Here is a 72089-nt window from a genome sequence, read left to right on the forward strand (position 1 = left end):
TTTGTACCTGTACGACGCGCCTGTGCATTGCGGTGCATACGCATGCTCAGTTTTGCAGAGTTTCAACCTGATCGCAGTGCTGCAAAAAGTTGCTAGTGAGCGATCAACTCGGAATGACCCCCTATATGCATTGAAAGCATGAAGGGGGAAATGTGATGGAGTCTGATTTTGGTGATGAGTTGAAGCTTGCCATAAATTGCGGCAACTCCAAAAGCGTTTTTTTTTTCTCTTACGTCCTAGAGGATGCTGGGGACTCCAAAAGGACGATGGGGTATAGACAGGATCCACAGTAGCTTGGGCACACTAAAAAGACTTTGACTGGGTGTGAACTGGCTCCTCCCTCTATGCCCCTCCCCCAGACCTCAGTTAGACTTTGTGCCCAGGAGTGACTGGACACACACTAGGGGAGCTCTACTGAGTTTCTCTGGAAAAAGACTTTTGTTAGGTTTTTTATTTTCAGGGAGACCTGCTGGCTACAGGCTACCTGCATCGAGGGACTGAGGGGAGAGAAGTCAGACCTACTTCTGCTTAGTTAAGGGCTCTGCTTCTTAGGCTACTGGACACCATTAGCTCCAGAGGGTTCGATCACTTGGTTCGCCTAGCTGCTTGTTCCCGGAGCAGCGCCGTCACCCCCCTCACAGAAACCAGAAGACAGAAGCCGGGTGAGTATTAGAAGAACCAAAGACTTCAGACGGCAGAAGACTTCAGTAACGGAGGTACAGCGCAGCGGTAGCACTGCGCTCCATGCTCCCACACATACCACTAACGGCACTCACAGGGTGCAGGGCACTGGGGGGGGGGGGGCACCCTGGGCAGCAGTTACTGAGGTATTTTGAACTGGTGAAAGCCATATTCGGTGCCCGGGCACCGTATATCAGACCCCCGCCAGTATAAAAAAGTCAAATTCAGGCGGGACTGAAGCGCGCCGGGAAGGGGCGGGGCTTAGCCGCACAGCTCACCAGCGCCATTTTCTTCTCCCCACAGCCGCTGCAGAGAACGCTGGCCCGGACCTCCAAGCTCCTCACACGTAAAAGGGAGCAAAAACGGGGGGAGGGGGGCACAAATATTTTGGTGCTTTTATTATTATTAGTGCAGCGCTGCTGACATATATTATTGTGGTGTAATATATGGGCGCTGGGGTGTGAGCTGGCATACTTCCTCTGTGTTTCTCTCTCTGGGCTTCCCTGTAGGCTGTCCCCTTTATTGGCCAGTGTGTGTGTGTTGGGTGTCGGTACTTCGTGTCGGCATGTCTGAGGCTGAGTGTTCCTCCCCGGAGGAAGTTACTGGGGGTGCAGAAAAGGAGCTGCAAATGGCTCTGTCGACACAGTCGACTTCTGATTGGGTGGCTATGTTGAGTACACTTAATGCTAATGTTGCTTTGTTGTCTAAGAGGTTTGATAAATCTGATTCTCAGACACAGACATGGAGAAAATCCATGGAGGATGCTTTGGCTCAGGTGCAGACCCCCTCAGGTTCACAAAAACGTTCATTTACCCAGATGGTAGATACAGATGCCGACACGGACTCGGATTCCGATGTCGATTTTAATGAGGCTACTTTACACCCAAGGGTAGTTAAAAGTATTCAGTACATGATTGTGGCTATTAAAGATGTTTTACATATTTCTGATGAACCTGCGGTTCAGGAAACAAGGATTTGCCTATTTAAAGGGAAAAAACCTGAGGTGAAGTTTCCCCCCTCTCATGAAATGAATGCTCTTTGTGAAAAAGCTTGGGAGTCGCCGGACAAGAGGTGGCAGATTCCCAAGAGAATTTTTATGGCGTATCCTTTCCCCTCTGATGACAGGGAAAAATGGGAGTCGTCTCCGAATGTCAACAAGGCTCTATCCCGTTTGTCCAAAAAGGTGGCGCTTCCGTCCCCTGACATGGCTGCTCTAAAGGATCTGGCGGATCGCAAGCTGGAAACGTCTTTGAAGGCCATTTTCGTTAATACGGGTGCATTGCTCAGACCTGCTGTGGCATCGGTATGGGTGAGTAGTGCTACTGCTAAATGGGCTGATAATTTAGCTTCTGATATGGATACCCTTGATAAAGATAATATTCTTTTGACTCTTGGTTATATCAAGGACGCTGCAGATTACCTGAAGGATGCGGCAAGGGATGTTGGCCTCTTGGGATCAAGAGCCAATGCCATGGCAATCTCGGCCAGGAGGGCGCTGTGGATCCATCAATGGAATGCTGATGCCGACTCCAAGAAAGCTATGGAAGCTCTTCCCTTCAAAGGTAGTGTCTTGTTTGGTGACGGCCTGGCTGACCTGGTGTCTACCGCTACTGCGGGTAAGTCATCTTTTCTTCCTTATGTTCCAACACAACAGAAGAAGGCATCCCATCAACAGATGCAGTCCTTTCGACCTAATAGATGCAAACGAGGTAAAGGCTCGTCCTTCCTCGCTTCCAAAGGTAGAGGAAGGGGAAAGAAGTCGCCTGCAGGATCAGGCACCCAGGACCAAAAGTCCTCCCCCGCTTCTACCAAGTCCACTGCATGACGCTGGGGCTCCCCTGCGGGAGTCCGTGCCGGTGGGGGGCCGTCTCCGGATCTTCAGTCAGGTCTGGGTTCAATCAGCCCTGGATCCTTGGGTCTTAGACATAGTGTCTCAAGGGTACAAGCTGGAGTTTCAGGAGATGCCCCCTCACCGCTTTTTCATATCGGCCTTGCCAGTGACTCTTCCGGAAAGAGAGGTAGTAAATGCTGCGATACAAAAGTTGTGTCAACAGAGGGTCAATGTTCCCATTCCCCCGTCCCAACAGGGAGAAGGGTTCTATTCGAGCCTCTTTGTCGTTCCGAAGCCGGACGGTTCACTCAGACCGATTCTGAACCTAAAATCCCTCAATCCGTACTTGAAAACTTTCAAGTTCAAGATGGAATCACTTCGAGCTGTGATCTCCAGCCTAGAAGGGAGGGATTTTATGGCGTCAGTCGACATAAATGATGCCTACTTACACGTCCTGATATATCCTCCGCATCAGGCCTTCCTGAGAATTGCGGTGCAGGATTGTCATTACCAATTTCAGGTGTTGCCGTTTGGGCTTTCCACGGCCCCGAGGGTTTTCACCAAGGTCATGGCAGAAATGATGGTTCTCCTCCGCAATCAAGGGGTTACAATTATCCCGTACTTGGACGATCTCCTGATAAAGGCGAGGTCCAAGGAACAGTTGTTAAGAAATGTGGATCTATCCCTGTCGGTTCTGCGACAACACGGTTGGGTTCTAAATTTGCCAAAGTCTCAGTTGATCCCGGTAACTCGGCTGCCCTTTCTAGGCATGATTCTAGACACGGAGCTACAGAGGGTGTTTCTTCCGGAGGACAAAGCTCTGGAAATCCAGACAATGGTCAGGGAGCTTCTGAGGCCGACAAGTGTGTCGATTCATCAATGCACTCGGGTTCTAGGGAAGATGGTTGAACCATTCCGTTTGACAGGTTTCATGACCGGGTGTTTCAGTGGGACCTGCTGAACAAGTGGTCCGGGTCTCACCTGCACATACACCGGAAAATAAGTCTATCTTCCAGGGCCAGGATTTCTCTCCTGTGGTGGCTGCAAGGCTCTCACCTTCTAGAGGGATGCCGATTCGGAATCCAGGACTGGGTCCTGCTGACAACAGATGCAAGTCTCCAAGGCTGCGGCGCAGTCACGCAAGGAAGAAATTTCCAGGGAAAATGGTCAAACCAAGAATCTTGTCTCCACATAAATGTTCTCGAGTTAAGAGCCATTTACAACGGCCTGCTGCAAGCGAAGGACCTTCTTCAGGGTCTTCTGTCCTGATCCAGTCGGACAACATAACAGCGGTGGCGTACGTAAACCGCCAAGGCGGAACAAGGAGCAGGGCGCCTATGGCGGAGGCCAAAAGAATCCCTCGCTGGGCGGAACAGCACGTGAGCAGTCTTCCTCCCGGGTGTGGACAACTGGGAAGCAGACTTCCTCAGCAGACACGATCTCCATCCGGGAGAGTGGGCTCTTCATCACGAGGTATTTGCAGATGTGACAAGGCGTTGGGGAATTCCTCTGATAGACATGATGGCGTCTCGCCTCAACAAGAAACTTCCGAGGTATTGTTCCAAGTCACGGGAACCCCAAGCCAGTGCAGTGGACGCCCTGGTGACTCTGTGGGTGTTTCAGTCGGTGTATGTGTTCCCTCCGCTTCCTCTCATTCCAAAGGTACTGAGGATCATACGACGAACAAGGGTCCAGGCGATACTCGTCGTTCCAGATTGGCCACGCAGGTCCTGGTATCCGGATCTTCAGGAATTGCTTGTAGAAGATCCTTGGCCGCTTCCTCTACGAGAGGACCTGTTACTGCAGGGGCCCTGCGTGTTTCCAGACTTACCGTGGCTGCGTTTGACGCCGTGGAAGTTGTCAAAGTCGGAAAAATATCATGCAACACGTTGCCATATATTCACCTCATGCGCTTGCCCGCTGCACGTGCACATTCTCTCCCGTGCGTGCGGATACTCGCAGCTGCGTGATGGCGCCTCCTCGGCCATGCGCTCGAGCGCGTGGTATGTGCATTTACGGTAGAGTTTGTGTGCGTCTAGCGGGCGACTCAAACGTTAAATAATAAAACCAAATAGTATGTTTTATAGATAATGTTCCCCTTAATAATGACTGTAAGTTTGTTTAATGTAACTGGTCGCTGGACAGAGAAATTCCTCTTTGCATGATATGAAGGGTCAGACAGGGTTTGAGCAGTGGTGTTTGGTACCTAACTAAAGAACATTTTATTAGAAACAATCCGGTGCTGGTTAGGTAAAGATTAATCGCTCCTGCGTATAGTTATGTCTATTAGTAGTTTCTGGACATTTACTATATTTGCGGTTCATTATCCATGCGGCGGGAATTCTGAGATTCCCTCCCACCTGAGCAGTTTGATATAGTCACAGCCCACCTGTTCAAACTAACCTATGACCTTTTGTTATGATGCGAGGAGACATTCCTGTGTCCAATGAACAATGAGATTGTAGGTCCCTTTGTAGTATACTGTACGCAGTGTATATAAGGACAGCCAGCCTGGCCAGCCCAGTTTTCTCTCCACAAACGGTTTTCATCTTGACTAACTCGGAGCTGGTACCAGAGCTGCGCAGCGATCATTCCCCAGTGTGTGTAAGTTATTCTCTGTAACCATTCTAAATCTCTGTTTGTATTTGCCATATTCTCTCTCTCTGTTATTGTATAAGATTGTGATGATATTGTATATTTATGTGTAGTTAGCCTGCTTAGATATTGATGTTAGCCTGTAGTGTATGAACTGTTAACTGTTTTAACTTTTACATAGCTAGATATTGTTAGTAAAGGTGTTGGAACCTTAGCAAGGTATTGTGTGTTTATTACATTGCTGAGAGTATTCAGAGTGTCTCAATCGCTCAAGAGGCTTTCATACAATAGAGGTTAATTAGCATTGCATTGTGCTCACATTACAAAACCAAGGTTTACAGTACAAACTCAATCATTCACTGTGTTGCATACAAGGTTTACTGAGTGTCATCCCGTGAGCGTCTGCGCCGCTCGTGTTCTCCTCGTGGTCACGAGCGTACGCTACGCTAGTAGCGTAGCATTACGGTAGTCGGCCGCCTATAGCGTGCTCGACACCACGCGTTAAGTTGTGAGCGAGCGTGTCGCATGTGCGTCTCGACCACGGCTAAGCGTCTGCTACGCTAAGTGCGTACCCTTACGGTACCCCATACGCCAATTGCGTACTGAGTCTCTTACCCATTTTATAGTGAATGTAATAAGATAAATAGTTAGCTTTATCAATTGGCGGCTCGTCCGTCCTCCACATATCCGCACCAGCGAACACAGACTTTATCTGTCAGCAAGTGCGGGAAGGCAGTATCCCTTCGTATCGGGATACAGTAGTGCTGGCTAGATAAGCGTCTGTTTCACTACGCTGTAGGAGTGCTGGTGGAATCCGGAACCGGAAGGTAAGAACAGTACGCTATTGTCTTTTAAAACTGTTTATTTCTATTTTGCGTACGCACACACGCACGCACGCACACACACACCTGTATTTCTTTTCATTTGTGTATTTTCACACCTCACCTTCCTGTTTGCCATTTCACAATTGATAACGTGCTGAGAAAGATTTGTTGCTATTGGTAGTTAAAAGTAATATTAATACGTTAAGGAATAATTTGTAAAACATGCACACGACTTGCCTAAGATACAAGGAAGTTCTGTGTGGTGTTCAGTAAATGATTACAGTTAAAGATCATCTACATTGATATAAACGTGTTAATTGTATTTCTGTGGATATACCTGGCTTGCGTACATGTGTCTCTAACAAAGGGCGGGACTAGCATACGCGACGCAAGGGCCGACGCACGGAGCGTATATTACGCAACGGAGCGTCTGGGTACGCCCACATAATGAAGGAAAAAACAATGGTTCCCTAATGCACACTGAGTGAATAATATTCCTACATAATAGTCAGATAATACGGAGATCTTGGTTGCGTATATCTGCAGATATAGGGTTAAGCCCCCAGGCCGATCGACAAGGCCTCTCCGTCACTGGGGGTCCCTAATATTAGGTATGGGTCCGGGGTGCAGGACCCCATAATGTCGGCACAGGTCGGCTACCCCAGGTCAGCACACAGGTGAGAGTTAATAGGGTTAATAAGAAGCACAGAAGTGCTATATGAGTGGTGTGATTAAAATAATACAAAAATATATACAAAGTGATAGGGAAACTCATAAGTGTTAATAAAGTGTTAGGGTGTGCCGACCTGAAGCAGCCCAGCGATACCGACACAGGGGCCACCACACCCCACACCCACCCCATAAATAATTCCAAATATGTCTGGGTTGAATTCCCAGTGTAAGGCCACATGGTAATGGCTCCTACAGCATCTGAGAGCCAGCTTACCTGGGGATACCCCTGACTTCCCCCTATGGCAGTCTAGAGTCAGCAATCCCTCCTAATGCTGACCCGTTCATGCCTCTCAATACAATGCAAAAAAATGGTGAACTGCTCAATCAGATAGTGATGTCACTCAGGTGCTAAAAGGGAGGGGTAATTCTGTGAAGGAAAAAACAATGGTTCCCTAATGCACACTGAGTGAATAATATTCCTACATAATAGTCAGATAATACGGAGATCTTGGTTGCGTATATCTGCAGATATAGGGTTAAGCCCCCAGGCCGATCGACAAGGCCTCTCCGTCACTGGGGGTCCCTAATATTAGGTATGGGTCCGGGGTGCAGGACCCCATAATGTCGGCACAGGTCGGCTACCCCAGGTCAGCACACAGGTGAGAGTTAATAGGGTTAATAAGAAGCACAGAAGTGCTATATGAGTGGTGTGATTAAAATAATACAAAAATATATACAAAGTGATAGGGAAACTCATAAGTGTTAATAAAGTGTTAGGGTGTGCCGACCTGAAGCAGCCCAGCGATACCGACACAGGGGCCACCACACCCCACACCCACCCCATAAATAATTCCAAATATGTCTGGGTTGAATTCCCAGTGTAAGGCCACATGGTAATGGCTCCTACAGCATCTGAGAGCCAGCTTACCTGGGGATACCCCTGACTTCCCCCTATGGCAGTCTAGAGTCAGCAATCCCTCCTAATGCTGACCCGTTCATGCCTCTCAATACAATGCAAAAAAATGGTGAACTGCTCAATCAGATAGTGATGTCACTCAGGTGCTAAAAGGGAGGGGTAATTCTGTGAAGGAAAAAACAATGGTTCCCTAATGCACACTGAGTGAATAATATTCCTACATAATAGTCAGATAATACGGAGATCTTGGTTGCGTATATCTGCAGATATAGGGTTAAGCCCCCAGGCCGATCGACAAGGCCTCTCCGTCACTGGGGGTCCCTAATATTAGGTATGGGTCCGGGGTGCAGGACCCCATAATGTCGGCACAGGTCGGCTACCCCAGGTCAGCACACAGGTGAGAGTTAATAGGGTTAATAAGAAGCACAGAAGTGCTATATGAGTGGTGTGATTAAAATAATACAAAAATATATACAAAGTGATAGGGAAACTCATAAGTGTTAATAAAGTGTTAGGGTGTGCCGACCTGAAGCAGCCCAGCGATACCGACACAGGGGCCACCACACCCCACACCCACCCCATAAATAATTCCAAATATGTCTGGGTTGAATTCCCAGTGTAAGGCCACATGGTAATGGCTCCTACAGCATCTGAGAGCCAGCTTACCTGGGGATACCCCTGACTTCCCCCTATGGCAGTCTAGAGTCAGCAATCCCTCCTAATGCTGACCCGTTCATGCCTCTCAATACAATGCAAAAAAATGGTGAACTGCTCAATCAGATAGTGATGTCACTCAGGTGCTAAAAGGGAGGGGTAATTCTGTGAAGGAAAAAACAATGGTTCCCTAATGCACACTGAGTGAATAATATTCCTACATAATAGTCAGATAATACGGAGATCTTGGTTGCGTATATCTGCAGATATAGGGTTAAGCCCCCAGGCCGATCGACAAGGCCTCTCCGTCACTGGGGGTCCCTAATATTAGGTATGGGTCCGGGGTGCAGGACCCCATAATGTCGGCACAGGTCGGCTACCCCAGGTCAGCACACAGGTGAGAGTTAATAGGGTTAATAAGAAGCACAGAAGTGCTATATGAGTGGTGTGATTAAAATAATACAAAAATATATACAAAGTGATAGGGAAACTCATAAGTGTTAATAAAGTGTTAGGGTGTGCCGACCTGAAGCAGCCCAGCGATACCGACACAGGGGCCACCACACCCCACACCCACCCCATAAATAATTCCAAATATGTCTGGGTTGAATTCCCAGTGTAAGGCCACATGGTAATGGCTCCTACAGCATCTGAGAGCCAGCTTACCTGGGGATACCCCTGACTTCCCCCTATGGCAGTCTAGAGTCAGCAATCCCTCCTAATGCTGACCCGTTCATGCCTCTCAATACAATGCAAAAAAATGGTGAACTGCTCAATCAGATAGTGATGTCACTCAGGTGCTAAAAGGGAGGGGTAATTCTGTGAAGGAAAAAACAATGGTTCCCTAATGCACACTGAGTGAATAATATTCCTACATAATAGTCAGATAATACGGAGATCTTGGTTGCGTATATCTGCAGATATAGGGTTAAGCCCCCAGGCCGATCGACAAGGCCTCTCCGTCACTGGGGGTCCCTAATATTAGGTATGGGTCCGGGGTGCAGGACCCCATAATGTCGGCACAGGTCGGCTACCCCAGGTCAGCACACAGGTGAGAGTTAATAGGGTTAATAAGAAGCACAGAAGTGCTATATGAGTGGTGTGATTAAAATAATACAAAAATATATACAAAGTGATAGGGAAACTCATAAGTGTTAATAAAGTGTTAGGGTGTGCCGACCTGAAGCAGCCCAGCGATACCGACACAGGGGCCACCACACCCCACACCCACCCCATAAATAATTCCAAATATGTCTGGGTTGAATTCCCAGTGTAAGGCCACATGGTAATGGCTCCTACAGCATCTGAGAGCCAGCTTACCTGGGGATACCCCTGACTTCCCCCTATGGCAGTCTAGAGTCAGCAATCCCTCCTAATGCTGACCCGTTCATGCCTCTCAATACAATGCAAAAAAATGGTGAACTGCTCAATCAGATAGTGATGTCACTCAGGTGCTAAAAGGGAGGGGTAATTCTGTGAAGGAAAAAACAATGGTTCCCTAATGCACACTGAGTGAATAATATTCCTACATAATAGTCAGATAATACGGAGATCTTGGTTGCGTATATCTGCAGATATAGGGTTAAGCCCCCAGGCCGATCGACAAGGCCTCTCCGTCACTGGGGGTCCCTAATATTAGGTATGGGTCCGGGGTGCAGGACCCCATAATGTCGGCACAGGTCGGCTACCCCAGGTCAGCACACAGGTGAGAGTTAATAGGGTTAATAAGAAGCACAGAAGTGCTATATGAGTGGTGTGATTAAAATAATACAAAAATATATACAAAGTGATAGGGAAACTCATAAGTGTTAATAAAGTGTTAGGGTGTGCCGACCTGAAGCAGCCCAGCGATACCGACACAGGGGCCACCACACCCCACACCCACCCCATAAATAATTCCAAATATGTCTGGGTTGAATTCCCAGTGTAAGGCCACATGGTAATGGCTCCTACAGCATCTGAGAGCCAGCTTACCTGGGGATACCCCTGACTTCCCCCTATGGCAGTCTAGAGTCAGCAATCCCTCCTAATGCTGACCCGTTCATGCCTCTCAATACAATGCAAAAAAATGGTGAACTGCTCAATCAGATAGTGATGTCACTCAGGTGCTAAAAGGGAGGGGTAATTCTGTGAAGGAAAAAACAATGGTTCCCTAATGCACACTGAGTGAATAATATTCCTACATAATAGTCAGATAATACGGAGATCTTGGTTGCGTATATCTGCAGATATAGGGTTAAGCCCCCAGGCCGATCGACAAGGCCTCTCCGTCACTGGGGGTCCCTAATATTAGGTATGGGTCCGGGGTGCAGGACCCCATAATGTCGGCACAGGTCGGCTACCCCAGGTCAGCACACAGGTGAGAGTTAATAGGGTTAATAAGAAGCACAGAAGTGCTATATGAGTGGTGTGATTAAAATAATACAAAAATATATACAAAGTGATAGGGAAACTCATAAGTGTTAATAAAGTGTTAGGGTGTGCCGACCTGAAGCAGCCCAGCGATACCGACACAGGGGCCACCACACCCCACACCCACCCCATAAATAATTCCAAATATGTCTGGGTTGAATTCCCAGTGTAAGGCCACATGGTAATGGCTCCTACAGCATCTGAGAGCCAGCTTACCTGGGGATACCCCTGACTTCCCCCTATGGCAGTCTAGAGTCAGCAATCCCTCCTAATGCTGACCCGTTCATGCCTCTCAATACAATGCAAAAAAATGGTGAACTGCTCAATCAGATAGTGATGTCACTCAGGTGCTAAAAGGGAGGGGTAATTCTGTGAAGGAAAAAACAATGGTTCCCTAATGCACACTGAGTGAATAATATTCCTACATAATAGTCAGATAATACGGAGATCTTGGTTGCGTATATCTGCAGATATAGGGTTAAGCCCCCAGGCCGATCGACAAGGCCTCTCCGTCACTGGGGGTCCCTAATATTAGGTATGGGTCCGGGGTGCAGGACCCCATAATGTCGGCACAGGTCGGCTACCCCAGGTCAGCACACAGGTGAGAGTTAATAGGGTTAATAAGAAGCACAGAAGTGCTATATGAGTGGTGTGATTAAAATAATACAAAAATATATACAAAGTGATAGGGAAACTCATAAGTGTTAATAAAGTGTTAGGGTGTGCCGACCTGAAGCAGCCCAGCGATACCGACACAGGGGCCACCACACCCCACACCCACCCCATAAATAATTCCAAATATGTCTGGGTTGAATTCCCAGTGTAAGGCCACATGGTAATGGCTCCTACAGCATCTGAGAGCCAGCTTACCTGGGGATACCCCTGACTTCCCCCTATGGCAGTCTAGAGTCAGCAATCCCTCCTAATGCTGACCCGTTCATGCCTCTCAATACAATGCAAAAAAATGGTGAACTGCTCAATCAGATAGTGATGTCACTCAGGTGCTAAAAGGGAGGGGTAATTCTGTGAAGGAAAAAACAATGGTTCCCTAATGCACACTGAGTGAATAATATTCCTACATAATAGTCAGATAATACGGAGATCTTGGTTGCGTATATCTGCAGATATAGGGTTAAGCCCCCAGGCCGATCGACAAGGCCTCTCCGTCACTGGGGGTCCCTAATATTAGGTATGGGTCCGGGGTGCAGGACCCCATAATGTCGGCACAGGTCGGCTACCCCAGGTCAGCACACAGGTGAGAGTTAATAGGGTTAATAAGAAGCACAGAAGTGCTATATGAGTGGTGTGATTAAAATAATACAAAAATATATACAAAGTGATAGGGAAACTCATAAGTGTTAATAAAGTGTTAGGGTGTGCCGACCTGAAGCAGCCCAGCGATACCGACACAGGGGCCACCACACCCCACACCCACCCCATAAATAATTCCAAATATGTCTGGGTTGAATTCCCAGTGTAAGGCCACATGGTAATGGCTCCTACAGCATCTGAGAGCCAGCTTACCTGGGGATACCCCTGACTTCCCCCTATGGCAGTCTAGAGTCAGCAATCCCTCCTAATGCTGACCCGTTCATGCCTCTCAATACAATGCAAAAAAATGGTGAACTGCTCAATCAGATAGTGATGTCACTCAGGTGCTAAAAGGGAGGGGTAATTCTGTGAAGGAAAAAACAATGGTTCCCTAATGCACACTGAGTGAATAATATTCCTACATAATAGTCAGATAATACGGAGATCTTGGTTGCGTATATCTGCAGATATAGGGTTAAGCCCCCAGGCCGATCGACAAGGCCTCTCCGTCACTGGGGGTCCCTAATATTAGGTATGGGTCCGGGGTGCAGGACCCCATAATGTCGGCACAGGTCGGCTACCCCAGGTCAGCACACAGGTGAGAGTTAATAGGGTTAATAAGAAGCACAGAAGTGCTATATGAGTGGTGTGATTAAAATAATACAAAAATATATACAAAGTGATAGGGAAACTCATAAGTGTTAATAAAGTGTTAGGGTGTGCCGACCTGAAGCAGCCCAGCGATACCGACACAGGGGCCACCACACCCCACACCCACCCCATAAATAATTCCAAATATGTCTGGGTTGAATTCCCAGTGTAAGGCCACATGGTAATGGCTCCTACAGCATCTGAGAGCCAGCTTACCTGGGGATACCCCTGACTTCCCCCTATGGCAGTCTAGAGTCAGCAATCCCTCCTAATGCTGACCCGTTCATGCCTCTCAATACAATGCAAAAAAATGGTGAACTGCTCAATCAGATAGTGATGTCACTCAGGTGCTAAAAGGGAGGGGTAATTCTGTGAAGGAAAAAACAATGGTTCCCTAATGCACACTGAGTGAATAATATTCCTACATAATAGTCAGATAATACGGAGATCTTGGTTGCGTATATCTGCAGATATAGGGTTAAGCCCCCAGGCCGATCGACAAGGCCTCTCCGTCACTGGGGGTCCCTAATATTAGGTATGGGTCCGGGGTGCAGGACCCCATAATGTCGGCACAGGTCGGCTACCCCAGGTCAGCACACAGGTGAGAGTTAATAGGGTTAATAAGAAGCACAGAAGTGCTATATGAGTGGTGTGATTAAAATAATACAAAAATATATACAAAGTGATAGGGAAACTCATAAGTGTTAATAAAGTGTTAGGGTGTGCCGACCTGAAGCAGCCCAGCGATACCGACACAGGGGCCACCACACCCCACACCCACCCCATAAATAATTCCAAATATGTCTGGGTTGAATTCCCAGTGTAAGGCCACATGGTAATGGCTCCTACAGCATCTGAGAGCCAGCTTACCTGGGGATACCCCTGACTTCCCCCTATGGCAGTCTAGAGTCAGCAATCCCTCCTAATGCTGACCCGTTCATGCCTCTCAATACAATGCAAAAAAATGGTGAACTGCTCAATCAGATAGTGATGTCACTCAGGTGCTAAAAGGGAGGGGTAATTCTGTGAAGGAAAAAACAATGGTTCCCTAATGCACACTGAGTGAATAATATTCCTACATAATAGTCAGATAATACGGAGATCTTGGTTGCGTATATCTGCAGATATAGGGTTAAGCCCCCAGGCCGATCGACAAGGCCTCTCCGTCACTGGGGGTCCCTAATATTAGGTATGGGTCCGGGGTGCAGGACCCCATAATGTCGGCACAGGTCGGCTACCCCAGGTCAGCACACAGGTGAGAGTTAATAGGGTTAATAAGAAGCACAGAAGTGCTATATGAGTGGTGTGATTAAAATAATACAAAAATATATACAAAGTGATAGGGAAACTCATAAGTGTTAATAAAGTGTTAGGGTGTGCCGACCTGAAGCAGCCCAGCGATACCGACACAGGGGCCACCACACCCCACACCCACCCCATAAATAATTCCAAATATGTCTGGGTTGAATTCCCAGTGTAAGGCCACATGGTAATGGCTCCTACAGCATCTGAGAGCCAGCTTACCTGGGGATACCCCTGACTTCCCCCTATGGCAGTCTAGAGTCAGCAATCCCTCCTAATGCTGACCCGTTCATGCCTCTCAATACAATGCAAAAAAATGGTGAACTGCTCAATCAGATAGTGATGTCACTCAGGTGCTAAAAGGGAGGGGTAATTCTGTGAAGGAAAAAACAATGGTTCCCTAATGCACACTGAGTGAATAATATTCCTACATAATAGTCAGATAATACGGAGATCTTGGTTGCGTATATCTGCAGATATAGGGTTAAGCCCCCAGGCCGATCGACAAGGCCTCTCCGTCACTGGGGGTCCCTAATATTAGGTATGGGTCCGGGGTGCAGGACCCCATAATGTCGGCACAGGTCGGCTACCCCAGGTCAGCACACAGGTGAGAGTTAATAGGGTTAATAAGAAGCACAGAAGTGCTATATGAGTGGTGTGATTAAAATAATACAAAAATATATACAAAGTGATAGGGAAACTCATAAGTGTTAATAAAGTGTTAGGGTGTGCCGACCTGAAGCAGCCCAGCGATACCGACACAGGGGCCACCACACCCCACACCCACCCCATAAATAATTCCAAATATGTCTGGGTTGAATTCCCAGTGTAAGGCCACATGGTAATGGCTCCTACAGCATCTGAGAGCCAGCTTACCTGGGGATACCCCTGACTTCCCCCTATGGCAGTCTAGAGTCAGCAATCCCTCCTAATGCTGACCCGTTCATGCCTCTCAATACAATGCAAAAAAATGGTGAACTGCTCAATCAGATAGTGATGTCACTCAGGTGCTAAAAGGGAGGGGTAATTCTGTGAAGGAAAAAACAATGGTTCCCTAATGCACACTGAGTGAATAATATTCCTACATAATAGTCAGATAATACGGAGATCTTGGTTGCGTATATCTGCAGATATAGGGTTAAGCCCCCAGGCCGATCGACAAGGCCTCTCCGTCACTGGGGGTCCCTAATATTAGGTATGGGTCCGGGGTGCAGGACCCCATAATGTCGGCACAGGTCGGCTACCCCAGGTCAGCACACAGGTGAGAGTTAATAGGGTTAATAAGAAGCACAGAAGTGCTATATGAGTGGTGTGATTAAAATAATACAAAAATATATACAAAGTGATAGGGAAACTCATAAGTGTTAATAAAGTGTTAGGGTGTGCCGACCTGAAGCAGCCCAGCGATACCGACACAGGGGCCACCACACCCCACACCCACCCCATAAATAATTCCAAATATGTCTGGGTTGAATTCCCAGTGTAAGGCCACATGGTAATGGCTCCTACAGCATCTGAGAGCCAGCTTACCTGGGGATACCCCTGACTTCCCCCTATGGCAGTCTAGAGTCAGCAATCCCTCCTAATGCTGACCCGTTCATGCCTCTCAATACAATGCAAAAAAATGGTGAACTGCTCAATCAGATAGTGATGTCACTCAGGTGCTAAAAGGGAGGGGTAATTCTGTGAAGGAAAAAACAATGGTTCCCTAATGCACACTGAGTGAATAATATTCCTACATAATAGTCAGATAATACGGAGATCTTGGTTGCGTATATCTGCAGATATAGGGTTAAGCCCCCAGGCCGATCGACAAGGCCTCTCCGTCACTGGGGGTCCCTAATATTAGGTATGGGTCCGGGGTGCAGGACCCCATAATGTCGGCACAGGTCGGCTACCCCAGGTCAGCACACAGGTGAGAGTTAATAGGGTTAATAAGAAGCACAGAAGTGCTATATGAGTGGTGTGATTAAAATAATACAAAAATATATACAAAGTGATAGGGAAACTCATAAGTGTTAATAAAGTGTTAGGGTGTGCCGACCTGAAGCAGCCCAGCGATACCGACACAGGGGCCACCACACCCCACACCCACCCCATAAATAATTCCAAATATGTCTGGGTTGAATTCCCAGTGTAAGGCCACATGGTAATGGCTCCTACAGCATCTGAGAGCCAGCTTACCTGGGGATACCCCTGACTTCCCCCTATGGCAGTCTAGAGTCAGCAATCCCTCCTAATGCTGACCCGTTCATGCCTCTCAATACAATGCAAAAAAATGGTGAACTGCTCAATCAGATAGTGATGTCACTCAGGTGCTAAAAGGGAGGGGTAATTCTGTGAAGGAAAAAACAATGGTTCCCTAATGCACACTGAGTGAATAATATTCCTACATAATAGTCAGATAATACGGAGATCTTGGTTGCGTATATCTGCAGATATAGGGTTAAGCCCCCAGGCCGATCGACAAGGCCTCTCCGTCACTGGGGGTCCCTAATATTAGGTATGGGTCCGGGGTGCAGGACCCCATAATGTCGGCACAGGTCGGCTACCCCAGGTCAGCACACAGGTGAGAGTTAATAGGGTTAATAAGAAGCACAGAAGTGCTATATGAGTGGTGTGATTAAAATAATACAAAAATATATACAAAGTGATAGGGAAACACATAATACAAATAACACGATAGTATTGTTTTAGTTAGGCGATAAGGAGGCAAACGCGATAATAGCGCAAACCAATCTCAGTGTCCAAAATTTTAAGCTAATAGATCCTTCTCTAGTTGCAACTCCTCGGGATTAGCCTGCGATACTGAATGAAAGGGATTTCTGCGCAGAAACGAAAGTAAAGAGTATATGAGGTGAAAGAGTGTGTATACATATATATAAGTTTCTAAAATTTTGGGGTTGAACCACAGGAAATCATCGAGTTCTCGTGAGGTACATACGTGTAAGTGACGGCACGGTGGCTTGGGAGGCATCCCTTGTTAAACATATTAAAAAAAGAGCATTAGAGTATAGCAGACCAGGAGGTCTACTGTAGCACAGACCAGGAGGTCCAGACAGACCAGGAGGTCTAGGTACAGCAGACTAAGAAGTCCGCTATAGATAAAGAGTAAAGAAGCACAACACCAGGAAGGGTTGGTGCGGTACCCATATAGGCCATTAAGCTCTGGCTGAAGGAATTCGCAGCCACAATTTTCGATTCCACTGGTCGCTCCGCACATAAGATTAGTTGCTTATGTGCAGAACGATTGTACCGCACGTAATTGTGTGCATTAGTTAGTAACTTGACCCAGTACCATTTGCGTACGCTAGAGGGGTCATAAACGCTATTTGTACATTCTAACGTGATTTGTGTAATTTTTTTTTATTTTAAGGGAGGTTCGCTGGTCACTCGGGAATTCTCTAACAACCAATAGTTACTGGGAAGGGTTAAGTGCTCTTCGGATCACACCCACATGTTCCAGTAAATAGAGGTTCAGGTCGCAGGGGCCCTAGGTCGAGTACGCCAGCGCTAGGGCAGTGTGTGGGCGTATTGGTCGACGTGGGCGAGTGAGTGGAGGTACTCGGTAAACTTCCGCCGCCGGCCTACCCCGGACATCTTGGTTTTTGTAAGGGTTCGCTGAAGACCCTGATTTGAAGGTCAGAGGTAGTGAAAGCAACACCTGCAAAGATGGGGGCCAGTTGTTCAGGTAGGGGGCGATCAACCTCGGTTCGGGTTGACTTAGTAAACCGACCAATCGGGTCGGCAAGGTATGTCATGTGTGAGAAATACGGTTCACACACAGAGGTTTTGTGCGATGAATGGGAAAGAATCACTGTGCATGATGGGGAAAAGTTCCCACGGGTAGGCAGTTTTAGTCCCGAGGTGTTACAAAATCTAAGGAGAAGGATATGTCTCATTAAATCTGCAAAGAGACGGATCAAACATTATGATTATTTACAGTTATGGCAACAGGAAGGTGAAATACAAAGAGGATTGGCTCAAGCGGCTGGATCTAACCCTATCAGAAAACTGATAGCCACCGCGCCACCACCACCATACATAACGGGAGAGAAGGTGGTTACAGAGAATGGCACACTGGTGAATGATAAACATGCACTTAGTAACTGTATAAATGTTAAGAATAATGTAACCAAGATTGTTGATGCTAATATTAACCCGTGCAAGCTGTAACCCTGTTTTAAACTTTCCCCAGGATTGTGACCAAGAGGATTAGCCAACAACAACATCGGCACTCTCTCTAGCAGCCACCATAGCAGAAACAACAGTGGGCACGTCCCAACCAGTAAGAGCAGTATCAAAGGCCCCTAGTGGAGGGACAGGTGAGGTCGTATCAACTGGTAAGTACGGCACCATACACTATGCTGAAACCATTTCACCACATGTTGTAGAATCTACTCAGAATGATGTTATTGAACTTAATCCCGTTAGGGTAATTGCAGTGCCAAATGGGAAAACTGACACTTCAGGAGCCACTCCTCTCAGACACATCGCCATGCACTGCCCCTTTTCCCGAATGGAATTAAGATCAATGGTGTCTGAATTCCCTGATCCTAGGAAAGATCTAGTTGCAAGCCAGGAATACATTAGAGAGCTAGGAAATACTGTGGAGCCCAATAACAAAGACTGGCAGATATTGCTGAGGGCATGTTTACCCTCCAATGTCGACTCAGCGAGATTTATAGCTGACTGTAAATTAGATGAAGAGGTACCCCTTACGGACGTGTACAACCAAGATAATGTAAAGAGAATAAATTTACAGTTAAAAGAGTATTTTCCAGCTGTTGTCAAATGGAACAAAATTTTCTCCATCTAACAAAAAGAGGGAGAAACAGCTACTGATTATTTTCATCGGGCACTACAGGATATGGCTAAGTATACAGGCATAGAAGACATTAAGACAAATGTGAATCATAGAGAAGTAGCAGTATCTGTGTTAATGGATGGTTTAAAGGAAGTATTGAGGACGAGGGTACAGACCACCCAACCATGTTGGCGAGGTCTGTCGGTGGCTACTTTGAGAGAGGCCGCTATTGATCATGATCGGAATATCACCAGACACAGGGAGTCACAAAGTGATAAGTTAATGGCCGTAAGTATACAGGCCCTGACCACAAGGCCACCTCTGTATAAATCTCCGACCCCTGTGGGTAAGTCAAATGTGGTAACTTGTTATTACTGTCATAAAGAGGGACATTTTGCACGAGACTGTAGATCGAAAAATGCACAAAGATCATATCAACCCCCTAGACAACGACATGACACACGAAATTGGGATCAAGGACCGCAGAGACGGAGTTATGAGCCACACGCAGGGGAAACAAAAAGGTATCCCCCAAAAAGAGACTGGCAAGTCACTGATAGTTCCCATTTACCCCCTTCACAGGTAATAGCTGCCAGTGCAATGCAGGGAGGTCACCACGCACCATAGGGGCGGGGCCACACCTGTAATCTGCAGCCAGTAAAATTAATTGCGAGCCTTGGAAGTGAACCCGAGGTCACAATTGATGTAGCTGGTAAATCTCTAAATTTCCTTGTAGATACGGGGGCGGCCAAGTCAGTGATAAATTCGACCGTGGGCATGAGAACCACTGGTAAAACAATTCCAGCCATGGGAGTAACAGGAGTAGTACAGCACTACCCTTTAAGCAAACCTGCAGAGATTACGATAGGGCCTTTGCATACCAAGCATTCTTTTCTGCTGGCTGCATTGGCTCCGACTAATCTCCTAGGGAGAGATTTACTGTGCAAAATGGGATGCGTCATATACTGTACTCCTGAAGGTGTGTTCTTGGACATACCCGAAAACCACGCTCAGGAAGCGCAGGATATGCTAGACTCCCCAACAAGATTAATGTCACACACTGTTGTTGTAAATAGGTGTCCGTCCAAGGTAGAGGAAATTATTTCCCAGATACCGGAATCACTTTGGACCAAGGATGGACAAGACACTGGATTAATGGCAAACGTAGCCCCAGTAGTTGTGCAAGTAAAAGATGGTAGGATAGCTCCAAAAATCCCACAATACCCTCTGAAGCCAGAGGTGGAGTTAGGAGCTTACCCTGTAATAGAGCGCTTGCTACAACAGGGCATTCTGGTAAGAACGTCCAGCACTGCCAATAGTCCCATCTTCCCTGTTAAAAAGAGTGGGGGGAGGGGTTACAGATTAGTGCAGGATCTAAGAGGGATCAACAAAATAGTTGAGAGTCAATTCCCCGTAGTGCCAAATCCAGCTGTCATCCTTATGCAAATCCCTCCCACTGCCAAATTTTTCACTGTGATTGACCTCTGCTCCACTTTCTTCTCGGTACCTCTGCACCCTGACAGTCAAAACTTATTCGCATTCACATACAGAGGAGTTCAGTACACTTGGACTCGATTACCACAAGGTTTCATAGACAGTCCAAGCATTTTCTCACAGGCCCTGCATGATTGTTTACAGTCTTTCCAACCAGAGAGTGGATCAATATTGATACAGTATGTGGATGATTTACTGCTGTGTTCAGATTCACTGGAAGCGTCCCTGAGAGATACGAAACAACTCCTGTTTCATCTTTCAGACACAGGACACAAGGTTTCCAAGGACAAGTTACAATTATGCCAGACCCGTGTGAAGTATTTGGGACACTGTCTAACACAAGGACTGAGACACCTTACCGCTGATAGAATTCAAGCAATTCGTGACATGACCCTGCCACAAACCCAGCAACAGATTAGAACATTTTTAGGAATGTGTGGGTATTGCCGTAACTGGATCCCAGGTTTTTCCATACTAGCCCTACCTTTACAGGAGATGGTCTCCTCAAACAAACCTGATCGGATTTCGCACACAGACGAATCTGAGATGGCATTTGAGAGACTTAAACAGTGCCTAACGCAGGCACCAGCATTAGGTATGCCTGACTATGGGAAACCCTTTGAGCTGTACGGAACAGAGAGTGCTGGGTGCGCAGCAGGTGTCTTAACCAAGAAGCATGGTGATGCCAGCAGGCCGGTAGCCTACTATAGCGCTCAGCTAGATACGGTAGCGCGATCCCTCCCCACATGCTTGCGAAGCGTTGCAGCAATAGCATTGCTTGTCACAAAGAGCGAAGATGTAGTGCTAGGACACAACCTCACAATTCATACACCACATGCAGTGTCAGCCTTACTGAATTCGGCCCAAACCAGACACGTCTCATCAGCGCGGTTTACAAGATGGGAATTGGCATTGATGGCCCCCGTAAACATCACCATAAGGAGATGCAGCGCATTAAATCCTGCAACGTATCTCCCAGGTGTGCCTGGACAGGCACAAAGGGTGGAGGATGAGAGTGATGGTGAAGGAGGATTTAATACAGGGGATGACACGCATGATTGTATGGAATATTTGACCCAAAATTTCACGGCAAGGCCTGACATCAGTGACAACCCACTGGAAGATGTAGATTTTACTTTCTACACTGACGGTAGTTGTCACAGACAGACGGACTCGGGAGACTTGTGTACTGGATACGCAGTCGTAGATGACCAAGGTACCATAGAAGCGGAACCGCTAGGCCCACCACACTCAGCACAAGTTGCTGAACTGGTTGCCCTAACCAGAGCATGTGAATTGGCTAAGGGCAAATCAGCCAATATTTACACAGATTCTAGGTACGCCTTCGGAGTAGTCCATGATTTCGGGGCCCTATGGCGCCTCAGAAATTTCATGACGGCAGCTGGCACACCCGTAGCGCATGCAGCCCACATCAAAAGACTTCTAACAGCGATACAGGAACCCGACAGAGTGGCTGTTATCAAGTGTAAAGCTCACACATATAGCCAAGACCCGGTATCACTTGGTAACAGCCGAGCAGACGAAGCTGCTAAATCAGCAGCTAGTAAACCCATACAAACAGACAGTACACAACTGATGGTATTTAATACTGTAAACACACAGAAATTGTGTGAAATGCAAAATTTGTGTTCCCCACAGGAAAAGGCAGTCTGGAGGTCAAAAGGATATGGCCAGGAGTCCTCAGGACTCTGGACAGATGGACAGGGTAAGCCAGTGGCACCCAGAGCATACCTTCCAAGTCTAGCGGAAGCGGCACATGGGCTGACTCATCTAGGCAAAGAAGGAATGTGTAAGTTGGTAAGAGCTTATTGGTGCGTCCCAGGATTTTCTTCCCATGCGGGTAAAAGAGCGATGACATGTCTCACCTGCTTGAGGAAGAATATCGGAAAGGCAATACCGACAGAGCCATCCCATATCCCTCCGACAGATGGTCCTTTTCAGGTAATACAAATTGATTTCATACAATTGCCACCTTGTAGAAATTTAAAATATGTATTGGTCTGTATTGATGTGTTCTCAAATTGGGTTGAAGCATTTCCCGCGGCCACAAATACCGCTGTATCTACTGCAAAGAAAATTGTGCAGGAATTTGTGTGTAGGTATGGTATCCCTAGAATCATTGAAAGTGATAGGGGTACCCATTTTACAGGTGAAGTCTTTCAAACAATGTGTAAGTTGATGGGAATTAATAGTAAGCTGCACACTCCGTACCGCCCCCAGGCGAGTGCGAAGGTGGAAAGAGTAAACAGCACTATTAAAAATAAATTGAGCAAGGTAATGACTGAAACAGGACTGTTATGGCCTGAAGCTTTGCCAATCGTATTATACAGCATCAGAACCACTCCCAGGTCCCCTCTTAATCTGTCTCCTTTTGAAATTTTGTTTGGTCGACAACCCCATGTTATGATTAACCCCCAGGATGATTTGAAATGTAACAATGAAGTAACCGTAAAGTACTTGGTTAAAATGAGTAAGCAATTGAGGAATCAGAATGATAATCTAAAGTTGGTGATTCCTGATCTGCCAGACAGTAATTGTCATGACATTGAACCTGGGGATTATGTAATGATACGGAATTTTCTACGCTCAGGTTGCCTTATTGACAGATGGGAAGGACCATATCAAGTCTTATTGACCAGCACAACAGCATTGAAGGTTGCCGAGAGAGAGACTTGGGTCCATTCGTCTCATTGTAAAAAGGTCTCTGACCCAGAGAGGTCCCGTGATAAAGAACAGACGGTAGAGGTTGTATCACTAGAGTGTCTGTTCAGGGAGGATTGAGACGACACCTGAGCGCTGAGAATAATAAGACTGGAAACTTGTCGAGCCAGATTTCTTTTTCCCATTTGTTATTTTCTCCAGTTCCCACCTCCCTCCTATTTCCTTTCCCCCTTCTTATTTTTCTCCTTTTACTCCTCTAAGATGGACTTGCCCCAAGAGACTGTGATCCGGATTTTCCTGTTGACCATAATGTTGACCAGAGCAGTCTGTTTCGGTGAGAGTACCATGGAGGTCGAGAAAGGATCGGGAATGGGTTCTGATGACCAGGATGCAGGCGTAAATTTCCAAGAGCAACATAATCTCCGAGTAAAGGCGAGTATCAGAAAACGATCTGGTAGCATTGACAATAGAAGGAATTGTGAAGGATTGTTAGCTGAAGAGAACTGCATCTGTTGGCATTGTGACAATATAGTTGAGGATGGGTGCATAAGGAAATGTCAGTCCTGTTTTAATGTTCACATGGACCGGCATCCATTGAGTGACTATCACTCCTTAGTAGGTAAAGTGTTAAATCAGACAGACTGTTGGGTATGCTCTCAAGTACCTCAAGGTCATAGCAAATCAGGACTAGTACCATTCCCTTTAACTGTAGGAGAGGTACTTGAGCTAAGTGGTGGGAGGCCGGTGGACAAGAGGTTTAATATCTCTAGTCCTCCTAGTTTGAAGCTCCACCAATATCATGTGGATAGGTCCTTAGTGTGCTTTAACATTTCCAATCCCCGAAAGCCGGGAAATTGGGAAGTGTCATGGAGTAATCAAACCATGACCTTTTCATACAGACCCGACAGAATGCCCATAGACACAGAACTTATACGTCAGATAGCCGACCATGGAAAATATTTCCGGTATAGGTACACTCTAGGAAGTAGGACCATGCGAGTTGGAGAAGTATCACCAGGATACTGTGCACATATCGTACAACCTGATACGTGTACTAAACAGATGGGAGAATTAGGGTAAGGAGATTTCACATGGAAAATTTGTAACATGATAATGTCATACTCCGTCCCATATGTTCTCCCCGATGATGCATATTTCATATGCGGGAGGAAGGCGTATAAGTGGCTTGCCCCAAACTCAGAGGGATTGTGCTATATTGGAAAAGTACTGCCTGAAGTAATGACTGTAACCCATAACAAAATGAAAGATATTCACCGCATTGCCCAAGCTCCTTATACTCATACTCATTACGAGCACGTCGTTACACGGCACCTGATAGAGAGGACAGAGCATTCAGCCTCTGATCTGATCCATGAATCCACCGGGATTCAATTCCTACTCGCGTTAGATATCACTCGTACCACCAGAGGAGTGATAAATTATAAATATATATCTGTGCTTGCAAATTTATTAGACGATATCACCGAAATGTATGACGACACATTCAGGTACACTGGGAAAGAGTTACAAGCCTACAAAACAGAACTGGTTCAGCATAGGATGATTCTCAATTACCTCACAGCAGTGACAGGCGGGTATTGTGTTACCCTAGTAACTCAATATGGAATAAAGTGCTGCACGTACATTACAAACAGCACGGAGGACCCAGCCGAGGTCATAGACCAAAAGATGGATGACATTTTACAATTAAAGTGGGAGGTTCGAAGGAAACACAATCTCACACTCGCTGCTGTGGGTAATGAGCTGACCAGTTGGGTGTCATGGTTGAACCCACGAAATTGGTTCTCTGGTTTAGGAGAATGGGCCCAAGGTATTATTATGGATGTAGGGAAATTTCTTTTGTGTATTCTGGGAGTCGTCATATTGGTTGGCTTGATATTTAGATGCGTTCGGGTTTTAACGAAGTGTAAAGGTAGTACCAGGGTGATGAGTCTAAGGAGCGAGGACACTGTACTAACAACAACTAATCTGATTTATGACCCAACGATAGAGACAATGTTGTGATGAAAATGTGATTCCACGGTCCGTTTCTTTCACCCGTTTCTCCTTTGTTTTCCTCCAAGGTACAAAGACATCCGCTTGGAAGAAGAATTTGACAACCTCTTTTATACAGACCATTGATGAACTATGCTACAAGCCCCCAATTTCCCTAGTGACTTTAACTTTTACGATAGCCCAATACTTTAGAGACTGTAACTTTATGGACAATGGAACAACTTTTGCTCGTTATTATAGCAAAAGCACCGAGAGACATCAGACAACATGTACATCAAGACAAGACTTCAGACAAGACCTCAATCGGCGAATGCATATTAAACTCACATAGTTTACGACTGCATTTATAATAATTGCTTCTTATCTTAACCTCTACAACTTTCAGGTAATGACACACATAGTCAATAGGGAATATAGATACAGATATCAGCACTCACATATCCCCCCATTCATGTATCATCAACTAAATGTGCTCCCCCATTTGTTGCAACCAAAAGCCGAAAAGAGCTCGGTAAAGTTTGACAGCCCATCCACAGACCCGTAATACGGGATAAGAAGGAATTCAAATGTATACTTCGCAATACCTCGAAGCTTGATCTAAAACACGTACGGCACGATGATACATGACCCCTCAAACATGGATTCATACACACATGCTTCTACTATCTCACTAGGTCATACCTTTTTCCCACCTGCTCCTCTCCTCCCTTTACCCAATCATAAAATTGTATTTACATTATGACATATATTTTTCTTTTTGAACTGTTTTAGGAAGTGGCAGTTATTGATGACTGCCAAAGGGTGGACTGTCAAAGTCGGAAAAATATCATGCTACACATTGCCATATATTCACCTCATGCGCTTTCCCGCTGCACGTGCACATTCTCTCCCGTGCGTGCGGATACTCGCAGCTGCGTGATGGCGCCTCCTCGGCCATGCGCTCGAGCGCGTGGTATGTGCATTTACGGTAGAGTTTGTGTGCGTCTAGCGGGCGACTCAAACGTTAAATAATAAAACCAAATAGTATGTTTTATAGATAATGTTCCCCTTAATAATGACTGTAAGTTTGTTTAATGTAACTGGTCGCTGGACAGAGAAATTCCTCTTTGCATGATATGAAGGGTCAGACAGGGTTTGAGCAGTGGTGTTTGGTACCTAACTAAAGAACATTTTATTAGAAACAATCCGGTGCTGGTTAGGTAAAGATTAATCGCTCCTGCGTATAGTTATGTCTATTAGTAGTTTCTGGACATTTACTATATTTGCAGTTCATTATCCATGCGGCGGGAATTCTGAGATTCCCTCCCACCTGAGCAGTTTGATATAGTCACAGCCCACCTGTTCAAACTAACCTATGACCTTTTGTTATGATGCGAGGAGACATTCCTGTGTCCAATGAACAATGAGATTGTAGGTCCCTTTGTAGTATACTGTACGCAGTGTATATAAGGACAGCCAGCCTGGCCAGCCCAGTTTTCTCTCCACAAACGGTTTTCATCTTGACTAACTCGGACCTGGTACCAGAGCTGCGCAGCGATCATTCCCCAGTGTGTGTAAGTTATTCTCTGTAACCATCCTAAATCTCTGTTTGTATTTGCCATATTCACTCTCTCTGTTATTGTATAAGATTGTGACGATATTGTATATTTATGTGTAGTTAGCCTGCTTAGATATTGATGTTAGCCTGTAGTGTATGAACTGTTAACTGTTTTAACTTTTACATAGCTAGATATTGTTAGTAAAGGTGTTGGAACCTTAGCAAGGTATTGTGTGTTTATTACATTGCTGAGAGTATTCAGAGTGTCTCAATCGCTCAAGAGGCTTTCATACAATAGAGGTTAATTAGCATTGCATTGTGCTCACATTACAAAACCAAGGTTTACAGTACAAACTCAATCATTCACTGTGTTGCATACAAGGTTTACTGAGTGTCATCCCGTGAGCGTCTGCGCCGCTCGTGTTCTCCTCGTGGTCACGAGCGTACGCTACGCTAGTAGCGTAGCATTACGGTAGTCGGCCGCCTATAGCGTGCTCGACACCACGCGTTAAGTTGTGAGCGAGCGTGTCGCATGTGCGTCTCGACCACGGCTAAGCGTCTGCTACGCTAAGTACGTACCCTTACGGTACCCCATACGCCAATTGCGTACTGAGTCTCTTACCCATTTTATAGTGAATGTAATAAGATAAATAGTTAGCTTTATCAAAGTTGAGCGCCAAATCTTAGCTCGGAAAGGTATTCCCGGGGAGGTCATCCCCACTCTCCTTAAAGCTAGGAAGGAGGTTACGGCGAAACATTATCACCGTATTTGGAGAAAGTATGTGTCGTGGTGTGAAACCAAAGCAGCTCCTGCGGAGGAGTTTCATTTGGGTCGGTTTCTCCATTTTTTGCAGGCAGGCGTCGATGCAGGCCTGAAATTGGGTTCCATCAAGGTGCAGATTTTGGCTTTATCTATTTTCTTTCAAAAGAATTGTCCGTCCTTCCTGAGGTTCAGACTTTCGTGAAGGGAGTGCTGCATATCCATCCTCCATTTGTGGCACCGTGGGATCTTGAAGTGGTGTTACAGTTTCTTATGTCTCACTGGTTTGAACCTTTGCGTAAGGTTGAGTTAAAGTTTCTCACTTGGAAAGTGGTCATGCTTTTGACTTTGGCGTCTGCCAGACGAGTGTCAGAGTTGGCGGCTTTGTCTCACAAGAGCCCATATTTGATCTTTCATTCTGATAGAGCGGAATTGAGGACTCGTCAACAATTTTTGCGGAAGGTGGTTTCTTCGTTTCACATTAACCAACCTATTGTGGTGCCTGTGACTACGGATGCTGTGGCGGGCCCAAAATCTCTTGATGTTGTAAGGGCTTTGAAAGTTTACATCGCCAGAACGGCTCTTACTAGGAAGACAGAGGCTCTGTTTGTCCTGTATGCTTCCAACAAGATTGGAAATCCTGCTTCTAAGCAAACGATTGCACGCTGGATTTGTAATACGATTCAGCAAGCTCATTCTTCGACTGGGCTTCCGTTGCCGAAGTCAGTAAAGGCCCATTCTACCAGGAAAGTGGACTCATCTTGGGCGGCTGCCCGAGGGGTCTCGGCACTTCAGCTTTGCCGAGCAGCTACGTGGTCGGGTTCAAACACTTTTGCTAAGTTCTACCAGTTTGATACCCTGGCTGATGAGGACCTCATGTTTGCTCAATCGGTGCTGCATAGTCGTCCGCACTCTCCCGCCCGTTCTGGATCTTTGGTATAGACCCCATGGTCCTTTTGGAGTCCCCAGCATCCTCTAGGACGTAAGAGAAAATAGGATTTTAATACCTACCGGTAAATCCTTTTCTCCTAGTCCATAGATGATGCTGGACGCCCATCCCAGTGCGGACTGTTCCTTGCAGTTGTGTTGATACTGGTTATTTTCGGTTACACAAGGTTTGTGTATCGGTTATATTCAGCTTGTTGCTGTTGTTAATTCATACTGTTATCTGGTTTCCTGCTAATCCAGTTGTTCGGTATGTTTGTGGTGTGGGCTGGTATGTTTCTCGCCCATAGTTTAACAAAACTCCTTTCCTCGAAATGTCCATCTCTCCTGGGCACAGTTCCTATAACTGAGGTCTGGGGGAGGGGCATAGAGGGAGGAGCCAGTTCACACCCAGTCAAAGTCTTGTTAGTGTGCCCAAGCTCCTGCGGATCCCGTCTATACCCCATGGTCCTTTTGGAGTCCCCAGCATCCTCTACGAACTAGGAGAAAAGGGCTTACCGGTAGGTATTAAAATCCTATTTTTTCTTGCTCCCAAATGGCTGGATGTATTACGTGGCTGTGTATGTCCTCCATGGATGTGTGTGAAATTCATTATCATTATTACTCTTGTAATCACTTCTCACATTGATTATTTATTCAGCAGAAAGGTGCATGTGTTATTTTGCCCTGCTTTATTTAGTCATGTTTATGGAGCATTGGAAACAATATAGACAGGGTAGTTCTGTGAAGTGATCGTACTAGGCTTTATTAAGAGTTAAGGGGATTGTTTAAGCCTATGATATTTGTGGGGAGCTGGTGAGTCATGTTACAGGTTACAGTTTAATGTTCTTTGGCCTGTTGCCGTATCGCAGCACTGATGTGGTGAATAAAAATCTGTGTATGGGAAAAAGACTCTTGTGCGGGGGCGAGTTTGGTTAATAACCACAGTGAGGCGCCAGTGCTCAACCTCTAGATTAATGTCTTCCTTAACATTAAATGTTTCAAGCACAACACGCTATGGAATAACACTGCCACATCCAAATTACAACCTAGGTCGTGGTTATTGCAGCTTATCTCAGGAACCGCCAGTATAGCACTAGTCATAGTAATAAAGTATGATTCAGGCTTTCTCACACATATCCAAAATGCACACAGCTTCTGTTAGGCAAAATAAAAGAGTCTGCCAATCACCAGGAGTTTGGGCTGAAATGCCGGCGGTTGACATGCCGGCAGTCAGAATACAGACCGTGGCATCCCGATGTTTAGAATCCCAACAGGAGTCGGATAAGCATGCTACCCCCCCCCCCCTTCGCCCCACCATTCCCGCAGCCTAATCCTCCCCAGTGTTGCCTAAACCAAACACCCCCACCCCCCCTCTCATGCATCCTAACCCTCCCAGGTGGTGCCTAAACTTAACCCCCCCCCTTCCTGCAGCCTAAACTTACACCCCCTTCCCTTGCGGCTTAGCTCTCCGACGGCCCAGCATTCAGTCAATTGGGATGCCGGTGACGGCATTGTAATCTCATTCAGGATGCCTGCCCCGGCATTCTGATCAGTGTTGGGTTTCCAGCGTCGGTATGTCAACAGCCGGGATCACGACCAAATCCCATTGTCACGTATATCTGAGGAGAAAATGAAAGAAAAAGTCACAAAAATGTTTTTGTAGACCTAAGGGGGGTGATTCAATTAGTTGCAGGGTTTTGTCGGCACATAACCTACATTACATAACATTAGCGTGTAATCTAGGCAGAACAATCTAACTCGTTTTGCTCACAGCCCATTGTACTACAAGCAATGAGGTTTTCTTTCGATAATTATCCCCTGTATATGCAGCCGTACATCGCACTGTGTTCTTCTAAAACCTTGCAGCAAATCACAGTCCCCCATTACTGTACATTTGCCTCCTATGTATAGCAGAGGCAGCCATTTTGTTGCATGAGCCAATATTTATGAAAGTTCAGTCAATTCGCTATGGGCCTGATTTAGAGTTATACGTGAACCCGATGGTGTACGCACAACTCTGATGTTTACAGTTTGGCGTAGTACCCCAAAGCAGCGTTATCGACAGGATTTGGCTGTTTGGGGTAAGGGGAGACGATGGGGACTGTTCTACAACACAAGGGAGTCCATTTCGTGGGCTAGCCAAGGTCAGGGTCTGTGTCTTACGGCAGACATTTCTTGGCTCCACAAGCCTGGAATACACAGCCATCTTGGCCCCACAAGCCTGGAATACACAGCCATCTTGGCCCCACAAGCCTGGAATACACAGCCATCTTGGCCCCACAAGCCTGGAATACACAGCCATCTTGGCCTCACAAGCCTGGAATACACAGTGATACAGTGCTGCGTCTTGGAATGCAGCATTGGATCACAGAAGCTGGCAGGATGCGTCCTCTTACACAAGACACCTCCTGCAGCATTAGCATTTTTTAGCACAGTCTTAAACAGCAGGAACTGTTCTACTGCGCCCATATCTGAATCAGGCCCTCTCTTACTCATGGGTAATTGGTTTCATAAATGCAATGTACTGTAAATTGATTGGCTGTATTCTCTATAATGTTAGTTCAAGTCTTATAATGACTGTCACTGCTTTGTGACAGGTACACCGGAACACGCTTTGCTTGTGGCTCGGCTAGTGTATAGTGTAGATTATACTCCATCATCTAATGCAGGGATGGGGAACCTTCGGAACTCCAGCTGTTGTTGAACTAAACATCCCAGCATACCCTGTAACAGTTTTAGCATGGCCAAATAGCAAAACGGTAGCAAGGCATGCTGGTATGTGTAGTTCAACAACAGCTGGAGGGCTGAAGGTTCACCATCCCTGATCTAATGTATGAATTGTAGTCATTGCATATGTCATTGCTTCATATATTTGGCATTATAGTGTAAAGCAATGCAGCAGCGGAAATGTGAATAATGTTTTCAGAACATTTTATTATTGATAGGGGAATAGGCATTAAACAAACATTGTAGAACATCACGTTTAAAGGATAATGTTGCATGTATGCAAAATACAATCACAGTGTGAGGAGTACTTAACAGTTAATGTATTCCCTTTCATTGCATGTGGCTGCAAATGTACGGGAAAAAGGCAGTTCTCACTAGAAACCAGACAATACTGTAATGGACTCCAGCACTTCCCAATGAAGTAGCAGTGCAGTAATAGTTCCCAGATGTAATGCCATCCGAGTTGGCCGGAGGTGCGGGTTGCCGGGCAAACGCGGCCATTTTTTTAAAGCCGAAATCATTTACGAGGCAAAACCATACCTTGTAATGACTGCCGCTTTAAAAAAAAAAGTCAGAGTTCGTCCGACAACTCGGACTCCATTTCATCCGGCCCATCATGTCTTACTAAAAAATATATGGCAACATTTTATTCTCATACGCAACGTTAATAGGGGAATATACAATAAACGTAGACTCTACGCCTTTCCCTGATCAGACATGTCACCCATATAATATGACACGTGCCCCCACATAGGTATCCTACGTGGACCTGTTGCCAAGAGACCGCTCACAGCACAGGTGTGACATTCATATGGTCCACTTGGGGGGAGGGGGGGGGGGGGTTGTACAGTATCAAACAGTGTAGAGAGTGGACAAGTACAGATGTTGCCCATAACAACCAATCAGATTCTTGGTAGCATTTATCAAATACATTCTATAATATGATATGTAGATGCCATGGACACCTTGTCCACTCTTTACGACCCACAGTACTTAGATAGAGCTGTATAAAAGCTGACCAGTAGGGCTCTGTTTCAGCTACAGTATATACGGCTTTGCAGTAATCTTATTTGTCTGCATCTATTTGGGGGGAGGGGGCTTATGATAAGGGATGGATCCACTTAAGCTGGACATATTTATGCTATGCTGAAGCCAATCAGTGCTCAATGCAACTATTGACTGCTACTCACAGCGCTAAACAGCCGGGGCTGGCTTGTATTTAAAAATTAAGTCTTACTGTTACATCAGGGCTGGGGCGGCAGCAGTGCATTCCAAGAGCTCTAATGTAGCGCTGTAATCTGGCCTTCCGACCGGGGGTGAATAGAATGAGCCCCAAACTGGTTAAGGAGGAATTGGTAGCCCTTGGAAGATGAAGCATTTTTTGTGTGTGTGGTGGCACTAAGGTGGGATGGGCAAATCTTATAAAATAAAAAATTTCCTGAAATGATTATATATATATATATATATATATATATATATATATATATATATAAAATTAAAATACCAAGGCAACATTCAACTCCCATTGCAGAGTGACAACTTTATGAAATTCCAGTAATCTAACTCAGCAAAATGCTCAGTTCTGTACTGTACGTGTACCCAGTGCTCGTAGGGGGTAATTCAGACCTGATCGTAGCAGCAAATTTGTTAGCAGTTGGGCACGACCATGGGGGTCATTCCGAGTTGTTCGCTCGTTATTTTTTTTTCGCAACGGAGCGATTAGTCGCTAATGCGCATGCGCAATGTCCGCAGTGCGACTGCGGCAAGTAAATTTGCTATGCAGTTAGGTATTTTACTCATGGCATTACGAGGATTTTTCTTCGTTCTTGTGATCGTAATGTGATTGACAGGAAGTGGGTGTTTCTGGGCGGAAACTGGCCGTTTTATGGGTGTGTGTGAAAAAACGCTACCGTTTCTGGGAAAAAACGCGGGAGTGGCTGGAGAAACGGAGGAGTGTCTGGGCGAACGCTGGGTGTGTTTGTGACATCAAACCAGGAACGAAACTGACTGAACTGATCGCAGATGCCGAGTAAGTCTGGAGCTACTCAGAAACTGCTAAGAAGTGTCTATTCGCAATTCTGCTAATCTTTCGTTCGCAATTTTGATAAGCTAAGATTCACTCCCAGTAGGCGGCGGCTTAGCGTGTGCAAAGCTGCTAAAAGCAGCTTGCGAGCGAACAACTCGGAATGACCCCCCATGTGCACTGCAGGTGTGGCAGATATAACATGTGCAGAGAGTTAGATTTGGTTGGGTGATTTTGTTTCTGTGCAGGGTAAATACTGGCTGCTTTATTTTTACACTGCAATTTAGATTTCAGTTTGAACACACCACACCCATATCTAACTCTCTCTGCACATGTTATATCTGCCCCCCCCCCCCCTGCACTGCACATGGTTTTGCCCAACTGCTAACAAATTTACTGCTGCGATCAACTCTGAATTGGGCTCTTAGTCCAAGCTTATTCCAACCCCACCCCTGACTGTACAAGGACCGTCCACAGTGTCCGAACCCCAGTGAAATCCATTTGCTATTGAACCATTGGAGATGCATGGAGGTCCCAAGAGCCAGCAGGCAAGTGTCCCTAGAATGCTTTCTGCATTTGACATATGTCCCTAGAATTCTCACTGGATAGAAGGCTTCACTACTTACATAACACCGATTTTTCTCATTGCGTTTTATTGGCAGAAAGGCTTGGGACACTTGTTTGTGTTTTGTCCCTTGGAGCGGATTTGGTATGATATATTGGTGGACTAGATGCTGGCAGTCAGAATACCGACAGCGGCGTCCTGTCCATCGGAATCCCGACAGCCCCCAGAAAGTACCCTAACCCTTTGCTGCCCCCTACCCTAATTCTCCCTTGTGGGTACCTAACCCTAACCCTCTCTTGTGGGCAGAGCCGGCCCTAGCCAATTTGATGCCCTAGGCAAAATTTTGGCTGGTGCCCCTAGCACCGCCAGTAGTTCTGCATCTGACCCAGCAACACTCAGGCAGTGGGGCCCACCGGGGGGTTAACCTGTGCCCCTGTAGGTCAGTTCAACCCTGCATAATGCCCATGATACACATAATTCCACACAGTGATGCACCTTACACATATGCCCTACATTAGTACTGCCCATAATACACATAATTCCACACAATAATGCACCTTACACATATGCCCCACATTAGTAATGCCCATAATACACATAATTCCACACAATAATGCACCTTACACATATGCCCCACATTAGTAATGCCCATAATACACATAATTCCACACAATAATGCACCTTACACATATGCCCCACATTAGTAATGCCCATAATACACATAATTCCACACAGCAATTCACCTTACACATATGCCCCACATTAGTAATGCCCATAATACACATAATTCCACACAATAATGCACCTTACACATATGCCCCACATTAGTAATGCCCATAATACACATAATTCCACACAGCAATTCACCTTACACATATGCCCCACATTAGTAATGCCCATAATACACATAATTCCACACAATAATGCACCTTACACATATGCCCCACATTAGTAATGCTAGTAGCTTTTTTTCAAATAAAACTTACTTTTGCTTGCTGGTGTGCTTGCAGTCAGTGTGTGCGCCCATGCAGCTCCCTAGATCCGTGACTGCATTTTGTGAGATGGGGGTGGCAGGATGGGTGAGTGCTTGCGCTCGCACTCTTTAAAGGGGCACCCATACAAGGGATGTGACCTCACAGGGTATTCCGTCCTTTGCAAGCCTCATCCTTTATTTTAGCTTGCTGGTTGGACACAGATGGCAGCAAAGTCCAGATACTGCCATACTTGCTGGTTATACACAAAGACCAGTATCAAACATGTAGCAACTGTCCATTCTCTTCACTGTTCAGTGTGTTTGCTGGTGTCTGTTACTCCCGGCAACTGCATGACCTTTATTTTATACTGTGGGAGCAATATGCTCTGCTCTCCAGTCTGACGCGTCTGAGAGTCAGGCTGCACTGACGTTTCATATAGAAATAGCGCAACGCATCTTACTGACCACGTTACAGTGCTGGATGGCAGGGGAATTTTACGGCATGGACTGACTGAGAAAAGTGTGGGGAGAACACTACCCATGTTACAGTATATGTCACATGTCCAGGAATTGCAGTTACTGGGCGTCTGCTGTCTAAGGTCTCACAAGTCAGGGGCATTCAAGCATGTCAGAGGGAGTTCAAGGGACAGTGTGCATTCTATTTGACAAATGTAAACATCAGTGCAGAGGTTCCCAAACTGTGTGCCGTGGCTCCCTGGGGTGCCTCGGGACACTTGCAGGGGTGCCCTGGGTTGGTGGTCCAGGACCAATTCAAATTATTCATGGTCAATATAATAGGCAAAACCAGTGCTGGTGGCTGCCAGTCATAAAATATGTGGCCAAATAGAAACAAATCATGTCCCTCACCACACAACTGACCCTAAGGATGACATATAAACGCGATCTACTTAATGTAATATTTCTTTCTAAATTTCTCAATAAGAAATTTTTGGCCTATGGGTGCAGTGAAAAAAATTCTGATATTCTAGGGCGCCGTGATTCAAAAAAGTTTGGAAACCACTGCATCAGTGTATACAAGTACTGATTGAATACATATAGAAAATAACAAATAATTTGCACACTGTCCCTCCCAGCATGAGATACTGCAGGGACATGCTTGGATGCCCTAGGCAAATGCCTAGCCTGTCTATAGCTAAGGCCGGCTCTGCTCGTGGGTGCCTAACCCTCCCTTCCCCACTGCCAAAATCTAACCACTTGGTGCCTAACCCTAACCTTCCCTTGCAAATACCTAACCCTAACCTCCCCTCCACGGTACCTAACCAACCCCTTCCCGTCCCTGCACCGTAACCCCCCTTCTAATATGTAAATCTAACCTCCCACCCCCGCGGCAGGACGCGAGCCAGTCCTGCTCAAAGAGTGTTTGGGATTCAAGGCATCAGTATTTTAACGCTGGGATCCCAAGCTCCTTTGGGATTTTGATGCGGGCATTATGCCATGATTAGGGATTCCGGCATCGGCAGTTCGACCACCAGGATCCCGTCTGGCAGCATTTTAACTGCTGTACATCCCCTTGGAGCCGCTGTCCCAAATTTGAATTCAAACTGCAGTAAGTGTTTCTCCGGCAGGATCCACAGGTTATCCACAGGATAACAATGGGATATGATGGAGCGACAGCGGATTGGCACCAAATGATCAAAAGCTTTCTGGCCTCCCAGAATGCAACAAGCCCGTCCATATATCCCACCCACTGGCTCAGGCAAATCAGTTTTTTGTTTGGTGCGGCAGGAACCGGACCATGGTCAGAGGGCTGCTGTTTTTTAGCAGCCTCAAGCTTTCTTATTTTTTTTTATAGTCTTGCTATTTTCTTTGAGTGATCTTTCTAAACAGCGTCTTACACGCATATTGGAAACAGTCGCTCTACCAACTCTCCGCCGGGTTGCGACAATGCTTCCCCACGAGTACAGTGCTGTTTCAGCGGGCGTCTGTGTCGGCTATACTAGCAGGTCCAGCAGACATTACCAGGCTGTGGCCGGAGCATGGGGAGAAGGTAAGGCATCGGTTCCGTGTAGCATGCTTGGAATATGGACACAGCCGCACTGTTTTGGGAGGAGACTACCAAACAGTAGCTGACGCGCTGCCACCACGGGTGCTCCAGCGCTAGGTCTTAGGGATCATAGGCACAAGGAATAGCATGAGGCCGCGATCCCTAGGGTTGATGTCAACAGTGGGAAGTCGGACGCTCTCCTGATCGCCCCTCCCCCCGGTTCATGACCAGTTTCCGCCGAGTCTCCCGCCATGAACTGTTTCCTCGCTTCCATCTCAGACGCTACCAGAGGGGACTTGGTCGCAGCAGAAGACCTCTGCGTCTGTGTTCACTGAGCGCTACCACGAGAGATCCGGTCGCAACATAGGCGGCTGTGTGACCACTGCGTCTGTGTACACTGAACGTTACTGTGAGGAGACTAGGTCGCAGCATTGGCGGCTGTGTGACCAGTGCGTCTGTGTTCACTGAGCGTCTATGTCCACTATAGGTTCCTGGAGCTGCAGTGTACACTAGTAGCGTCTGGATCCACTCAGCATTCACTAACGTATTGATCGATCACTGGAAGGGTTATGAGTCTCCCTGTATCCCACTCTGCTGAGTACGGGCTATACAGCACTAAATTTCTATCTACTTTGTCAGTATGAATAGTTAAAATAAGTGCCTATTGCATATGAGTCTGTGTACATTTACTGTGGTTTTCTTCGCATTGCGTCTGAATACGTTAGATCTGTTTTACAGGATTCAGTAAATGTTCGCCTACATACTGAAAAAAGTGTTTGTAATTGATGATGTGCTCATATGACTAATATATAACATGTGACTGACTGCTAGTGTGATTGCTGACTTTAATATATGTTTGTCAGTTGTTTCTGCTGATCCTCAATCCTGGTGCATGGGTAGGGTCAGATTGAGATCACTTTAGAAGGTTAAAGTGATTACAGTCACAAATTGTGTAGAACACTGTGAAAGTGCTGATTATTTATAATGTCTAAGAGTGGAAAAGGTGACGAAGGTACACTTACAGCAACACTCATATCATGTTTGTCTTGCAAAACTGTATTATCCTCTGAGGATCTGGTTCAGGATAATTTATGTGCAAATTGTTTTGCTTTTCAGCAGAACACAAGGCAGATCCCTGTACACCATCAGGTACAGATAGATCCGCCTTGGGCTATGTTTGCACAGACCATGTCCAGTATAGCTGAACGGATAATTGCTACAGCTTCTGTACCGGGAATGGGGTACCCATACATGCAGCTCCCTACCTATGGTATATCATTCCCCCCGGCAGCTTCTCAAATGAAACAAACTGATAAACCGATGGTAAGTAAATCTTCACCTTCACAGGATACACATGATGATTCATCGGATGATGGGGGTAATTCCAAGTTGATCGCAGCAGGAATTTTTTTTAGCAGTTGGGCAAAACCATGGGAACTGCAGGGGAGGCAGATATAACATGTGCAGAAAGAGGTAGATTTGGGTGGGTTATTTTGTTTCTGTGCAGGGTAAATACTGGCTGCTTTATTTTTACACTGCAAATTAGATTGCAGATTGAACACACCCCACCCAAATCTAACTCTCTCTGCACATGTTAAATCTGTCTCCCCTGCAGTGCACATGGTTTTGTCCAATTGCTACCAAAAATCCTGCTGCGATCAACTTGGAATTACCCCCGATGAAAGCTCTATTTACTCTACTTCAGTATACGAAGAGGAGGAAGAAGGTCTCAGCTCAGTGGATATAGCTGAACTAATTAGAGCAATGAAGGTTATTCTATCCTTAGAAGATTCAGCAGAGCCTGTGTTAAAAACCAAGGCACCTGTGTTTAAACATCCCAAGACAGTTGAGACTGAGTTTCCAGGGTCAGACCAGCTGCCGGAAATCATGGAAGAGGCTTGGGCAACACCAAACAAAAAATATAGAATTCCCAAAAAATGGGACTCCAATTATCCTTTTCCAGCCGGGGACTGTTTAAAAAGGGAGGTAGCTCCTACAGTACAGTAGATACGCATGTGATTCGATTAGTGCGAAAATCTATATTGCCTTTGCCATCAACATCCTTAAATGATGTCACAGATAGGAGAGTGGATGGTTTTCTAAAAACCATATTTTCCCTGTCTGGAGCAGTCATAAGGCCAGTCATGGCTTCAGCCTGGATAGCAAAGGCAGTGGCTGCCTGGGCTGATGCATTAGAAAGTGATTTTTCATCAGCTTCTAGAGAGCAAAAATCTTATATAGCCCATATTAAACAAGCGGCAGTATTCTTGGAAGAAGCTGCATTAGATATGAGTACTATTGCTTCTAGGGCATCAGCCTCAACAATAGTTGCTCGCAGAGCAGTTTGGTTACGTACGTGGAAAGCTGACTCAGAATCCAAGAAGGTTTTGGAATCTTTGCCTTTTTCTGAAAATATTCTGTTTGGTAAAGAATTGACAGATATTCTGGAGTCAGAAGCAAACTCCAGAAAGGCCAAGTTTCCTTCCACATATAACCCCAAACCTAGGGGTCTGGTTTTCCGGCCCTTTCGGTCTCAAGGAAAACCAAAGGGAAAAAGTGATCAGAAGCAGCCCCAATACAATAAGTTTGGTAAATCAAAAAAGCATTGGGCTACCAGAGGGCCAGCTTCCAAACCAGAAGATAAGCCATCAGCCTGATGGTGTGGGCCTCCACCTGGGGGATCCCAGGGTGGGGGGCCGACTTCTTCAGTTTGCACACATCTGGTGACAGTCTACAACAGATGTCTGGGTGCAAGAAGCGGTATCTCTAGGTGATGTTTTTCCCTTCAAGAAGCATCCTCCTCGAAGGTTCTACTGCACCAGCCCATCTCTTGTAGAGACAAAGGCTAGAGCTTTGCAAGAAGCAGTTCAGAAATTGCTTCAGTCAGGAGTAGTCATTCCAGTAACCCCGGCACAATGGGGGCAGGGGTTTTACTCCAACCTGTTTTTGGTTCAGAAGCCAAATGGGTCATTTCGGCCCATTCTCAATCTCAAAATGCTAAACAAATATATTTGGGTACCGAGGTTCCACATGGAGACGTTACGCTCCATAGTTTTGGCCATGGAACCAGGAGATTATATGGTATCCCTGGATATTCAAGATGCTTACCTACATGTTCCTATAGCACTGTCCCATCAGTGTTATCTCAGGTTCGCTATCCTCCAGCAGCATTTCCAGTTCCAGGCCCTACCCTTTGGGTTAGCCACAGCCCCCAGAGTATTTACCAAGATTATGATGGTTATGGCAGCTTATCTCTGCAAGCAGGGGATAAGAATTTTTCCATAACTCAACGACCTTTTAATCCTGACACAATCACAGGAATTACTCCTGTGCCATCTCCAACAGACAATAACATGTCTGCAGAGGCACGGGTGGCTCATAAATTGAGCAAAATCATCTTTGGTGGCGTCACAACGGATGACTTACTTGGGGGCTGTACTGGATTCAGGTCTGCAGAATGTATTTTTACCTCGGAACAAGATATCCAAGGTACAGTCAAGAATTCAGGACTTGTTACACAGTCAGATGGCATCCATTCACGCAGCCATGCAAGTGATGGGGTTGATGGTGTCAACATTCGACATGGTGGAATATGCACAATTCCACTCGAGGCCTCTGCAGCGTCTGATTCTGGCCAGATGGAATGGAGTACATCAGACAATAAAGAAACAGATGATGGTACTTCCAGTAAAGGTAATAAAGTCATTAGCCTGGTGGCTACAGACATCCCATCTAGACAAAGGGAGACCCTTTTGGATATCAGATTGGGAGATCCTGACAACAGATGCCAGTCTTCAGGGCTGGGGAGCAGTGTCTGGAAAATTATGGTTCCAGGGACAATGGACAAGAGAAGAAAGTTGCCTGCCAATAAACCTGTTAGAACTTCAGGCCATATACATGGCACTGGTTCAGGCAAAGGACATTCTTCAGGGAAAACCAGTCCAGATCTGCTCGGACAATGCGACGGCAGTAGCGTACCTCAACCATCAAGGTGGAACTCGCAGCCAAAAAGCAATGAAGGAGGTAAGTCACATACTAAAGTGGGCAGAACTCCATCTTCCAGCCTTGTCCACAGTGTTTGTCCCGGGAGTCCTAAACTGGGAAGCGGATTTTCTCAGTCGACACACCATTCAAGCAAGCGAATGGGCTCTACACCCGAAGGTCTTTCAGACTCTAGTAGACAAATGGGGGTTGACAGAGATAGATCTCATGGCATCCCGTCTGAACAACAAGGTGCCCACATACGGGTCAAGGACAAAGGATCCCGGAGCGATCTTTGTGAATGCCTTGTCGGTGAAATGGGACTTTCATCTGGCTTATCTGTTTCCTCCGATCACCTTGTTACCCAGGGTGGTGAGGAAAATAAAGCAAGCAAAGGGGCCGTGATTCTCATAGCTCCGGCTTGGCCCAGAAGGCATTGGTACACAGATCTGCAGAGAATGTCGATGGATGCTCCATTTCTGCTCCCTCAACGTCAAGATCTACTGATGCAGGGTCCCTGTTATCACAGACATCTGGATCGACTGTCTTTGACGGTGTGGCTCTTGAAACCTCTATCCTGAAGTCAAGAGGATTCTCACAACAGGTAATTCAAACAATGCTCAGAGCAAGGAAACCCTCCTCAGCTCGTATTTATCACTGAATATGGCAAGCCTATATTCATTGGTGCAGTGAAAGAAATGTGGACCCGAAATCTTTCAGAGTTTCCAGGGTCTTAGCATTCCTCCTTTTGTTCCGCCTACAGTACCGTGGGACTTATGTTTAGTCCTGAAAGCTTTTCAAGTTGCCCCATTTGAACCACTTAATAAAGTGGTTCTTAAGTGGTTGACAGCTAAAGTGCTCTTTCTACTGACTATGGCATCAGCTAGAAGAGTATTAGATTTAGGGGCACTGTCATGTCGTACCCCATTTCTGATTTTTTTATCCAGATAAAACAGTTCTCAGAACTAGGTCTGGGTATCTTCCTAAGGTGGTGTCTAAATTCCACCTTAATGAAGAAATTGTAGTCCCGGCTTTTCAGGTATCGGGACTTTCTGCGGAAGATGCGTCGCTGGACGTGGTCCGTGCAGTAAGGATCTACGTGGATCGTACCAGTGCCATCAGAAAGACAGATTCTCTCTTCAGTCTCTACAGATTTCATAAGAGAGGATGGCCTGCTACTAAACAGACGCTGGCAAGATGGCTTTGAATGACGATTTCAGAAACCTACTGTATTCGCAAGCTGATCTCCCTGTTACAGCTAATGTCTCTGCTCACTCTACTCGTAAGGTAGGTCCTTCATGGGCAGCACAACATGGTGCTTCAGCAGAACAGATATGTAAGGCAACCACATGGTCTTCCATTAACACATTTATTTGACACTGGCCCTCATTCCGAGTTGTTCGCTCGCTAGCTGCTTTTAGCAGCTTTGCACACGCTAAGCCGCTGCCTACTGGGAGTGAATCTTAGCTTTGCAGAATAGCGAACGAAAGATTAGCAGAATTGCGAATAGAATAGCGATTAGAAATTTCTTTGCAGTTTCCGAGTAGCTCGAGACTTACTCTGCCACTGCGATCAGTTCAGTCAGTTTCGTTCCTGGTTTGACGTCACAAACACACCCAGCGTTCGTCCAACCACTCCCCCGTTTCTCCAGCCACTCCAGCGTTTTTCCCAGAAACGGCAGCGTTTTTTCACACACACCCATAAAACGGCCAGTTTCCGCCCAGAAACACCCACTTCCTGTCAATCTCACTCCGATCACCAGAACGAAGAAATTTCTTCGTAAAGCCGTGAGTAAAATACCAAACTTTTGTGCTAATTTACTTGGCGCAGGCGCACTGCGAACATTTCGCATGCGCAGTTTGCGACTTATCGCACCGATGCGAAGAAAAAGAACGAGTGAACAACTCAGAATGAGGGCCACTATGCCTTGAATAATTTTGCCTCTCATGATGCTGAATTCGGGCGGAAGGTTCTCCTGTCCAATCAGGAGTGTCCCCACCGCTAAATTGCTTTGGGAAATCCCATTGTTATCCTGTGGATAACCTGTGGACCCTGCTGGAGAAATATACGTTATGGTAAGAACTTACCATTGATAACGGTATTTCTCCTAAGTCCACAGGGATCCCACCCTGACACACCTGATTTGAGGATCCTTCTACTCACTAAACCGCTTCCTTCTTGTATGGAAGGGTGTGCATGTGTGTTCTTCTCGCCTGATTAGGGCTCTACATGATGCTCCTGCCTTGTGCTTTGGAATACAACTGATTTGCCCGAGCCAGTGGGTGGGATATATGGACGGGCCCGTTGCATCCTGGGAGGCCGGAAAGCTTTTGATCGTTTGGTGCCAATACGCTGTCGCTCCAGCATATCCCATTGTTATCCTGTGGAACCTGTGGACTTAGGAGAAATATCGTTATCAATGGTAAGTTCTTACCATAACGTATATTTTGTGCCTTTTTAAATGGTCTTTTCAGTGTGCGCAGTATGGCTAAAATGTGTGCAGTGAAAAAGTTCTTATGGTACTCAGTATAGCATAAATATAATTACATTATGGACTGAGCTAGCATATAATATACAGTAGCTTCATGTCTTGCATGTTATGAAACTCTATCATATGAACCCCATGTTCACCACATATAATATGTACAGTGTCTGATTCAGACCTGATTGCTGCTGTGCGTTTTTGCACAGCGGGTGTTCACTGCATAACTGCGCATGCGTATGTACCGCAATGCGCACGCGCGTCGGACAGCAACAAAGGGCATCACTGGTCAGCAACGGGATGGTGCGAAAAATCCGATCGCACGGGCACTCGCAAGGTGATTGACAGGAAGTTGCCGTTTGTGGGTGGGAACTGAACGTTTACAGGAAGTGTTCGGAAAAACGCAGGCGTGCCCAAGCGTTTTCAGGGAGGGTGTCTTAACATCAACTTCGGCCCTGATCAGCATCTTCTCATCGCACTGTAGGAGTAAGTCCTGGGCTGCGCAGAGACTGCGCACAGTTGAGCTTTGCAGCTCAGCGTACACATGGGGATCGCACACTTGCACTGTGAATTTACACTCCCCCTGGAGGCGGCGACTATCTGAACGCAGGACAGCAAAGTTTGCAGACCAGCGATCAGGTCTGAATCACACCCACAGCCCCTTCCTCACATAACCTGTTTATGAGCACTACTCAGTCCCATGTACACAGTGTCGGACTGGAGCATGAAGGGCCCACCGGGGGTATGCAGTGGTAGGGGCCCATGATTAGTGGTGTGGCCAGCCTCCAAAGGGGGTGTGGCCAGCCACCACAGAGGTTTGGCTAACCATTATAGAGTACCTGGTCTAGACTCCTTGATAATTTATATAGTAATTAATGCTAGTGCATGCATGATAATGTGCCAGATTAATGACAGCAATGTACTGTAGAGAGTAAATCATAATCCTGTGCAGTATAAGGTAACATATGTATAATATATAATTCAAGTGCACAGTCTAGAACCTGATCCCTAGAGGAGAAGGGCCCCCCAGGCAGTGGGGCCTACCTGTGGTTTCCCCTGTACCCCTGTGGGTCAGTCCGAGCCTGTATGTACATAACAAATGGCCCTACCGTATGATCGCTACTCACATTAGGAGTTGGGGGAATTACCTGTAAGAAATGTTACGGAAAATGAATATTAACATTTCTCTAGATATGCATTTGTTCAGACACAAATACAATACATAGCTTCCTGTATAGCTACAAACACAACAATGCACTAAAATGTTTAATATCATATAGAGGGGGATATGTACTAAACTTAGGCGAGTGATAAAGTGGAGAGAGATGAAGTACCAACCAATCAGCTCCTAACTGCCATGCTACAGGCTGTGTTTGACCAATAGGAGCTGATTGGTAGTTTATCTCTCTACACTTTATCACACTCCAATGCTTAGTACATCTGCCCCAGAATGTGTAGGGTCCATCTAGACAGGTATAGGAGCCAATGAGGCATATAATTCCATTTTGAATTCTACAGTGCTGTTTAAAGAGTGCACTCCGTCCCCCTGTCATTCCAGGGATTCAGTTCTCTTCAGCAGAGAGCTGGCTCAGGATAACCGAATCTCTACCACCGCCACCCTTTTCATGCTGCTGCCTACAGACTTCATGTAGGCAAACATCTCAAACAGATTCAGACAAGTGGTCAGGAAATTGTCACATCACAGAACGGTTGGCCGATGTTCGGGCAAGACCTGAAGCTAGGTGTTCATGCAAAAAAGCCCACCAATATCCATGACTTGAAGAAGCTTTGTAAGGAGGAAGCAGACAAATTTCCTTCAAGCCGATGTGCAGTGCTGATCAGCAGTTACCGTAAACGTTTTTTGTTGAAGTCGTTGCTGAGCAACGGGAACCCACCAGTTGCTAGAGGTTGACATCTTTTTTCCAACAAAGAACTGTAATGTTGGCTCATTATGATCATTAAATGAATTAACAAGTATATCCTTTTGGGTTCTCATTCATTTTATGACTTCAATGAAGATCTGAAGACTTCCAAATAAACATTTATGCAGAAATTCATAACTTTCTAAATGGTTTGCAAACATTCGAGCATTACTCTACTGACCTGTATTTGTGTGTTGATCATGTGTCGTTAAAATAACCTGGATGAAGATGACTTTCAAATGTCACCTTAGGTTGTTTCCTGGTTAAACTGCGTGCGGTAGGGTGGCCAATCCTGGGCCATTTTTTCAGTCTCTGGACTCGGGATTGAAAAATGATCAATCCCGGGATACCCGAGATTGTTTTTTTTATTCAATGTGTGTGTCCCCGCCCCACCCAGCCCAGTACACAAAACTCACCATTGTCTGGATGGACAAACGGAGGGGAGGGAGAGCTGTACAGGGAAAGCCTGGCAGCATCTGAGCCTCCTAAGGACGCTCAACGTTGCCTGCCATTTAAAAAAAAAAAAAAAAGGGGGGACAAGTTAAACACCAAATCCCCGGGATTGGAACCATTTTGGCCAAAATCCCAGGATTCCGCCAATCCCAGGATTGGCCAACATAGTGTGCAGCTTTACCCTATCAACATTACTTTATTTTTGCTAAATACTGTCTTAAATCCTGTAGAACCTTTACAAACACACAAAATTGCCTAGGCTGTTTTCTGTTTTTATTGTTTTTTTGTTTTTCCTTTCCATGGAGAATTTGTTATATAAATGTTGGTGTTAAGCATTGAAGTGTTATGTTGTGCATTGTTCCATGTTCGTGCTTGTGGGTCCAGTGGACTTCTCCTCCCCGCCCACTCCTTAGTGTGATACATAAACAGCCTGTCCCCCTAGATCGTTGTCCTATGCAGGTGCTTTGTGTTCCACTTTTGGAAAGTGCATTTATAGGTCCCAATGGATCCTGGTTATAATTATTTCCATTCACTAGGAAATACAGATTATTAAATCTTGTCCAGGAATTACAGTACAAACCAGATGCAAATATTAACCCCTACATATCATATAATACAAAGTGGTTTAACTCATGCAGGGAGTTGTTTGAAAGTGTAGAATCCTGTAAACCTTGCAGAAAAAGTACCAAAGAATCACCTTCTGCCACTTTACACTTACTACGAGCAACTTCTCTACAGTTACTACGAGCAACCTCTCTACATTTTCTCTCTGCAGGATTTCGTATGTCTCCCCCTTAACTTTTTTTTAATGAAGTTTCAATAATTATTTTTGGTAACTGAAAGGTTTCTGTCGGTGGTTAAAAGTAAAACCTTTGCTATTATTCTAACCTTTTGTTGTCATTATACATTACGAATGGGTTAACCAATAAACCACAAGGGTGGAAACGATCAGCTAGACTCCAAATTTGGCCGAGCCTATAAGTCATAGCTGTTTAGAAACTAGAAGATTATAGGATTTATTGGTAAGAGCGTTAAATCTGGACTTGCAGTTATTCACACATATGTGTTTAGGTTATGCAGCTGTCAAATAAAAACAGTTGTTTTGGAGTAAAGTCTTGTATGTAGAATATTATTCTCATGTTTAAAGTTTAGTGACGTAATGTCCAGTTGCCTGGAAAATAGCATGGGGGAAGAAGACTTTTAGATGTTACTTTATTGTGCGTCCTGATTAAACTTAATTCAACCCGACCTCATCAATATTTTCTCACTTTTAAATATCCCCTGACTTGAACTTGTAGAATTTTAACAAACACACGAAACTGAGTTCTGCTGAGTCTAGTGTGTGTGTGTGTGTGTGTGTGTGTGTGTGTGTGTGTGTGTGTGTGTGTGTGTGTAAGTGTAAGAATGAATTTAGCAAGATGCACAGCACTACAGGGTTTTTAAAAATATAAGCTGCTTTTATATAGTAAACAGCGTGATTACATAACACTGTACATCATGTGTTTCCGGGCCACAGCAGACCCCGTCATCAGGACGGAGGAATAGTATAACAGGCAGACTTTGACTGAAGAGCATATATATACAGTGCATCCGGAAAGTATTCACAGCGCTTCACTTTTTCCACATTTTGTTATGTTACAGCCTTATTCCAAAATGGAATAAATTCATTTTTTCCCTCAAAATTCTACACACAATACCCCATAATGACAATGTGAAAAAAGTTTTTTTGAGATTTTTGCAAATTTATTAAAAATAAAAAACTAAGAAATCACATGTACATAAGTATTCACAGCTTTTGCTCAATACTTTGTTGATGCACATTTGGCAGCAATTACAGCCTCAAGTCTTTTTTAATATGATGCCACAAGCTTGGCACATCTATCTTTGGGCAGTTTCGCCCATTCCTCTTTGCAGTACCTCTCAAGATCAGGTTGGATGGGAAGCGTCGGTGCACAGCCATTTTCAGATCTCTCCAGAGATGTTCAATCGGATTCAAGTCTGGGCTCTGGCTGGGCCACTCAAGGACATTCACAGAGTTGTCCTGAAGCCACTGCTTTGATATCTTGGCTGTGTGCTTAGGGTCGTTGTCCTGCTGAAAGATGAACCGTCACCCCGCTCTGAGGTCAAGAGCGCTCTGGAGCAAGTTTTCATCCAGGACATCTCTGTACATTGCTGCATTCATCTTTCCCTCTATCCTGACTAGTCTCCCAGTTCCTGCCACTGAAAAACATCCCCACAGCATGATGCTGCCACCACCATGCTTCACTGTAGGGATGGTATTGGCCTGGTGATGAGTGGTGCCTGGTTTCCTCCAAACATGACGCCTGGCAATCACGCCAAAGAGTTAAATCTTTGTCTCATCAAACCAGAGAATATTGTTTCTCATGGTCTGAGAGTCCTTCAGATGCATTTTGGCAAACTACAGGTGGGCTGCCATGTGCTTTTTACTAAAGAGTGGCTTCCGTCTGGCCACTGTACCATACAGGCCTGATTGGTGGATTGCTGCAGAGATGGTTGTCCTTCTGAAAGGTACTCCTCTTTCCACAGGGGAATGCAGTAGTTCTGACAGAGTGACCATCTGGTTCTTGGTCACCTCCCTGACTAGGGCCCTTCTCCCTCGATAGCTGAGTTTAGATGGCCGGCCAGCTCTAGGAAGAGTCCTGGTGGTTCCGAACTTCTTCCATTTACGGATGATGGAGGCCACTGTGCTCATTTGGACCTTCAAAACAGCAGATATTTTTCTGTACACTTCCCCAGATTTGTGCCTCGAGACAATCCTGTCTCGGAGGTCTACAGACAATTCCTTTGACTTCGTGCTTGGTTTGTGCTCAGACATGCACTGTCAAGTGTGGGACCTTATATAGACAGGTGTGTGCCTTTCCAAATCATGTCCAACCAACTGAAATTAGCACAGGTAGACTCCAGTTAAGCTGTAGGAACATCTCAAGGATGATCAGTGGAAACAGGATGCACCTGAGCACAATTTTGAGCTTCATGGCAAAGGCTGTGAAATAATACTTATGTACATGTGATTTCTTAGTTTTTTTATTTTTAATAAATTTACACAAATCTAATAAAACCTTTTTCACGTTATCATTATGGGGTATTTTGTGTAGGATTTTGAGGAAAAAAAAGAATTTATTTCATTTTGGAATAAGGCTGTAACATAACAAAATGTGGAAAAAGGTAAGTGCTGTGAATACTTTCCATATGCACTGTGTATGTATGTATGTATGTATGTATGTATGTATGTATGTATGTATGTATATATATGTATGTTTGTGTATATATATATATATATATATATATATATATATATACACACACACAAATTAAGATAGAGACATTTGCTGCCAGGCTCCAGCTTTCTGAGGGGCGCCATGAAAGAAAGACAGAGGGGGCTTCTAAACTAGAAAAGATCTCTCTTCATAGTGATTTACTGCAGTCACTGCTCACTGCTGTCCATGCTCAGAAGACCCCTTTGAAGACCCCTTCAGCTGAAGAGTCTGGAATTCTACAGATCAAAGTGTGTACAATGGGCCACTGCTCAGCTAAAAGAAAAGAGAGCAGAACTTGGTTTAAAAAAAAAAAAGCACTTATTATTATAATAAAGCTTTTAAGAGGCTGCGTAGCGCTCGCCCCCCTCACCGGCATTCTGCTGCCGGGATCCCGCGGTCGGTAGGCTGACTGCTGGGATACCCAAAGTCTCCGAAACACACACTTTAAATAAAAATTAAGACTCTAAGTGGCGCTGCTTGTTTTGGAATTGAGATTATATATATATATATATATATAAAACAAGAGCGTGGGTGTGGCACTCGGGTTTACAGCAGCGTAAAAGACAGACGGAGACTGTATTCTTCAATCAACGTTTCAATATAGAAATATTGTCATCAGGATGACAATATTTCTATATTGAAACGTTGATTGAAGAATACAGTCTCCGTCTGTCTTTTACGCTGCTGTAAACCCGAGTGCCACACCCACGCTCTTGTTGTATTATTAAATGTGAGGGCATCGGCTCAAGTTCCATTTAGTTGGATGGAAGTGATGGACCTCTTGGGTTGACCATTTTTGATCTACATGCACTAGCTCATTACCTGAAAAAGGTCGACATGTACTGAAGGTCGACATGGGCTTTAAAAAACATTTGGGTGTTGTTTACGTCGTAACATCGACGGGAACCTCAATTAGTACTCGCCATGCTTCGGGCAGGATACTATTCCCAATCGTAGTCCACATGGATCGTAAAGTATGAAAAAGTTCAAAAAAGGGAAAAACGCATGTCAACCTTTTCCTGTGTTGACCTTTGACATGACGGCCTTGGAACCATGTAGATCTAATGCATGTTGAGTGTGGTCGACCTAACAACCACATACTAGGCAGTAAGCTGCCCTCCTGCTGTTGTAAAACTATACCGCCCAGCATACCATGCCATAGTTTTGCTATTTGGCGATGCAGAAACTGGTGGTAGGTGGAGTGTTTTATGAAGTGGGTGGTATACTGATGACATAAAAAACCAAGGAAATCAAATGGAGGTAAGTAAACATAAAGTTATATGTTATATCTTTATGGTTACTTACCTTCATTTGATTTAAAACCTCATAAGTGTGCCCCAACAAAGAGAGTTTCCATTTTCTTTCTCTCAAGCAGTATACTGTTTATCAGAACTCTTAGGGAGCACCATTGCACGAACCAATATATTTACGTTATAATAAGACGTGTCATACGGTATATGTGCTATTTGTGAGCTGTAAAACCCCGGTTATCTGTATTTTTGTATTACCCTACTAAATAATGTAAAATCATTGCACCTCCAACTCTCCTCCTTCTTTATTAATTAATTTTCATAATTGTCCACTCATCTATTAATTAGGTGGTCCCTGTCTTTAAATTCAAATATATCTTTAAATGTTTAGAGGAATGTTTCAAATGTCTTACATTATCTTCTTCACTGTTTTCCCTGTATTACATCAACCGTCCCAGTATGTGGTTCCAATTAAGTAATCAGTCTGGATTATCAAATATTTAAAGGGATTTATGAATCCTAAATTATCTAGGAATTATATTACAGCATTTATATTTCTGCAGAGAGGCACTCTCCCACCAGTGTCTCTTCTCACTTGTAGAACACTTTATTCATATTGCCTTGAGCGAGGCTGCCACATAAAAACATAAAAGCTCTGCCGTCATTCAAAGTAATTAGACACTCAAGTAGCCTATCTTTAAGCCAGGCATACCTTATGTCTCCCAAAACATGTGTCCATCTTCCATATTATGTTAGCAGAGGATTTTTACTTTTTACACATGTAGTTGTTATCCGTGTTCATATCTTGCATACATAGGCGAAACTAGACATTTGATAATGGGTGGTCCCAGTTGAGCCCCCAATCCCAAAAAGAACTGCAGAGCTAACAATGTGCGCGCGCCGAAGGCACACGCTGCAAAAAAATGGGCGTGGCCACATATCAGAAGTGGTGTGGTCACTGAAAATGGGGCATGTCAACGTGACATGCCGCCTATTTCTTGTCACACTTGGAACATTCTTTTCAATTCCAAATGCACCTTACCTATATGATGTTTGATCACAATGTGGAACCTCTGAAGAACTGTATCCTCTAAGGCAGACGGCGTCTTCAGTCGGTATTAACTATTCATGTAGGAGATCATATCATCCAGAAGATGCCTGGTTGTGTAGGAAAATTTACAAGATCAGCATCATAAAACAGCGGTTCCGCCAGACTCACATCCTGACCCCTGCATCTCTCAGCCACATATCCATCTCCCCCTCCTGTCTCTCAGCACACCGTCACCTACCCCCTGCATCATCTCTTAGCACACCCTCACTTACCCCCTGCATCGTCTCTCAGCCCACCATCACCTACCCCCTGCATCGTCTCTCAGCCCACCATCACCTACCCCCTGCATCGTCTCTCAGCACACCATCACCTACCCCCTGCGTCATCTCTCAGCACACCATCACCTACCCCCTGCGTCATCTCTCAGCACACCATCACCTACCCCCTGCGTCATCTCTCAGCACACCATCACCTACCCCCTGCATCATCTCTCAGCACTCTATCACCTACCCCCTGCATCATCTCTCAGCACTCTATCACCTACCCCCTGCGTCATCTCTCAGCACTCTATCACCTACCCCCTGCGTCATCTCTCAGCACACCATCACCTACCCCCTGCATCATCTCTCAGCACTCTATCACCTACCCCCTGCATCATCTCTCAGCACTCTATCACCTACCCCCTGCGTCATCTCTCAGCACTCTATCACCTACCCCCTGCGTCATCTCTCAGCACACCATCACCTACCCCCTGCATCATCTCTCAGCACTCCATCACATACCCCCTGCGTCATCTCTCAGCACACCATCACCTACCCCCTGCGTCATCTCTCAGCACACCATCACCTACCCTCTGCGTCATCTCTCAGCACTCCATCACCTACCCCCTGCGTCATCTCTCAGCACACCATCACCTACCCCCTGCGTCATCTCTCAGCACACCATCACCTACCCCCTGCGTCATCTCTCAGCACACCATCACCTACCCCCTGCGTCATCTCTCAGCACACCATCACCTACCCCCTGCGTCATCTCTCAGCACACCATCACCTACCCCCTGCGTCATCTCTCAGCACTCCATCACCTACCCCCTGCGTCATCTCTCAGCACACCATCACCTACCCCCTGCGTCATCTCTCAGCACACCATCACCTACCCCCTGCGTCATCTCTCAGCACTCCATCACCTACCCCCTGCGTCATCTCTCAGTACTCCATCACCTACCCCCTGCGTCATCTCTCAGCACTCCATCACCTACCCCTGCGTCATCTCTCAGCACTCCATCACCTACCCCCTGCGTCATCTCTCAGCACTCCATCACCTACCCCCTGCGTCATCTCTCAGCACTCCATCACCTACCCCCTGCGTCATCTCTCAGCACTCCATCACCTACCCCCTGCGTCATCTCTCAGCACTCCATCACCTACCCCCTGCGTCATCTCTCAGCACTCCATCACCTACCCCCTGCGTCATCTCTCAGCACTCCATCACCTACCCCCTGCGTCATCTCTCAGCACTCCATCACCTACCCCCTGCGTCATCTCTCAGCACACCATCACCTACCCCCTGCGTCATCTCTCAGCACACCATCACCTACCCCCTGCGTCATCTCTCAGCACACCATCACCTACCCCCTGCGTCATCTCTCAGCACTCCATCACCTACCCCCTGCATCATCTCTCAGCACTCCATCACCTACCCCCTGCGTCATCTCTCAGCACTCCATCACCTACCCCCTGCGTCATCTCTCAGCACACCATCACCTACCCCCTGCGTCATCTCTCAGCACACCATCACCTACCCCCTGCGTCATCTCTCAGCACTCCATCACCTACCCCCTGCGTCATCTCTCAGCACTCCATCACATACCCCCTGAGTCATCTCTCAGCACTCCATCACCTACCCCCTGCGTCATCTTTCAGCACTCCATCACCTACCCCCTGCGTCATCTCTCAGCACTCCATCACCTACCCCCTGCGTCATCTCTCAGCACTCCATCACCTACCCCCTGCGTCATCTCTCAGCACTCCATCACCTACCCCTGCGTCATCTCTCAGCACACCATCACCTACCCCCTGCGTCATCTCTCAGCACTCCATCACCTACCCCCTGCGTCATCTCTCAGCACTCCATCACCTACCCCTGCGTCATCTCTCAGCACACCATGACATTCTATGTCTCTGTCTTCCCCCCATTAATTCTATCTCTCAGTGTGTCTCTCCCCTTCATTCTGTGTCTCTCAGTGTGTCGCCCCCCAGCCCCCTTTCTATGCCTCTGTGTGTCTCTCTCTTCCCCTTCTAAGTTTCTCAGGGTGTCCCCCCTTCTATGTCTCTTTCCCCATGTCTCTCAGATATGTCTCTCTCTCCCCTCTGTCTCTCAGTGCCCCCCCTTCAATGTCTCTCAATGTGTCTACCCCCCCCCTTCTAATAATATCACAGCAGGGTCACCTCTCTCCCCCGCCCCCTTTCTCCTGGGAGCTGGTGGCGTGAGGCGGCTGGGAGCCGGGAGCTGAGGAACAGAGGCCGGCGGGATGAGGAGGCTGGAGCCGGGAACTGAGGACCGGGAGTCAGCGGAGGGCAGCAGGCATGACCGCGGTAAGAGCTGGTGACGGGCGGGAAGACTGGTGATGCTCCGGCGGGCTGGCGGGCTTTGACCGGAACGAGTGCAGCGTGACGTCAGCACGTCACACTGCGCATATTCAATAGCATGGGTAGGGGGTGAAGCCGAGGAGCAGCAGCGCAGCTATAGTTGCCCCGGTCAGCAAATGCATCTCCCACCCTGACAAGGAGGACACTAAATAAATTAATAAATCATGGATTCAGGCTAATGGGTGGTCCGGTGCACTCCCGGACCACCCCCCAGATTCGCCTATGCTTGCATACACCAGACCCTTGGGGAGAACAGCTTTCACCACCGTCCCCAAGGTGGGACCTCAGCACCATATACCAGCCCCAACACTTGGCCATAGATCTCCAGTGGGCCAAAGTACAGTATAGATAAGTTGCAGACTGACCAAGCTGCAGCAATGGGGCACAATGAACCTGTCATGGCATTATGGCGGCACTAACACCAAATCAGTTGCTGGGAAAAATTTTCTAGGTTAGCATCTGCCCCAGAGAGACAAAATATAATAATGTAAGGAATGGCGCCTGGGCTTTAAAAACATTTGGCCAAATTATGACAATAGAATTCGGCAATAGTGTTGCATACGGCATGAGTGAGCCATAGGGTTCCAAGGATCCAAGCACCCATTGCTGCCCAGTTCACTCATAGTCGCGTGCACACCCAAGGGGCAATTCAATGCTTTGGTGATAAATGGTTTAATAAATTAATACATGGCATATACAACTGTGTGTATTTGTGTGTGTGTTTCAAATTATTAAAGCATTCATTTACTGGATGCTATGTATTACTTGATGACACTGGTAACGCCATAGAACCCTATGTACCAGCTGTATCCCCACTTGTCATTCACATTGCACATGCTGTGATCAATGTGTGGAAGTCACCTCGCAAGTACTGGACCAGTAGCAGCTGAGGGAGCGACAGGCGACAGGCTGCAGGAACCACTGAGTTGGGATGGTAGCATCGGCACAGAAAGCCAGAAGAGAACAGCGTTCTTACCAGTAAGACACTTACAGTAAACTACAACTATACATAAAGAACTTAGGTGGATATTTACTAAGCCTTGGATGAAGATAAAGTACCAACCAATCAACTCCTAACTGTCATTTTTCAAACCCAGCCTGTGACATGGCAGTTAGACACTGATTGGCTGGAACTTTATATCCCTCGACTTTATCTTCATCCAAGGTTTAGTAAATAGACTCCTAAATAAGGGGTAGATGTATGAAGCAGTGAAAAGAGTGGAGCAGTGAGCCAGTGGAGAAGTTGCTCATGGCAACCAATCAGCTGCTACGTATATTTTTTATTAGAATGCACTTGATAAATGTTACCTCAAAGCTGCCTGGATGCCATGGGCAACTTTTCCACTGGCTCACTTCTCCACTCTTTTACTTCCTACATCAACCCCTAAGCTCTAAACGGAGAACCCGTTGTTGGGAATATAAAGCTACAATCTCAGTGTTCTCTATATTATCACATGCCCATAACATTAATATGATATTCATGGAATCCTATATACGCAGCGCTGCAGAGAAAGACCATACATGACTGTTTGTTATATTAAGTCTATTATTAAATATTTGCGTGATTTTATTGCTAACTTTACATGTCTATTTTAAGCTAATTTATTCCATGTTATTTATAATTCCTGTTTTAGTTTATGAAGTTGACAAATACGTTGTTATACATCTATTTTAAACACTAACCAAATATCTATGTTTTATCTGAATAAGTTCCTTTATTTTCATATATTCAGATAATGGGGGTAATTCTGAGTTGATCGCAGCAGCAAATTTGTTAGCAGTTGGGCAAAACCATGTGCACTGCAGGGGAGGCAGATATAACATTTGCAGAGAGAGTTAGGTTTGGGTGGGTTATTTTGTTTCCGTGCAGGGTAAATACAGGCTGCCTTATTTTTACACTGTAACTTAGATTTCAGTTTGAACACACCCCACCCAAATCTAACTCTCTCTGCACATGTTATATCTGTCCCCCCCCCCTGCAGTGCAAATGGTTTTGCCCAACTGCTAACAAATTTGCCACTGCGATCAACTTTGAATTAAGCCCAATATCAGTACATTTACTTTGACATACTCAGTGCCAGGGATCCCACAAATTTCCTTCTACTTAGTTGTATGCTGTATTGTTGGATAACGTGATCCCTCACATCTGCCCATTTTCCATTGTGGCTGTGTCTGGATCTCTGTCCAAGGTTTCCTCTAACCAAACATTCTCCTCATCTGTTTGTACCCCTTCAGAATGGCAATGTCATGAATTATAGCACACAGAGTAATTATGTTGCTCACAGTTTTCGACACATACATGTGGGCTCCATGCAGTCAAGTCAAGTATTTCACTGACCAATCTTGTGGAGGTGTGTCGACACAACCTCAACTGTGCAAATAAGTGCCCCCTGACTCTATTTGTTCTCCTCCATTGCATACTTTTCCTGAGCACCTCTGTTCCTCATCCTGCTTCCCTCATTGAATGGCTGCCTGCATTCCTCCCTCCCATTGTGAATGTCTCAAATTCCCCCCTCCCACCTTTAAAGAAGCTGTTCTTGATGAATATGTCCCTATATCTTGAAAAAATTGATATTTTGCTTTTAACTAAATTAATATTCATCCATATATCCATCTAGATAATGTACCATAAGATTGTGTTAAGGTTGCTGCAGTTCCTGCAAGCACCTACCTCCTTAGTACGTGGCTTTTCAGGCACTCACGGCTTGTTGTTATGCTGAGAATGAAAAACTTTGTAAACTAGGGTCATGTACATTTTTGTCTGGTTCCCATGAGTATTTGTCAAGACTAGAACCTTTGTATTTACTGAAATTTCTCAATATCTTTTCTACAATGAGTTTATTGTGTCCCTCAATCCAAAAATTTTGGGCAACAAAAGGTCAGATAATTCTGTCAGGTAATTTGGGTGATAGTCCCACATTGACACTCCTTATAGACAACCAGAATAATCTCACAGGGAAGGCAGGCTGTCTGCTTGAAGTTTAGTCACAAAGTTCAATTGGTAATTTCCAATTGCCTCACAACCCACTGTAAAGAATCAAGGCCATGAGCACATTCCAGACCAAAATGTCAAATCATGCAATGAGGATTACCATAGTTAGCAGTGGGCTATGTGTGGTTAATTATGCAGAATCTTGTATGCATAATCTGTAGGGGAATTAAATGAACCCAATCAGCTTGTTAAAATCCAGTGTAGACTCTGAAATTTTGATCCACACATTGGTTGTTTGACTGTGGATGACACAATTAGGGAAAATCAGAATGAATATATAGAGACTTCTAAAATGCCCTTCAAAATGGTGCTGTAAATAACATAGAAACATAGAATGTGATGACAGATAAGGACCACTTGGCCCATCTAGTCTGCCCCTTCTTACCATATTTTTTACCTCAAACCTTATTTGATTCTTAGTTCTTTGTAAGGATATCCTTATGTCTATCCCATGCATGTTTAAATTGCTCTACTGTCTTAACCTCTACCACCTCTGATGGGAGGCTATTTCACTTGTCCACTACCCTTTCTGTGAAGTAATTTTTCCTCAAATTTCCCCTGAACCTCCAGTTTCAGTGCATGTCCCAGTGTTCTAATACTTCTCTTTATTTGAAGAATACTTTGTTAAAATCATTGATATATTTTAAAGTTTCTATCATGTCCCCCCTTTCCCTTCTCTGCTCCAAACTATACATATTGAGATGTGTTAGTCTTTCTGGGTAAGTTTCCTGATGTAGGCCATTCACCATTTTAGTTGCCCTTCATTGTACAATCTCTAATGTATTATAACCCTCTGAAGATATGGCCTCCAGAACTGAACACAGTATTCTAGATGAGGCCGTACCAATGACCTATACAGTGGCATTATTACTTCTTTCTGTAGCTGATTCCTTTCGATATGCATCCAAGCATCTCACTAGCCTTCCTTATTGCTTTGTTACATTGCTTACCTGCCTTTAAGTCACCTGAAATAGTGACTTCTAGATCCCTTTCCTCCTCAGTAGTTTCCAGTATAGTGCCAATAATACTATATTTGTATCCCTTGACCTGACATGATGGCATCTGGACGGGTGGTCTTCAGTATGCCAGCGGTCGGGCTCCCGGCGACCAGTATGCCGGCGGTCGGGCTCCCGGCGACCAGCATACCGGCGCCGGGAGCCCGACAGCCGGTATACCAACACTTATTCTCCCTCGTGGGGGTCCACGACCCCCCTGGAGGGAGAATAAAATAGTGTGGCGCGCGTAGCGTGGCGAGCGCAGCGAGCCCGCAAGGGGCTCATTTGCGCTCGCCACACTGTCGGTAAGCCGGCGGTCAGGCTCCCAGCGCCGGTATGCTGGTCGCCGGGAGCCCGACCGCCGGTATATCGTAGTGAACCCCATCTGGACAGCCATGCAATCTATAAATGTGCTTTAGAAATAGATGAGCTGTCTGAGGTGCTGATGGTAACTACCTTAGGAGGAACAAAATGTGCCAACTCTAACCCTAACCCTGAAAATCTTTGCATTGGTTGACTAATACCGGCAGGAGGTGGATAAGGTGATGGTTAAGTATTTCTCAATAGAATAATAAGCAGCAGCTGTTGTGTTCAACTGATAGGATCACTGGCCCTGAGTTCCAAAACCTGGGCTTAAGTCCCACAGAGGTTATTAGTAATTTATTGCATGCAGTCACAGGCATATGTCAGTCGTGGCAGCAAACACGATTGTCATAATCACATCCAAGCATTTAGCCCAGGCAGCAAACACGATACTCTAGGTCATAAGCATGAGTAAGGCAGCAGACAGGATACAGAGCAGCACAAGTCTGAAAAATGGAAGCATTATCATGTGAACGCTATAACCAGCAAGGTTTATCTGCAGCAAGTAGCTATAAAAAGTAACTGGCAGCAGTGAGCATCAGGTAAGGTCCAGCTCCCAGATACATTGTGACAACAATCAACTTAGGGGTCTAGTACTAAAATCAGAGGTTCTCCATCGCGGTCCTCAAGGCAACCCAATGATCCAGGTTTTAAATATATCCATGCTTGACCACAGGTGACTTAATTAGTACGTCAGTCAATTTGATTTAAACATCTTTGCTAAGCCATGGATATACTTAAAAACTGGACCATTGGGTTGCCTTGAGGACCATGATGAAGAACCTCTGTACTAAGACTTGGGCCAGTATTTACTAAAAATCTAAGTTTGGGCGATTTGTTTTTTTTTTCTAAGTCCCAATCCGGGAATTCACTAAGCAGAAAACTCGGCAGTGTCTGGTCTATTTGTAATGGTTTGATTGGCAAAGTTCTGAAATACGAATGAATAGACCATCGGTCAAACGCGGCTGTTATTTCATACAATACGGGCATTCACTATTCATTCGTATTTGGGTGTTAGTCTCTGAGTGCTCAAGTGCGGGTCTATTTTTTTTCGATTTGTTAAAAAAAGTAGCAAAAAAATAGACCTGCTTTTTCCAGTCGAGTTTGGATAACCATGCACGGATCAGTGAGATCTGTGCATGGTTATCTATAGGAAAGGGTCTGTTTAGTGTAAAAACAGACAAAAAAATTGCGTGGGGTCCCCCCTCCTAAACATAACCAGCTTCGGGCTCTTTGAGCCGGTCCTGGTAGAAAAAATATGGGGAAAAAAATGACAGGGGTTCCCCCATATTTCTTCAACCAGCACCGGGCTCTGCGCCTGGTCCAGGTTCCAAAAATACGGGGGACAAAAAGCGTAGGGGTCCCCCGTATTTTTGAAACCAGCACCGGGCTCCACTAGCCAGGTACATAATGCCACAGCCGGGGGACACTTTTATACTGGTCCCTGCGGCCCTGGCATTACATACCCAACTAGTCACCCCTGGCCGGGGTACCCTGGAGGAGTGGGAACCCCTTAAATCAAGGGGTCCCCCCCTCCAGCCACCCAAGGGCCAGGGGTGAAGCCCGAGGCTGTCCCCCCCATCCAAGGGTGGCGGATGGGGGGCTGATAGCCTTTTTTAAAAATGTGAATATTGTTTTTAGTAGCAGTACTACAAGTCCCAGCAAGCCTCCCCCGCAAACTGGTACTTGGAGAACCACAAGTACCAGCATGCGGTGGAAAACCGGGCCCGCTGGTACCTGTAGTACTACTACTAAAAAAATACCCCCAAAAAAACAGGACGCACACACCGTGAAACTATAAGTTTATTACATACATGCACACCTCCATACATACATACTTACCTATGTTCCCACGAGGATCGGTCCTCTTCTCCATGTAGAATCCTTGGGGTACCTGTGAAAAAAATTATACTCACATAATCCAGGGAATCTTGTATTCTTTGTATAATCCACGTATTTTGCAAAACAAAAAAATGGGAACCCGACCACGCACTGAAAGGGGCCCCATGTTTACACATGGGACCCCTTTCCCCGACTGCCAGGATCCCCCCTGACTCCTGTCAAAGAGGGTCCCTTCTGCCAATCAGGGAGCGCCACGTCGTGGCAACCTCCTGATTGGCTGTGTGCTCCTGTAGTGTCTGTCAGGCAGCACACGGCAGTGATACAATGTAGCGCCTATGCGCTCCATTGTAGCCAATGGTGGGAACTTTGCGGTCAGCGGTTGACCGAAAGTAACCTCACCGCTGACCGCAAAGTTCCCACCATTGGCTACAATGGAGCGCATAGGCGCTACATTGTATCTGTGCCGTGTGCTGCCTGAAAGACACTACAGGAGCACACAGCCAATCAGGAGAGTGCCACGACGTGGCGCTCCCTGATTGGCAGAAGGGACCCTCTTTGACAGGAGTCAGGGGGGGTCCTGGCAGTCGGGTTTCCGTGCGTGGTCGGGTTTCCGTTTTTTTGTTTTGTTAAGTACGTGGATTATTACAAAAGGACATGACACACAGGATTTAGGTGAGTATAATTTTATTTTCAGGTACCCTGGAATCGCCGTCGAGACGTGGGCCGAGTCGGCATGTGAACATAGGTAAGTATGTGTGTGTCGGAATGTATGTAATAAAGTTGTACTTTCAAGGTGTGTGTGTCCTGTTTTTATTTGGGTATTTTTTTTGCAGAAGAACTATAGGTACCAGCGGGCCCGTTTAACCCCCGCATGCTGGTACTTGTGGTTCTCCAAGTACCAGCTTGCGGGGGAGGCTTGCAGGGACTTGTAGTTCTTGTGCAATAAACAATATTCTTTTTTTAACACTTGGCTATCAGCCCCCTCATCCGCAGCCCATGGATGGGGGGGGGGGGGGGGGCAGCCTCGGGCTTCACCCCTGGCCCTTGGGTGGCTGGAGGGGGGGGGGGACCCCTTGATGTAAGGGGTCCCCACTCCTCCAGGGTACCCTGGCCAGGGGTGACTAGTTAGTGATTTAATGCCAGGGCCGCAGGGACCTATATAAAAGTGTCCCCCGGCTGTGGCATTATCTCTCTGACTAGTGGAGCCCGGTGCTGGTTCAAAAAATATGGGGGACCCCTACGCTTTTTGTCCCCCGTATTTTTTGCACCAGGACCAGGCGCAGAGCCCGGTGCTGGTTGATCAAATATGGGGGAACCCCTGTCAATTTTCCCCCCATATTTTTTGGACCAGGACCGGCTCAAAGAGCCCGAGGCTGGTTATGCTTAGGAGGGGGGACCCCACGCAATTTTTTTCCAGATTCTTAACCACTTTAAAAACCTTTTTAAGGTACACAATGAAGCTCTGCACGGATCTCACAGATTCCTTGTGTTTTGTCAGGCAGTGTTTTACTCATCACTCCCGTAAAACACTGCCTGACATTACGAATCACATCGACATTGGAAAAAACGATTGTGCAAAACTCGGCAGCTTAGTGAATGATCGTATCAGGATTCAAAAAGTTGCAGTAAAATGCACCCGATACCATTCGAGTTCAAACACCCTTCAAAACGGCCAAAACACGAATCTTTGTAAATATACTCCTTGGAGAGAGATACAGTGGACGAAGATAAAGTACCAGCCAACCAGCTCCTGTCTGTCATTTTTCAAGCCCAGCCTGGAACATGGTAGTTAGGAGCTGATTGGCTGGTACTTTATCTCTCTCCAAGGCTCAGTACATAGACCCCTGAGAGTATTAAGGCAGAGATGACTGTGAAAACAGCACCAGCTAAAAGCACAAAATTCCTGCACAGATAAGCGGCTACATTCTGTTCCTAAGACTGGAAACTGCCTATCTGCAAGGTGGAGACACCTTTCAAGAGGTGTCTACAATCCTTTAGGGGGGGATTCAATTCCCTGGCATGGACACGATGTAGTATAGCACATTTCATCTGCTGGCATCGCAAGTTATCTGTGCGAGGACAGAGCTTGAATATCCAGTGTAGTGATGAAGAGTTTAGCATGGGGTCATGTCTCTCCAGTAGCGGTGGAGTCCAAGTCAAGACCTCTCCTTTAAGTAGTGTAAGGAGCAGGCCAACCTTTACAGAATCTGTTCTATAAGTTCAATGACACATCTGAAAAATCAGCAGACACTGAGGGTGATTCAGACCTGATCGCTGCTGTGCGTTTTCGCATAGCGAGCGTTCAGGTAGTCACTCCGCATGTGTATGCACCGCAATGCGCATACGTGTCGGACAACAACAAAGAGCATTGCCAGTGAGCAACGGGATAGTGCGAAAAAGGTGATTGACAGGAGGAAGCCGTTTGTGGGTGGTAACTGACCGTTTACTGGGAGTGTCCGGAAAAGCACAGAGGGAGTGTCTGGAAAAACGCAGGCGTGTCCAAGCGTTTTCAGGGAGGGTGTCTGACGTCAGCTCCGGCCCCGATCAGCCTGTTCTCATTGCACTGTAGGAGTAAGTCCTGGGCTCCGCAGAGACTGCACACAGTGGATTTTTGCAGCTCTGCGTACACATGGGATCGCACACTTGCACGGCGAATTTACCCTCCCCCTGGGGGCGGTGACTATCTGAACGCAGGACAGCAAAGTCTGCAGCCCAGCGATCAGGTCTGAATCCCCCCATTGATCCACAAATTAATTCTACTGTGTCCGGTCTCCTCCAAACCTCTCTGGTAACTTCACCTTAGGTTCTTGTTCCATTGAATTTAATTGAGGCAAAGAATCTACAGACACTTTGTTTTCACTCAGTAATGGATTCCAATGGCTGGAGGCTAAATAAACCTCAGAAACTGTAATCAGATTAATGCACACGATTAAGTACAATCCAGTTTAATACCAGAGATTTGATACACTATGAAGTTAGAGAATTATTAATTAGCATCATGAGGATTAATGGTAGAGGTTCTGTAAAACAGGGGACTATGGGAGGGTTAAAGTCAGAGGATCTGTATACTTGCAAGCCAGATCATTGTTAATAAAAGTACACTTGGAGGTAATGCCAAAGGTTTCGTACACTGGTGATCAGTCTGGAGTATACAAGGTGTCACTAGACACTCATACACGCCACAATAATCTGACAATACTATAGTACATCCAGTTTGCTGGGTTATTTTGACAGCTGGGACGCGCATGGTGACGATGTTGACTCAACTCCCGAGTCCAAATAGTTGCATCTGTCTGAGCACACACTTATGTTCAGTGCAACAACATGATGTTCCAAGGCAACTCTGACAATCCCCTGCTGGCAGCCATGACCTGTGCAAACCAACCCTCCTGCACCTCAACCCAATAAGGACCAGACATGGGGGCAGATGTATTAAACCTGGTGAAGTGATAACGTGGAAGGTGATAATGCACCAGCCAATCAGCTCCTAACTGTCAAGTTACAGGCTTGATTTGCAAAATGACAGGAGCTGACTGGCTAGTGTGTTATCACCTTCCACTTTATCACTTCACCAGGCTTAATACATCTGCCCCAGTGTGCGATAAATACTACCATGCAATGGGGCAGATGTATTAAGCCTGGAGAAGGCATAAAGAAGTGATAAACCAGTGATAAGTGCAAGGTGATAACGTAACAGCCAATCAGCTCCAATATGTAAATTAACAGTTATGAGCTGACTGGCTGGTGCGTTATCACCTTGCACTTATCACTGGTTTATCACTTCTTTATCCCTTCTCCAGGATTAATACATCTGCCCCAATATGTTTATAACAGGGATTATGTTGAAGTTGCTGCAGATTGTGACAGCTAACATCTAAATACATTAACTCAGTGATCAGCATGTTAAATAGCATGGAAGCTTCAGAAACATTTAGGAAGCCGTAGAGAATCTGCAATTTTCACATTAGGAAGATATTAGAGACTCAGAGACTTGAAGACTTGTTGGGGGGGGGGGGGGGGGGGGGGGGGGGTCGAGCATTTTCCTACAACCTTCTCTTGATCAGCATAACAAAAATACAGACTTTGTCTGCCAATTTGTGTAATTATGGTAATCCATTAAAACAAACTGAATCTAAAGCAGACCAGAGGAATATGCAACACATGGTGGGTGTCGGGCGAAGGAAAAAGTTTGGGGGCCAGGGAAGTACATTACATTCTCATATGATTCTCATCCCCCTCCTTCTGTCCTGTCACTGTATTTGGCTCATTGTATAGAAATACTTACTCACGCTCAGCATCCTCTTCCTCTGAGTAACACTGGATCTCCGGCCAGGACAATGCCTGATCCAAACCGCAAGAAGAACGTCCATGGAAAGTTAGCTGGAAAGCCAAAAATGGTTACACTCAGTTAACCAGTTCACACACATAGCAGACTAACAGCTTAATCCCATCATTCTGCAGGATGTTCGCAATAAGACACAATCAGTTCTAAGCTATATAATAAATAGCACGGTCAGCATGTTATTGTAACATCATGTTCATGAGCAGAAATGATGTTCCAGGTTGGGTTGGGTTTTGGGATGTCTATGTCTTCCATATCTGTTCCTGTGTTGTACCAAACAGCCAAGCCTGGCATATTGGTCTTACTGCCAAGGGTACTCTATGTACAGGATACTAGTGTAGTTTGTGGGAGAACCTCCTACAAAGTGCTAATTAGTACTTTCTGGGTATGGAAAAAAACAACACACTTAATGATACTTTCCAGTAGACCTCCATAATGGCTTCAGGACCACAACCCAGATGTACTGGGACACGGCTGGCATCAGATTAAGGCTTTCCCTGGATACTGAGCATGCATTCTATGTTCACCAAATCAATTTGCAGTTATTTTATTCATGGTTAAACAGATTATGTATGCATAACTCATTTTTTGGTTCAAAGAGAAGCCCCAGTGATACAGTGCTAGCGAAAGTCTAAAACTGCTTCCCATGGAAAATACAGAGGTTTTCAAAAATTATTCAACTCCTTAAAAAGTCAACAGATATGTAATACAAATGACACTTGCATGGATTATTCCAGGACAATATTTATATTGGGAATCAGTTGGCTTTCAAAGTAATTTTACAAACTCATGGGGCCTAATTCAAATTTGATCGCAGCAGCAAATTTGTTAACAGTTAGGCAAAACCATGTGCACTACAAGGGGGGGCAGATATAACATGTGCAGAGAGAGATAGATTTGGGTGGGGGGTGTTCAAACTGAAATCTAAATTGCAGTGTAAAAATAAAGCAGCCAGTATTTACCCTGCACAGAAACAATATAACCAACCCCAAATCTAACTCACATGTTATCTGCCCCACCCTCCTGCAGTGCACATGCTTTTGCCCAACTGCTAACAAATTTGCTGCTGCGATCAACTCTGAATTATCCCCATAATTCGTTGCCAGGCTTTAAAAGATGTCCAGTCCCGACTGAGGAAAAGCATCCCCACAACATGAAGCTGCCACTCAGGGCCGTAACTAGGTGTGTGTGGAGGGGCACCGCACATAGTGCTGCAGGGTAGGGTGTGCTCTTGTCAATTATCTGTTATAATTACTTTCACTTGCAGCTTCCACACTTTTTGAAGCCCAGCATCTCCTGACCTCCCTGTCTCCCTACCCTGACCCCTTCTGTCGCTAATACCTATACAACATTCATGAACTCAAATTGAGATTTTTTTTGTTATTCAGTCAGATGCTGACGTACCCAGTAATCAAACCCATTGCCTGTGACATTGCAGTCAATCTATTCATTGGGTTATCTGCCCTTGCATAGAAAGATAAATCATTCTAAGCTAGAGTATTCTAACTATTTGAAGCTTACCTCGTACTTTGTGAAAAAATTATCAGCATTGCGGCTAAGCAGATCTATGTAGTGTGTGGCTGCAAGGGATTGGATGTGTGGCTGCACACTACATAGATCTGCTCAGCCTCAACGCTGATCATTTTTTTACAAAGTACAAGTGGTTTCATATAGTGGTCATAGTTTTTATGTAGGATCAAATAGCTTAATGAGTAGGGTGTTTGACTAGAATTCAACAGGTTATAGGTTTGAATCCTGGGTATGGCAGTATATTGAAATGTGTTATTTAATTTGGTATAAAGAGGATTTGTGTAATGTGGGAAGGGGCATCATAGCATGGGCTTTCTCTGGGATCAATCTTGTCATGCCCCTTCCCCACAAGGCAGCATTATGTCCCTATTGGAAACATGGGGGGGAAATTCTCTCTTGGCACAGGGCACCAAGAAGTCTAGTTATGGATCCAGGGCAGTCGAGAGCCAGGATGGGCCCAGGTACTTTTCAAGGGGTGTGGCCTAATCACAGTAGGTGTACCCTTAGAAAAAAATACTGATAAAAGTAGTATTTTAAGCATCTCCATGGCCACACTGCAGCCCAGTACATAGCGGCGTGTGATGGGCTGTGGAAAAAGCTGCATCTGCTGCTGCTATGTGAGGGGGAGGTGGCCTGGGCCCCTACTGGACCCTCACTGGGCCCCTCCATCAGGCCTGGGTAATTTGTACCCTCTCCCCCCCTCTCTCGGCACCACTCTATGCCTCTGCTGCCACTCCCATATAAGATGATGCCAGCCCCATCATGCAGAGTTTATTATAATTGTTCTGATTGTCAGTGTTCTTAGTGTATACAGTGTGCTCCTGCATTTTCTCTTTTTTTCTGTGTGGCACTAAAAGTCTCAGCATGGTAGCACCTCTTATTATGTTTAAATTAAAGGTGTTCAGTCCAGCCTCCCCCCACACACACATCCCATATGCTCTGCAGCTCCTTCAAAGTCATAACTAGCCTCTCTTTGGCTTCCCTCACAAGTCTCTGTTGTTCTGGTGTTGAGTTTTGAGAAATGGCCATGTCTATACAATGCCATTTCCACACAATTGATCCAGCAGTGCTGAGAGATTCAAGTAATAATATAGCTGTTTCTATCTTGTACATGTATATCACTTTGGGGGAGATGTACTAAGCCTGAAAAGTGATAAATTTCACAGTGATAAACTGCCAGCCAATCAGCTCCTAACTACCATGTCACTGGCTGTGTTTGAAAAATGACAGTTAGGAGCCGATTGGCTGGTACTTTATCACCGTGATATTTATCACTTTTCAAGGCATAGTACATCTGGCCCTCAATCTTTCATTTTCTTAGAATGCTCTTTGAACTGAATTTTTACTGCTTTCCATCAGATTCACAGTGTGACGAACGTTATTTGAACTATGGGGTCTTTTATCTATAATAGTTACCTTGTTTAATGATTCAGAGGTACAGCAGAGGTCCATTGTTACTACAATATCTTTCAACTGTGTAACCTCGCAGCTTCCACAACTGTGTAATCTTGGAGTAACCTAAAAAGTACAGGGGTTGAATATTTATGCAAGCAACATTTTTCTTTTTTTTAAAAAGAAAAATCTGCAGACAACTAATTCATTTTAATGATTTTGAAAATTTCAGTTACCAGCCTATTGGTTAACAATAAAACCCCGTTTCCACGGCAACCCGGGTAAAGAGCAGGGTTGTTTTTTCACTGCCAATAATCCCGGGTTGATCCGTGATTTTTATGTCATTGGAAAAGGGGTATCATACTGTCTGGAACACTCTGTAGGACTGTAATACAAAATCATATTTGGACTTTTTAGGGGGTTGTGAATACTTTTGCAATCCGCCATATGCAAATAAGCAACTGCTATTCTGCAACTAGGACTTCTAGGAACTTCCATTGTATCTTTTAAATAAAACAAGCGTATTTGCATGTAAACTGAGTTAGTAGCATATACATTTTAATCTTCTTAATATTGTTGTTTCAGAGAAGCCATGCCTATAGTCTAGCATATGCTGAGCAGAAAACACCCTTCTGCACTAATGAGCTCTAATAAGAATGAAACAGTCTGTAAATGAGTGTTCTGTCTCAGATCTGGCTTCAGGGGTAAATGCAGGATTTGTAGAGGGGGAAGTGATTTTCCAAATGCAATCCACAATCTCCCACTCTGCTGAACATTGGAGTAATAGGCCCTACACACTGGGCGATAATACTCAAAGATATGAATGATCTCATTCATTAATGAACGAGATACTGTTCATATCTTTGAGTGTGGAGGCACCAACGATGAACGATGCGCGGCCCCGCGCTCGTTCATCGTTGGTGCCCCGTCGCCTGTGCATGCAGGCCAATACGGATGATCTCGTCCATATTTGCCTGCACTTCTAAGGAGCCGGGTGACAGGGGGAGTGAAGAAACTTCACTCCCCCCGTCAGTGCCCCCCCCCCCCCCCCCCCCCCGCCGCCGGGTTGCCCGTCGGCCGTATCCGCCGTCGGGCAGCTCGGCGGCGGATCGCTCAATGTGTAGAGGCCCTTTAGAGCAGGAGTATAGTGGTGTGGCAGAAAAACCTATACAGGCCCTGAACATATACAGTATATATAAATATATAAATATTACAGTATTAATCATTAACACTGTAAACGGTCTATCGTGTAGGCTGTTTAAAACATATTTAACTAATATAAATAACATAAGTGGTCAGAAAATGGTTAAATATCCCATGATAAATAAATACACAACTGCACTTTCTAAGCACTCATTCTCCCGCCTCATGGTAAGGCACCTGTCTATTTTTCCTGGCAACTACTTTCTGGTCCAGTGCACTGGTTGAGCTCTCAGATCCAGACACACAGCAAACTTGATAGAAGAAGCTGCTACCATGTGCAGCAGTTCCACTCTTTCCGTTAAATTGCATGTTGTGGCGGCAGCTCTAGCAATCGTATTTTATACGATTGCTGTTATGGTCTTCATTTGAGCCGCTAGCCAAGTGGAGGGGGGTTTCCAGGCAACTGGTCCCACCACCTCCCCTTTATTTACTTATTGGCTTGTGTCATGGTCAGAATACCCGGCATGTAAGTTATTGATTCACAGATCTACTGTGCATTTACCACAAGTCTGTTCTTATGAACTGGAATGTATTACCTCTAAGCAAACTCTTTTAAAATCTCCTTTTTTAGAGCCAGCAAAAAAATATTAAGGTATCTTCAGTTGAGTCTTATGAGAATTGATCATTATTTCAATTGTCGGCTAATGGATTACAGTTTACCAAGTCTTTGTAATATAACATCTCTCTTTTAACTTGCAGTCATTGCCTTTCGGAAAAATCTACAAATAGACAAACTGGCAGAACAAGCAAGTGTAGTAAACTAGTTTCGTCACCTAGTCTGATATAAAAAAAAAGTATTTACTAATCATGTGATACTACATTTAAAGTGCAAATCCTGGATCGCTGGTTTTATTTAAACTTTCTATTCCCTGGAAGGCTATTCAAGAAATACACCAATCCATTTACAAAGTAGTTTCCCATATAAATTCCAAAAGCTCACCGCGCCCTTTAAATTCAAAACATGACTTCTTATAGTAGTTCATACCTCCCAACTTTCTTTACTTGTGGAGCGTTCCCGAAAGCGTGCGCTCCCGAAAAGGGGGGCGTGACCTATAAAAAAGGGGCGTGGCTTCGCGGAGGACCCGCGATCGCGAGCCACGCCCCATTTTCGTCACTGAGGCGGCATGCCCAGCGCTCTGTGAGCCGCTGGCATGCTCCCTCTCCCTCTGACTCCACTGAATAGACCCTGTGCGCATGCGCACAGCGTCTATTCACCGCTGCTCTGCTAGCAGCGATTGACAGAGCCTCCCAACTGACCCCCCCACCGCGGGACACTGTAGCCCGCGGGTGGGACAGCGGGACAGTCCCCAAAAAACTGGACTGTCCCGCGAAAATCGGGACAGTTGGGAGGTATGGTTGTTGAAAGTAACTGCTGTACTTTATAGTTATTGGCTCCAGAAATGATTCTGTGTTATTATAATAACTGAATTTCATATAATTTATAAAATTACAGATTTATTTTTTTTCATTAACTTAATGAAGCTGATTGACAATTAGGGGGTCATTCCGACCTGATTGCACGCTGCCGTCTTTCACAGCGCAGCGATCAGGTCACTGCTGAACATGCATATGCACCGCAATGTGCAGGCGCGTCGTATGGGTACACAGCGGATCGTTGCTGATGGATGGATTTTACGAAGAATCCATTCGCACAGCCAATCGCATGGAGATTGACAGAAAGAAGGCGTTTATGGGTATCAACTGACCGTTTTCAGTGAGTGGTTGGAAAAACGCAGGCGTGTCCAAGCGTTTACAGAACGGGTGTCTGAAGTCAATTCCGGGACCGGACAGGCTGAAGTGATCGCAGAGGCTGAGTAAGTTCAAACCTACTCAGAAACTGCACAAACTGTTTTTGCATAGCTCGGCTGCACAAGCGTTCGCACACTTGCAAAGCGAAAATGCACTCCCCCATATCTGATGGCAGCGCTGCAAAAAATAGCTAGCGAGCGATCAACTCTGAATGACCCCCTTAGTTTTATACCCCTTGTCACGATCCGGGTATCTGGACGCCATTACTTGCCTTTCAGATGTCTCCTGAGGCTGGCTCAGCGTTCCAAGGCCGGATCTCATCTGTGTCCACATTCTGCATATCCCTCCTGTCACGCTGAGACGCTGTCACAGCGGCGCCATGTTTGAATCCTGCATGGCGTCTCCTGTCCTCTGCGGCCGGCGCCGCCATTACTGTTATGTTTCCACATGGTTTCCAAACCAGCTTCCCCTCCAAGTTCTAACATGGGCGCAGCCATGTTGGATCCAATCACATGTCTCAGTTCCACCAATCCACTGCCTCTGGAAATCTGCATAATTGCCCAGCCAATGCCTGCATTGCTGCAGGTATAAGTATCCTGTGCCTGGGCCAGGAAATCGTCAGTGCTTTGTTTGTCATACCTTGTTCCAGTCTCTCTCCTGTGGTTGTTTTTCCAGGTTCCAGCTCCTGTCTCCAGCATCCACTAAGAGACCCGCACCTGCCTACCATCCTGCGGTGCAGCCTGACTCTGCAGTCCTCCGTGGCTGATCCAGCTTCCAGCTATTTCATCTGCTTCCAGCAGTCTGCTACCAGCAGATTCCAGTATCCTTAAAGTGCCGGTGTTGTTCCAGCGGATTCCTACTTATCAGCAGGATCCATTACCACCGGTAACCTTCCTTTAACTCCTCTGTTTCCACGCTCCCTAGCATCTTACAGTTTCCACTCCGCGTATCATTACCTGGCTTGTTCCATCCAGCATTCACTCAGTGACTTTATCACCTGGCTGATCCCACTCAGCATCCACTCCGTGTCTTACCACCTGGCTGGTTCTATCCAGCAAACACAACAGCTGATTCAAGTTACCAACTTCATCTATTCCATCTACTGGCATGTTCCTTGGTTATCTGCACTACTACAGCCAGGCCTGGTACGGTTTTTCCATCAAGGACTTTAACAGCTGTTCTTAACCTACCAGTGCTCTGTTACACCTTCCATGGTCAAAGTGTTCCAGGAATATTATTTATTGCCACTGTCATCATTTGCTGTCTGTTGTTACACGGAGTTTGTCAATAAACTTTTAATTTACTTTTACCTGTTTGTCACGGTCACACCTTCGGGTTACCTTTTAACACTTACATGTCCAGGGGTCTGATTAAACCTCCCCGGTTTAAGTTCTTCTCAGCCCCTACAACTGAGGCTTCTTCCTGTCAGCTAAAACCCTCAGTTGTGACACCCCTTTTTACATTCTTGGTTGTCTTTCTTTGGCCAACTTTCAGCAGGGTGCAAGCACCTGTCATACCTATTGCCACTATAGATGTGTAACAACAAAATCAGGACGACACTAGCAGCATCAGTGTAATACAGGTTTTTACTCAGCATGAGTCAGACACCAAGTGGAAGTAACAGGAGACAAACAGGAAGTGAGTCACCTCAGCATGACATCATGTCCCATGGTGCACAGCATGCATGTACATCCCCCTTTAAAACTGGAAGGATGCAGAACATACTGTAGATGAAACAGATGCAACAATGTGACAATGTTAGGTGTGAACAAAAGAAAATACATTATACAATAAAGTCTTGGAATTTTGGGTTGGGTTTGGACACACGGCCTGATCTGGTAATGGTACACTGAGAACCTATAGGCATGTCCGCTGTGACACCAGGGGGCTCTATTACTTCAGAAGTGGTCTCTGAGGAAGGACTGACCATGCAATGCATCACTGACATTGGTTGCAGCTGTGGTGGAAACTGATGAGTCAGGCAGTGTAGAGCTTTCTTCGGGTACACTTAACAGATGGCGGCAGTTGCGCTCATCGAGGGCATTATCAGACTGTACCACGTAGCTATTTGGACGACCTGCAGGACGCTGAACCACTGACATTCTGTCAAATCCTTGCTGTTGGCAGGCAGTATGCTGATCTGTCATAAGAAGCTTTGGCATTCTGCGCTTGCTGATCTTCTCCCGTACCTGTGGCTCTACTCTGGGTTGCAGGAGCTGCTTTGCCATTGGGATGCCTGTGCGGGTGTGCC

This window comes from Pseudophryne corroboree, chromosome 7 (assembly GCF_028390025.1).
Source record: "Pseudophryne corroboree isolate aPseCor3 chromosome 7, aPseCor3.hap2, whole genome shotgun sequence".
Lineage (NCBI taxonomy): Eukaryota > Metazoa > Chordata > Amphibia > Anura > Myobatrachidae > Pseudophryne > Pseudophryne corroboree.